A 71,520-nucleotide genomic window follows, 5' to 3' on the forward strand; every position below is an offset into this window, starting at 1 on the left:
TGAACAAAGGAATAATAAAAACAAGTAACTTTTTTTCAACAGTTTGCAGTGTATTCTGTTACAAGCACAAACAAAATCCTAGCTGTGTCTTCAAAGACTGAGGTCATGCCAACACAATCCCAGAAAGTCCATTTGCAGTACTGCTGAAATCTATATAATGAAGGTATTCATGGTAAATCTTACTTTTATTGTTCTGGAAATAGCTGCATTTTTCACTGCCGCACATACCAGTGCTATGAAGAGGGAAGGTATTAACACCATTCCATAGCCTCTGATTCTGAGAACACTTAGTACTAAACAGTGCTGTGTAAGACAGAACAAGAAACACCAAGACCAGGAAAGAGACCTGTCAAACATGTGACATTGTCTTCCATATATACTCATCTTATACCATGAACTCTGACTGTATTTATATTCTTTTGCTGTAAACTATTTTCCTCTAATTGCTATGAAGAGTTGAAGGTTTTCCATGACTTTTCTCTTTCCAGACAGCTTCATTCCAGCAGCCATTGGTCCATTATGAACATTATACCATTGAAACCACATTATCATGGCATAAACATGAGCTGCCAGAAATTGTAGCTTTGCACAGCAGCTCTGGGAAATCTGTGAGTAGGTTTTATTATATGGAAAGAAAGACTGCACAAAGAAACACCACTCAATGAGCCAAAATTTAAAATCTTAAAAGTTGCTATATCTGAGCTAGTGATTGTGTGTTGATAATACAGATGTCTAGGCTTTGCTAATATGAAAACAGTCTTTGAGGTACAGTTTAGCTATGGTAAATATTTTATTATGAAAAAAATGTTTGGCTTACGAAGATTAGGTATGGAATACATATTACTTAAATAGACTGTAAACCAACAATGTTCTTTTCCTTACTGAAACTAGGTTAGATGTTCTGTAAGATTTTGTAAAGCACTAGAAAATAACTCAGCATCCTAATCCCTCTCGTTATTCTCTTCCAATTCTTCGATGAAATACTTTTGCATACCAGCTTCCTATTTGTCATCATTCTTTTCTTCACTATAGATTTTTCAGCTTGTAGGTCTCTCTGTAACTGAGTCAAAACTCTTTGCTAATGCTTACTTACTCACTAATGTGGCAGTGATGGACACAGTTTTTTTAATTTTATAATCTCCTGGAAAGCTGTGGAGTTTTGATGACCCAATCATTCCATTACAGACCTACACTTCTTTTGGCATTAATTTTCTAATCAGAACTTGTTGGATAGGCTTCCAGCTGGTAGGGTAATCAACACGGCAAAGACCACCCTGAAATCTGAGCTCGGTAGTTTGCATGTAATATGTGCTGGAGTAGACAGTATTGGTGTGGTGAAAATAGCTTACTCATTTGGCACAAAAAGATATGATAATGCCATTCATCAGAAATACATACAGATGGCAGTTGAATTGTGTCAGCAAGGGTTCATAATCTTATCTCTCTCGAGTAAAGTTGTCTTGTTTGGTTTTCATTATGATTCATCTGAAATCTATCCTGACATCCTTTCCTGAGATCTCTGTGATATATTTCACTCTGTTGTCATCTGGAAACATTTTATACTTCTGTTTGAACATCAGTTCATAAATCTCTTTTGAAAGAAGGATCATTCTGAGTACAATTCCTGAAGTCACTACATCTGCTTTCTTGCTTTGTGTACGTTCAGGAAAATCTGCAAGACTGACTGATTGACAGACTACCTACTTAGCACTCACCAGATTTAGCCAGTCTTCAGCACTTCAATCAATGTTCTACCACTGTAAGACCTTGCTTTTCTAATTCAAAACACCTGAATATTTGCATGAGTCAAAGAGAATTATTCAATGGTATTATGCCTCTCAAAAAGTATAAAGATATTTCAGACCTGAAGTGAAATATAATGTGATACAAACTATACAAAAACTAAGCACGAGATAAAAAAAGAGTGGATGCACAAGAAAAATAACATTAGTGATCACAATTTGCATTCTGGATGGTATTTTAGAAAAAACAGCCTTTAAAAGTTTATTACAAATACAAAAAAATCTTAAGATGGGTTCACTTCAGAAGCAGTCTATTACCACCTGCACTACTAGACTAAATGGGAGTAAAATTTTCAAAGAAACACGCAACACTTGAAAATATTTTCTCCTGGATAGTTTCAACTATTTTTTCTCCTGAAACAAAACCAATACCAAAGTTATTTTGATACACTGCTGTATAACAAATAGACAATGTACATACCACACACCCATACACACACTATATTGTCCGAATATCAGATATACAAAAAGACAATACATTTGCTATGGTTAAGACAGGAATTGAGCCACAAAGATAGCTTGCCCCATACAGTACAGGAGACCTACAAGAAAAGCAGGAATAAAAATTCTTGCAAGAACATTTCAACCACATCACCCCCTTTAGGAGTTCCCTGTTGTAAAATTTCTCTCAATACAGACTTTTTTTCTTTCCAAAAAAAGCTCTAACATAAGAGCAAACACTGCCCTCCCATTGTTTTTTTAAGTTCTTTCAGATTTATGCTGGCCTAAATATGAAAGAAGTTGCCCTATAAGTTTTAGAAATACTTGGCTAGACACCAAACACTGCACTTACATAAGGCTATATAATCACCTGACACTTACAGCTGCCTCCCTGATTTTCCAAGAATTTTAATCCTCTTTTCCTGAAACTATCCCTTTAGAGAGCAAACATGGTTATGTATTACTTATATACTTGCTTTGGAGACCAACAGTTTCATTTATCAAATAGGATATTTTCCAATCTCAAACATCAGAAATCCAAGATATTTCTTTGTACAGAAAAGTACAAAGTGTGGCTTGCCATCTAAAAAAGCCCATTCCTCAATTGTATACTCCCAGGCTGCTTCTACACATTTAAAAGCCTTTCTACAGAATAATGAAGCCTCCCAGCAATTCCTTCCTGCCAAACAGACAGATAATCATGCCAGCAAGTAAGGCACAAAGCTAGTGCACAGCAATTATGCAACTGTGCAAAGAGCAGATCAGAGATAGCTGCTTGATGATTGGAGACAGAACCAACTTCAGCTTTCTGTTATGACAGGTTCTGTTTTTTTATTTAAATATATAACTAACCTATTTACTTTGCTTTAGTTTGTATTTTATATCAGATATAAAATGCAATCGGTCAAATCCCTAGCCCGATTAAGCCAACAGAATTTTTAACTACAGACTTCAAATAAACCAAAATCTGACTCATTATTTCTCAAAATGTTTCTAATTAGCGACTATACAACTGGAGCTGTTCATTAACAATGCCTGTGGTGTCTGGCTTTTTGCAGGTATAATTTACATTTACATCCTTTGTGAAAAAATAAAGGTTACTAAAGTGACAACAGAATGTATTAAGAAGTCTCTGAACCACAAATTATGAGAATTTAGACTACTCCAGGGAATTACCACTCCATTTTAAAAGCAAATATTGTATGCTTTTCTTACAACAGAGTAGAAGATTGGTTCAGATCGGAAGGGATTGCTGGGGGTCTTTGGTCCATCTTCTGCTCTAAAGAGGGTGAACTAGAGCAGACTGTTCAGGTCACATCCACTCAGGTTTTTAATATTTCCAGCAATGAAGACTCCACATGCTGTCCAGGCAACCTGTTCCAGAGTTTGACCATCTTCACAGTAAAAAATATTTTTCTTACTATTAAGTATTCCAGTTTCTGCCTGTTGTTTTGTCACTTCTTTGTAGTGGCGTCACCTTGTAGTTGTGCGAATTATTGAGGGAATATTTGGAGATCTCCACTGTTGCAAAACCACCAGCAACTCCACTTCAGCTGCACGAAAGATCACTCAAAACATCATTTGCTGTCAATCACTAGTGTGTCAAAGCAAATTTAAATTCCCACCATACTCCTACATAAGCACTTCCTACTATTACTCCCGCAAGCAGTTTTCCTCCCCTAAAAAAACAGATCTACCTCCTAACACTTCTACACCATTTGAGGTTCTAGAAACCACAAAGGGTTTGTCATACAAAAGGGGTGGAGAGTGGGTGAGGAAATGAGCTGTGCCTGAAAACTCAGAGCCAATTCTTAGAAAACAAGTTTTACTTCTGTAGCTGCATGATCCATAATGTAGGAGGAAAAGGAGGAGAGCATGAAATTAAGGGCTGGCAAGAGTCACAGATGACTCCGCAACAACCACCATTCTGTGCTTGACAACACTTTCCTCTTTTACAGTCAGCAAGGCAGCCAGAGCGAGGGGCTACAGGCCGTACACAGCCCTGCAGCTCTAGCACAGATAGGACAGACACCACCTGTTCCCAGCAGCCTGATGCCTTGGAATTTGCTTCTGTTCCCCACACCTAAAGACTGACTTCAGCAGAGATTTGTCTAGTGCAAAACCAAATGGCAGTTTGTGGCTACGCCAAGCGTTTCACCGTTCTAGCACTGGTGCAGATAAAACAGCTGTGGTAAGAGAAGAGCAAGAAGAACAAAACAGTGTACAGGAGCTCTTACTGCTACCTCATCCCATTCTGCCCTGACGCAACATAACCAAAGGCCACCAAAAGACAGACTATGTAAGGACAAAAGTGAGTAGCTTAAAAGCAAGTACAACCACAAGAATACTTTTGTGTGTCAACATAAGGGATTCCATATTCTTGCCTAGCACCTGAAACACCTACAATCTCCAAGTAGCTTTGGTGACCCAGAAATCAGCTGCCTTCCATGGGGATCGTGCAGATCAAGTATAGAAACTGTTCTGAGGTACTCATGAAATTCTAACTGTGACAACAAACCAAAAGGAATTAAATATAAATTTGCAGTTATTTATTAAAATTCCTGCCTAATTGAAACAGTTATGCACAATGGAATGAAAACAAGTCAAAAAATAAATCTGTTCCCTTTTTATTGTTTTCCTTTTTATTGTTTTCAACAACTACACTATTATGCTGAAAATTTAATCTTCTCAATAAAAAAAGTAATTTTTAAAATGCCACCACCAAGCTTATCATTATTTGAAAGATTGTCTCCTAAAAGTGCAGTTATTTTACATCTAAACATGTTTTGCTTCTGAGATGCATTATGTACGATGCAAAGTAATTAGAAAACTGCTTAAAATCTTAGACCATCAGTTTCATCCAAATAGAGCTGGCTTCAGTTTCTTGCTTGGAAGAGTTTTTGACAAATAATGCAGTTTTTAACTGCCAAATTTCTAATGGGAAAACTAAATGTAATTTCAAACTATGATATTTTGTTTTCTCCAACTCATCTGAAACACTGTTTCCAACCTGTTTATTAAACACTGAATGTATCTCCAACATTTACCAAGTTAAGCAGGAATTCAAACTTCCACTCTTTCTAAGTGCCAAACCTGCAGGAAAACAACATCTGCCTGGAGATCCATAAATTTTCCATAAGTATTCTGGACAGAGAATCTGTCTTGTTCAGTGGAACAGGCACATCAAGCCCCACTAAAATTCCCCTGTGGTACTGACCTAAAACAGAAAATGCTGAGAGCTAAATCAGTTGTTAAATAAATAAACAAATAAATGCCCAACTAAATAAATAAATAAAAGTCCCAGTTGTAGGGATGTGTGTTTGTGTGTCTCCCTGTCTGTATCTTGACAGAGTGTGTAAAAATTAAAAATAAAAAAGGTCATTGTATGTAGAATGAAAGACAAAAAATGGGCATGGCTTTAGAAAAAAAAAATCTTAATTTCATTCAGCACTACCTAGCACCTTCCATGAATAACAATTTTTTATAAATATCAAGAATTTGCTTCAAATTGATTTTTAATTGCTCTTCAGCATATTCAGAGTTTTCTTCTTGGTGCCTGCTCCTAACTCCAAGAGCCAAGTAGTGGAACTACATGATAGTGTCTCTGCTGCAGGAGAAATAGCAGTGGCTTGTCAAAGCAATATGTGCATTTCGACAGCATGATGCTGGCAGTTTGTAATATGAGCTAAAGCAGGAATACAGTCATGCAGAGCTAAGGCTTACTAATGAAACTAATACAGATTTCTTTGGAGGGAAGCTCACAGATGTTGTGAAAAGTTCAAAAGATCCTCTTCTTTTCTTTCCTTTAACTTCTAATACGCAGTAGTGATCCTGACCAGAAGACCATTGTATATGAAGGAACAAGTCATCCACAGAGCAGTTAACCTTAGCAGGTCTACCAGGCCACTGCTGCACATCCAGTCTGGCCTTCAGCCATGTGCCACACGTATTCGTTGGCTGCAAGGTAAGCCTAGATGCCTCATTGTAACCAGCAGCTCCCACTCGGTACCTGTAATTCCACCACCTGCCCCTCCTTCCCTTTATCTAAAAGTACAGAAAGGAGCTCCCACGTGAACATCCTTTCTGTTTGGCAGTAGAAATGATGAATCGAGGTGATTACTTGGAAAAATGCCTATAATATCGCAAATGACCTTTGTAAGACAGGAGTTGCAGAGCACACTGCACCCTCATTACAGGGCAGATAAACTACCAGATTTTTTTGGAATGCAGAAAAGCAGACTTTATCACTTTTACAGATAGAAATACAAACAAGGACAAAAGTAGGAACTATTTTTTTTTAAATTTAATAGCGCTTATAACTCTCTTGATTTAAAACTGCTTAATTTTTGTTTCAGAAAACACCAAGCCTTACAGAAGCTAATGCAAACTATTTTTAAAAAGCTAGTAAATACTTTGTTCAGTAGTACATACATAAATTTGCATGTATATATTTTAATAGGTAGGATAATGACATCAGAATTTCAGGCATGAAGTATGCAGAGTGAAACAACAACAGAATCTAAGGTAAAACACAGTATTCTGAAAACCAACATCTTAAAAAAAACATCAACTGACTGAAATATCCAAGATGGTGACATTGTAAAAGTGCTTATTGAAAAACAATGAACAATCATTTTGCTGACACTTCTTTTGTAAATCACTTTAAAAATTACAATTTTAATGATATTTTTCAAACAGTCACTCTGGGAAGACACCACTACTTGCATTAAGAATTAAAGCATTATAACTTTCTAATTATAGAAAGATCCCTAGTATAGAGATCTATAGAAAGGTAGTCATCATCTTAATGTGAAGCAGCATCAAGACTGAAGACTTATTTCAGATTTACTTGCACATGTTACCATTCATATTCTTCTGTTTGGGGCATGGAAGGAAGAATCAGAGGTTTCTTCCACATTTCATTGTACTCTCAAAAGTCTGTGAACACAGATAAATCTGAGATATGGTACAATCTGAAGAGAAACTATCTTGCTTTAGGTGACACCAGAAAGTAGCCACATCCCGACTTCCCAGCTTTATACCATCTGGAAAGACGTGATTTCAGTGAAGACAGCTCAGTCCCGCTGGTGTAAATACAAACAGAAAATTGCAGTATGTCTTTGGAAAATAAATGAACTATCATCCCTTCTGCCTATACCTCCTTCCCCATAATTAGTTATTCTATGTAAATTTCCCTATTCAAACACCTATTATTTCTCTTACAATGTAAGCCTTTTACAATGAGAAAGCCATCTGGATAAAACAGAATACAGGCTGCTGCCACCTTTGCTCACGTTTCACCATTCTTGACATGCAGACTCTGATCTGCTGTAATCCAGCCACATACAGCTTGTTCAGAAACCCTTCATTCTGATGTATAATTGTTTACTTAACCACAAGAGCCTGCTTAACTCAGATACTCTGAATCAGCCCTGCAATCAGTATAACCTGTGTTTAAGCCCATAATAAGTTACTTGCCTGACTATCAAGTTTGTTTATGGTATTGCAGAACTCAGGAATTTGGAAAGCCTATTAGTCCCCAGGCATTAGTACTGCAAAAATCAGAGTATTCAACTCACCATTTTTATCACAGTAATCCAGGTACCAAAAAAAGCACTTCAGAGACTTATTTTTTAAAAATAACTGTTTAAATACAAGAAAGAAAAACATGTTGCACCTTCTATTTCTACAAGTAATAACAGATATATACATCTAGTTTACATAGTTAATTTTTGGCTTAGATTTATGGCCAGGAATCAGGGTGTTAAGGCAGTAGCAACAGGAGGATGAAATCCTACAGGAATCATGAAACTTGACACAGTGAGCCATAAATCAAATCCTCACAGCTGAGAGCCCGAGGACATAAATCAAGTTTTCAGCTTTCTAGTGAAGGACAGGCATGAACTAGGCATGAGGCGAATATCAGCCCAGCAAAATGCAAATACAAAACAGATCTAATATGCCAAAAAGCCCCTGAAAAACAGCAGGATAAGCTGTTCGGCTAAGGCATCATGATTACGCATGATTAAGACATCAGAGCCACCTGTGAAAAACTGTGATCAGTCTAGACTTATATGACTGAAACTTTGTAGTGCTGCATGAATGAATATGTCCAATGTGTGCTGGAGGGAAAACAACTTTTTGTTTCATTCTGTTTTTTTCAGGAATGGAAATGGAATGAAATAAAATGTTCTTCTGTCTCTACATAGACCATTTGTGGACAATAGGCAAAGACCAGATACTTGTTTACCTTTTATATAAATATGGTAGAGGAGAGAGACAGGTAGGAGAAAGACTGAAACACTACACATGCTTTACACAGTCATGCTGAAATGAAGAATTTGAGAGTGCTCACTTCTCTCCTGTATGATCCCATGCTCCACTGAAAAAACGAATGGTCTCTACATTCAATCCTGTCATCTGCTGTCTTTGGCAGAAGTGATATAAAGGTATACGTTTCCTACACTATGTTTATAGGAAAAGTTGAAAAGAGGTAGTTGTGTTTACCCAGCCTACAGTGCATAATGTGCTGTGTGATGCTACTCATCATGAAGCAAGCATAATGTAAGCAATAGTAAATAGGCACAAGACAAAGTAGAAAAGGGATATTAAACAGTCAGAATAAACCTTAACATTCACCTTGTGCCAAAGAGGCAAATTACTGCCAACGAGGCCATTTAATTAAATAACTGTTTTCTGCCACCTTGATTGGGTTTAAAGTAATCACTTTTTGTCAAGCTCAGATCTTCTTCACATAACACTACAATTACTAAAGAGTACTATCCATAGTCTTTGAAGAAAATTCACCTATTGCCTGTTCTCATTGACAGGAAATAGTTGCCTGGTGCTCTGAAACCTCTGAAGGAAGGTTGCTCATAAAGAAAGAGCAGATATACATACAAACTCTATGGGATTCTCTGAATGACAAATATCTAAGAAAAGGAGCACATGCTCCTCTGATGCTAAAGAGATATTCTAAGAAGAATAAGTAAATTCAAATTTTGTAACTATATCAACTCCTTTTGAATTTTTAAAGACTTTTTTGAATTTTAATAACAAATATCATTAGCTAGCTGGAAACTTGGTGATTTATTACATCTAGTACTAGCAGCACTGACGTATACCGCCTTGTTGTAGGCAAAGGTGCCTGATAATCATAGTCAATAGTATTATACCCCATCACAGACTTAAGTCCAATCCAGTAATTGTTTTTTCCTCACTTACCACTGTAAGCAGGCTCCAAAGTATTTTCTAATTTTCACATGTGTTTCTTAAAATGTATTTTAATTGACTGGAACTCTGAATTTAATTCCACACTTGTTATTAATTACCCAGAAAAGAAAGGTGAGTTTTTTTTCAAGAAGCTAGATATCAAGCATAATAAGTTTTTTCCTCTCCTTTCCCTTGGTTTAAGGTTTGGCTTTATAATACAGGCACACTTTTAATGTGAATACAATGTAATGACTGTAATGCTTCCACCCTTTTCTATCTGTATAAGAACAAACAGCAAGACTTGGTAGAAAAGAGAACTCTCCTTGTATGGACCTGGCATGGCATGGGTTAAACGGCTCAAAGCAGTTGCTTGCCGCCAGCCCCAGTGGCAAGACCAAAAGTGCATGTCTGGAAGTGCCTAGCGAGGGGAGGGGTCCTACCTGATTTGGTGAGGGGCAGGGACAGAGAGCTTAAAAATCCCTGCAAAAGCCTGCAACAAGGCCTTGGCCTTTCCCATTTCTCTTGTAACTATTTCTCTCTTTTATCTTTTCCTATCTTTTCTCCTTTTCTCCCTTTTCTCTTTGCAACATGTGCACCTGCAGTGGGCTGTAGCAGTTTCGGTTTGATTTTGGGTTTCACTTCAGGAAGCATTAGGGCTCTCCATGCTGTTTTCATGACAGGCTATTCCAGCAACTTTTGCGGCTGTAGCTTTTCCTGTCAGTGCTCTGTTCCATATGGATGATTTGTTTGTTTGAATCCAGTGTTTTAAGGGCATGCATCTTGTTTAGTAAGAGATACCTTGTACACTACAACCCCTGAGTGATTTGGGATTGCTCTGGCACCATGCCGGGATAAACAGCTCACTTTCTTTTAAATCGGCACAGTGAGCAGGTGCAGTGGAGCCAGGGTCACATCTGTCTTGTCTTTCCACCTCTTTGCACACACGAGGCAGTACAGCCACCCCACTGAAACTATAAGATGTCCCCTCGGACTCCACTGGCCACGGTGAACAATCACAACGCTGAGAACCACACATCCCATGGAGATGGACAGCAGGAAGCTTCCTCTCAAACTGGGTGCTCTGGAGCTCGTTGAAGGAACTCCACAGCTTCCTGCGCAGATGAGCAGCTGCAGACTCCTTAAAACAACTGGAAAGGTGAATTTTGGAAAAGTAAAACTGGCAAGGCACATCCTGACTGGCAGAGAGGTTGTCATAAAAATAACTGACAAAACATAGCTGAGCCCAATTAGCCTACAAAAGCTTTTTTAGAGAAGAATAATAAAGACCTCAAATAATCCAAGTATAGTGAAACTCTTTGAAGTTACTGAAACTGAAAAAATCTCTCTATTTAATAATGGAATATGCAAGAGAGGAGGAAGTTTTTGACTATCTGGTTGCACATATAAGAATGAAGGAAAAGGAGGCTAGAGCTAAATTTAGACAGATAGTATCTGCAGTGCAGTATTGCCATCAAAAGCATCTCAAGAGATCTCAAGGCCGAAAATCTACTGCTAGATGCAGATATGAACATTAAAATAGCTGACTTTGGTTTTAGCAAAGTGTACAGTTGGAAATAAACTGGACACCTTTTGTGGCAGCCCACCATATGCTGCTTCAGAGCTCTTTCAGGGGAAAAAAATATGACAGACCTGAAGTAGATGTTTGGAGTTCAGGTGTTATTCTTTACACCCCTGTGAGTAGATCTCTTCCTTTTGATGGACAGACCTCAAAGGAACTTAGAGAAAGAACATTAAGAGGAAAATATAGGATTCCTTTCTACAAGTCAACAGATTGTGAAAACCTCCTCAAATATTTCCTGGTGCTTAACCCCCAGTAAAAGAGGTACTCCAGCAAATTATGAAGGACAGGTGCATAAATACAGGGCATGAGGAAGATGATCATGAATCTTTTGTTGAACCAGAACTAGACATCTCAGACCAGAAAATAACAGATATTATGGTAGGAATGGGATATTCCCAAGAAGAAATTCAAGAAACCCTTAGTACAATGAAGTATGACGAAATCATGGCTACATACCTACTGCTAGGAAGAAAATCGTCAGAGCTGAATTCAAGTGATTCAGGCTCCAGCAGCAATCTTTCACTTGCCAAAGTTAGGCCAAGTAGTCATCTTAATAATAGCACTGAACAATCTCCTCATCACAAAGTTCAGAGGAGCGTATTTTCTAGGCAGAAACAGCAGTGGTGCAGTGATCACGCTGGACCATCCATCTCCTCAGTAGTGGCATATCCCGAAAGAAGCCAGACTAGTACTACAGACAGTGACCTCAAAGAGGAAGTAATTCAGACAAGAAAATCCTGCAGTAGTGCTGTTGCAGGAAGAGGAATTGCACCAGCTAGTCCAATGCTTGGAAATGCCAGCAATCCCAATAAGGCTGATATTCCTGAGCATATGAGAAGTTCAGCTCTACCTAGTAATAATACTGCCCGCGGAGCAATGACAGCACAACACATGTTTGTAGTGAAAGAACCACTGCTGATAGGCATTCAGTAATACAGAAAGGCAAGGAGAACAGCACTATTTCCAATCAAAGAACCCCTGTTGCTTCAACTCAGAGCATTATCAGAGCAACGGCACCTGATCGTATTCATTTCCCCAGGGGAACAGCTAGTCAGAGCGCTTTCCACGGCCAGCTCAGAGAGCAACGTACTGCTACATACAATGGACCACCAGCTTCTCCCAGTCTGTCCCATGAAGCAACACCACTCTCACAGACCCAAACAAGGGGTTCTAGTAATCTATTTAGTAAACTAACTTCCAAAACAACAAAATCCATGTGGGAAAGACTTGAACAAATTATCATTTAACTGGTCACGACAGGGTAGAAAACACCATCGTACTGATGTTTCACCCCCGATAGTCCTCTTTTTAACTGCTCCAAAGTTACTACATGTGAAGATGGGCCAGGAGAACATCCTGAAACCTGGTTTAACAGTGTAAGAACTTTGATTAGAGATAGGTGCATCTGCTAGGAGTACCTATCAGCAGGATGCCAAAATAATGATACCACCTGCAACTTGACAGATACAGCTTATGATAACAAATGTGGGGTTCCCCATACACATTTTCCCCTTAGAGGCATTCCCCTACACACAGAACCGGCAAACACCCGATTCACTTGGACAGATCAATGTGAATGCAATATCAGTAAGTATCCTGCTCCCTTCAAGCCAGCTTGGGGATGCTCTGATGGAAATTTTTACTCGTATCTAACACTGACATATCATGCCAGACTGAAGTGTGCAGTGGGTATCCCTTCCCTATGTCCCAACTGAGTTTTCATTTTCACCATTCCACGCAAGCAAACCTGGTGAGATGCAACAATTGGACATCCAGAGTGGGCAATCTCTGGAATACAACCTCCAGGCTACCATACCTACTATACCACCAGGCAACTGGTGGGCATGTTTTTTGAAGATGTCTTTACCCCTTACAGAGTTTTAAAGAGGGACCAATTTATTTTACAATATGTCACATGGTAGGTACACACACCCCCTGAGTAATAGGACAAGGTTTGCATTTGCAGAATTGAATTTACAGGTGCAACAAGTCTCTCAGATGTCTCTTCAGAACCACCTAGCCTTGGACATGTTGCTTCTTAAAGAGAACAGTCTGCAGAATGTTAAACCTCACTGATGGAGAGTGCTGTGCCACCCTTCACAATGCGTCTACTTCAATAAAAGCAGCTTGAGCCAAGATGAAGGAAGTTGTGTACCAGACTGCTGAACTGTTCCAATCAATGCAACCTAAGGACTGGTTCAACAGCTGGGCTCCGAGCTCATGGTTAACAGTCCATCCTGCAATCCTTGGGATTCATAGGGTGGGGGTCAGAGTTTACAAAATTAGGATTAATGTTGGTTTCTGGATTTATGTTTTTGATGATTGGTCTAGTTACTGTCTGCTGCATGATTAGCCGTGCTGCGTCTTCTTTCTCTTCCCTCTTTTCTCCTGCTCTTCGCTATATGCAACTCTCCACTGAAGAAGACAGATACATGCAGGTCACACTGCCAGCAGAACAACACACACCTGTTTGAACCACGTGATGGTGTATGGACCTAGCATGGCATGGGTTAAACGGCTCAAAGCAGTTGATTGTCCCCAGCCCCAGTGGCAAGACCAAAAGTGCATGTCTGGAAGTGCTTAGTGAGGTGGGAGTCACACCTGAACCTGTTACCTGTCCATCCCAACTGATTTGGTGAGGGGCAGGGACAGAGAGCTTAAAAATCCCTGCAAAAGCCTGCAACATGGTCTTTGTCTTTGGTCGTTGCCTTGTCTTTGTCTTTTGTCTTGTCCTGTGTTGCTTTGGGTGTGGATACCCAGCATCTTCTGGACCCATTCAAAAAAATAAACACATGCTGTTACATCTAGAGTTCCTAAGGTGGTGATTTATCTCTCATCTTTTCTATTTCTCTTGTAACTATTTCTCTCTTTTATCTTTTCCTGTCTTTCTCCTCTTCTCTTTGCAACATGCACACCTGCAGTGGGCTGTAGCAGTTTGGGTTTGATTTTGGGTTTGACTTCAGGAAGCATTAGGGCTCTCCATGCTCTTTTCACAACAGGCTGTTCCAGTAACTTTCGCGGCAGCAGCTTTTCCTGTCAGTGCTCTGTTCTGTATGGATGATTTGCTCATTTGAATCTAGTGTTTTAAGGGCATGCATCTTGTTTAGTAAGAGATATCATGTACACTACTACCCCTGAGTGATTTGGGATTGCTCTGGCACCATGCCGGGATAAACAACTCACTTTCTTTTAAAGTGGACTGTGACACTCCTATTTCGTAAAATATATTCAAAACTAAATATATCTCAATATAATTTATCTCAGAGGACGATCCTCACTAGATACCAAAAAATCCAACTTGATAGCAAAGGATATATTAGAATATATATATATATGAAAATACTAGTGAATATATAAAAAGATCATAGAATCATAGAATGACCAGGTTGGAAGAGACCCACCAGATCATCGAGTCCAACCATTCCTATCAAACATTAAACCATGCCCCTCAGCACCTCATCCACCCGTGCCTTAAATCCCTCCAGGGAAGGTGAATCAACCACCTCCCTGGGTAGCCTGTTCCAGTGCCCAATGACTCTTTCTGTGAAAAATTTTTTCCTAATGTCCAGCCTAAATCTCCCCTGGCGGAGCTTGAGGCCATTCCCTCTTGTCCTGTCCCCTGTCACTTGGGAGAAGAGGCCAGCACCCTCTTCTCTACAACCTCCTTTCAGGTAGTTATAGAGAGCAATGAGGCCTCCCCTCAGCCTCCTCATCTCCAGGCTAAACAACCCCAGCTCTCTCAGCCGCTCCTCATAAGGCCTGTTCTCCAGCCCCTTCACCAGCTTTGTTGCTCTTCTCTGGACTCGCTCCAGAGCCTCAACATCCTTCTAGTGGTGAGGGGCCCAGAACTGAACACAGGATTCCAGGAGCGGTCTCACCAGTGTAGTATCAAAAGATATCAAAAAAGATATCAAAAGATATCAAAAAGGATATCAAAAAGGATATCAAAAAGGATATCAAAAAGGATATCAAAAAGGATATCAAAAAAGATATCAAAATAGTTCCTTCAATATCAAATTATAACACAGAACACACGTACAAATCATTATCTTTTACTTTTGCTATGAAGTCTTTAAAAAAAAAAGCTTATATTTTTCTTTAATGTGAATCCATTAACACCCAGAAAAAATATTTTAGTACATGCAACACAACAGTTAGCCAGCAATTTACAACTGAAGGAAAACACCCTAATAAACTGACAAAATGCTGATTTATTTGCTTTTTGCATGCTTTCTTAGCAAGCAATTTTTATTAAAGAAGTCCTTCTTTAATGAAAGCCTTTTTAGTACTTCCTTAGCTATTACTCTGGTTTTTGTTCATTATTCAGTTATAGTCCTGCACTAAAAGCTTTAACTTCAAGAAAAAATAAATTATTATGCCTCTGGATCTCTTTGAATTTATTATTTCACGTTGTAAGTGCATTACTATTTGAATAATTACAATGTACATTAATAGGAGCAAATATTCTGTTGAATATTTAGCTATTTAATAAATATTTGGTTATATATGACTCTCCTACCGGGCAACAATGGCAGAAGGAAGGTGTCCAAACAGTCCAAGGATTCTCTTCCTAAAGAAAAGACAAATAGAGCTCATGTCATATCTGGAGCTTAATTACTTTTTTCAACAGGAGAAATTTAAAATAAAACCTTCTTGATCCCATTTTTAAGTTTGTTGTCCTGCTCATGTATAGGCATTCAGTTACCTTGTGAAATGCACAACCACATATCATCATATATGCAAAAACTAGAAATACAATGAACATAACAGCATGGAAATGAGTAACTCCACTCACTGGTGTTTCCACAACAGTCAATGTATTTTTATACATGTATTGTATATACAAATATATCCATATATATCCAAACATGTAAATAGTAAGTGTGACAACTATGTAGCATTTTAGTAAGGGATACGTTCAGTCCTGGTACAAGCAAAAGAACCAGTTAAATAGACACATTAAATCATGTGATTGCAAACTGGTTTTCAGTTTTCCAATTTTCCTTTCTCTGAGACGAACCTAGAATTCCAAGTGAAAAAACTGTAGACAGTATGGACGAAGAAGTTTGGTACCATCCTGAAGCATCACAGTTGTCTAATGCAAGTTCGCAAGAAATGCAGCAGTATTATTGCAACTCCTTAGAAATTTAACTCAAGTCAAGACACAGACTCCACAGCATGCTTACAATTCACAGATCAGACCCCTCTCAACCATAGGATCCAATATTATTCTGTTAAAAAAAAATGGTGCAGACCTTGCTGTATTCTATTAAATCACAGCCAAGACAACAGAAGGAAGTGACAAAACAAACACCTCCCATATAGCAACCCATTGTTGCTGTGTATCCCCATTAAACAAAAAATATTCAACCTATGGCAGAATAACAATCCTACTCAGCAAGTGACAAGGCTACTGAAAACAAAGACTACTCTGCTCCATTCCTATTAAAGCTCTGACACTGTAAAGCAAGGAATTCTGTAAGATGTAGGAACAGCAACTATGTGAGATTCATCCCAAGGAACAGGGCATTTAGTAGGGGGTGACACATCCTCATTTCTAATGCATGCCTCAAGGCAACTTAGACTTATGCAGTCACCCTTTGAGACAGATTATTTTGAGGGAGGAGATGGCATTGAATACGTCTAGGCAGAACCAAACTGATTCTTCCAACTCTTATATCAGTACTGTAACAGATAGGTTGTCAAATAAAAAGTTATTAGATTCCTCTGTCCTTCATGTTAAAAGCAAGTATCTACATCAAACTGCAGTCTCTGAATATGATCGTGTGCTCGGTGTGGCCTGAGAATACTGGCAAAAGAGAGCCCTTGGACACCTTAGCTGAGGATTGTAAATGGCTGAATGGGGAATAGGTGCTAAATTGCTCCAGCTACTGCACACTGAACGTGCACAGAAGTGAAATCCTAGACTCTCTAGAGATATAGATCAAAATCAAGCAGGAGTCTTCTGAATTTAGGCACCTCCTGGGTCAAGCAGCTGCTGTGTGAGATTTCTCAGATCGCATTTTTTGACTTAGGCACCTGAATTCTCCCTAAATCCTGCTTTAGGCACTTAAGTCCCTTATTAGATCTAGCCAATAAACTCTCTCTTTGTCTACTCTACCTGCTTAAGTATTTTAGATCCCATTATGTTTTGCCTCCCTTTTTATTTTTAAAGAGATTCTTATCATTCTAACATGTAGTTAACTGTTTATCCTATGTGTAGTTGTTTTTTTAAATACTTACTAGTATATACATAATTACTAAGTGTAATTATATCATTTACTAAGGGCCTTATTTCAAAAGTACTGAGAACCAACAGATCCAATTTTCTCAAAGGGAATTAACATCCCCTGGAGAACCCACACTGCGTCACAGTACAGAAATGACAGAGCTAGTGGTAGCAGTCTAGCCCTGCTCAGCTCACGTAGTTAACTAACTTTTCAGATCAAGTTGCAAATAAAAAAAAAAAAAATACTCAAAGCCAACTTCTGCCCAGCACTGTGTTGTGCAAACAAAGGTTAGCGTTTGTTTGACTGCAGTGATGCTGAGCATTTCTCCATTTAAGAGTCTGCCTGCCAGAACTATCTCACTAAAGCCCCAAAAGTCTACTAAGCAACAAAGGAAAAACAAACACAACAAAACCAAGCTGGTTCTGAGCATTCGTTATTTCTTACCCAGGCCTAAAGTGACATCATCAGCTAAGGCCCTCAAAAGCCATTCAAGAACTGGGTTTTTTCATATGGTTTGAGATACCCTTTTTCATGTTTATTCGCTTTTTGTAGAAGAAAGGTGTTAACACCTTTTAGTAAAACAATGAAGTTCTCAGGTACAGGACACCCTTTATTTTTTTAACAAAAAAAAAGAGCATGACTCTTATTTGCCTAATTTAACCTTTCTCCAATTCACTTTATTGCTCCACATACTTCAGTAAAAAGTTTCAACAGCTGTATAGGTAGCTAGCTAGATTTAAAAAAACAGAGATAAAGCAGGCAGAAAGCCTTTACCACATTTCTCTTAGAATGTAGCTACCTTCTTTGGGTTAACTACTTTTTCTTGGTATATATGTCAAGAGACTGAAAAAATGGGACTCAGCTCCAGCTTTCCAGTATTCAGGTATTAATTTTTAGGTCCACTGACTGTTCCCTTAGCTTGGGTTGGTTTTGCTTAATTTTGTTTCTACTGCTGTTGCTATCTGAAGATCTTAAATCAAAATAATTGTATACAATTTACCTAAGTTAAATACAACTTAAAACACTGTTTTATTGTCACCTCATGTTTAATTGGGTTACACACGTTACATGTACAAGGAACGCCTTATAGAAACATCCCATCAACAGCTTAAAAAGCATAGGAAAGTTATTTACTTCTGCCTCACTATACTGAAGGCACAGTGCTTTGTAGGTACTTCTGAACAAGGACAACCAAGACTTACATAAGCAGTTGCACAATATTTCTCTACGTTAGGAAGGCAAAGGACAACCCCGGAAAGTCTTTCTTAGAATGGCCCACATGAGCTTTTCAATGGCATGGTTTTGTTCTGCTTTGTTTTAAAGTATCATCTAATCTGACCCTATGAGAGGAAAAAAAAAAAACAACCAAGGGATTTTTGTGTGTGTGCTATTTTTAATGGAGTGATGGTGGAGCTGTGTGCGTTATCTAATCTAGTAAAAAGTTGCATGTCTTTTTTTTCCTCTCTTACATAACTATCACATCCTGATGGTAACACAATGAAAAATTAGAAAACTGAGTTTTTTCTTGTTTAGTTAAACATGCCAAAGGTGAAATAATACACCAAAACCAAAGCTTGAGGTATCAGACGTAGCATGAAGATATAAGAATGATTGCAGGGGATAATACCAAGGCCCAACTGGGCCCAGTACCCTATTTCTAACAGTGATCAAAATGAACATCTACAGAATAAGGACAAGGTGAACGTACAGCCAGATTTCTCCCCAGAAAACCTCCCAGATGCCAGAGATCTGTGTGTCAGGGATTTCCCAATGCAAAAGTGATTATTTTTATGTAATGCATGCTTTTGAAGGATTCCCTCTATTCTTGCAGCATACTGCTGGCACGTATTTAAAAACAAATTTGAAGTCTGCATCATTAACCTGAGGAACTTCAACAACTTTATACAACCACACAGAACAAACTTACGCAAAATGAAATCTTTCGTCTATCAGAACCTACACCATTTTTTTTCCTGACCCATCCCACGTCAATTCCCTTCTTTCACTGTTTTCAATTGTTTTAAAGTGAAGGATGATGGGGAAAAGCCTCTTCTCTTCTGGTTCAAGACCCCAAGGCTGGCAAAGCATTTTGTTCCTGTACATCGGGAATTGTCAGCTACAATCAGCAGTTTTTCATATGGCTTGAATCATCACTATAAATCTTAACATACAGACTTTTATAGGAATCATTGCAAGTGGCAATGCTGGAAAGAAACAGGTTTTCATTTCTACTTGGCTTTAATTGTTCCTGCAGAGGACAAACTTACTACCCTAACTCCAGCTTTTTAAGGAAGTCCCACAAGCCCTTGAACTCTGCTCTGTTTTGGGTTTTGTCTCCATTTCCATAGGTACTCTAATTTGAAATGCAAAATAAACCGCCCTTGTCTTTAATGACCGCCCACGGTGCTTTCAGTTTTACTGCTGTCCAAATTCTCTCTTAATCCCTTGACATTTTGTGAAGGGTCAGATCACACTTGACATCTCTAAATAAGAATCCATAATACATTCAAGCCCTTCATAATTCAAAGTGTTTTAAGTCATCCTACCACTATTCAAGTTCACATCACAAGCACCTCTTTTACTTTGACCTTTCCTTATATTGTTACTTCCTAACTCACGCCTTTTTAAAATTACTTTTAGAGACTATCTTTCCTATCTCTTCACATTTAAAATATATCCATGCTCTCCCTCACATTTCAAATACTGTAACATGTTTTTTCTTTGACTTCAGGAACTTGAAAGACACTGTAAAGACATAGGATGTGTTTTAGAGTGGATGGACTTCAGACAAAACACCTGGATATAAATCCACATGCATCTGTTTATTTTCACTTCTGCAATCCATGCTTACAGCCTAACAGCCTTCAGTATCATCCTCCAGCCTGCCACACATGAAATACAGCTGAAGACAAATATAGCTTCGCTCCTTACATGAGGCTGTAAATTAATTTTCCTGATGTGTAAGTCTTGCCTAGAGGGTTTCAGAGGAATTGTTGTATTCATCTGAGAATTCTGATTTATGACAGTCCTCTAATTCAAAATTAAAAAAAGGCATCACGGCAACTGTAAATACATAACACTTATACAATACCCCTAAAGCTTTCACGAGAGGCTGAATTACATAGAATCAGAGGATGGTTTGGGTCGGAAGGGACCTTAAAGATCATGTAGCTCCAGCCCCACTCCCATAGGAAACCCTCACCATCTCCCGTCGAAAATGCACTGCGACTACTACTGAGTTTAGGTAAAGTAAATCGGGCGCTTTCCCCAAAAGTGTTCAACTCATAATAATAAGTTATAACAGTAACACTGGTGAAATATCAAAAGTTTATGCATCAGCGGCTCGGGAACAGCCGCTCCCCGCAACGAAAGCGCCGGATCCCCTCCCGCGGGCGCCCAGGGCTGGAGGCAGCCAAGAAAAGAGCGAGAAACAGCACAAACCCCAAGCACAAGGAGCTTTTACCTACTCTCGTCACTTTTATCCTTCCCTCCATTAGAAAGCTAGCGCGGGGGGGGGCCAGCCCGAGACGAGCATCCCCTCTCCTGGGAGCCCACCCCTCTTCCCTGGGCCCCGCCGCGTCCTCCCTCCGCCCCGGGATGGAGGGGACGAGGGGGATGGAGGGGACGAGGCGGATCGCGCTCCCAGGACGGGCCCGGAGGAGCAGAGAGGATTCCCCCCCCCCCACCAACCCTCAGCCCGCCCCCCCAGTGACTCACAGCCCGGCCGCCCGGCGCCAGCCCCGCCTCCCTTCCCCCCCAACCCCGGCCCGGGCGGCGTGCGCGTGGGGCGCTGTTTTGTAACCTCCTTCCCTGGAGGAGGCACCGCCCCCGCCTCGCCCCGCGCCGCCAATGGCCGCCGGGCCCGGCCGTCACCTGACGCCGCCGCTTTATGTAAAGAGCCGGGGCGGGGCCGAGCGCGCGCGTGTGCGCGAGCGGCGGAGAGGTTTGAAAGGGAGGGCGCGCGCGCCGCCGCCGCCGCCGCCCCGGCACCGCCGCCTGGCAGGGCGGGGAGGAGGCGGGATCGCGGCCCCGTGCCGCGCGCGCGGAGGCGCGCACGTGACTGTCTCCCTCCACCCGCCCGCCGGGGCGCCGCGCTTCCTCCTCCGCCTCCTCCTCCGCCCCGCGCCGCCAGTGCCTCAGCGCCCAGCCGAGCCCGGCGGCCGCAGCGGGAGCGCCACACCCCCCACCCCCCCCCCCCTCGCCGGGCAGCCGATGGCGTTCTCTCCCGCCGCCGCGGGCTCGGACGCGTCGCCGGGCGGCAGCGGGAGCTCGGGCGAGGAAGCGGACGCGGAGCGGGCGCCGCCGGTGCCCGGGAGCCGCCTGAAGGAGGCGGCGGGCGCGTCCGTGGCGTCGCTGTGCCTGGCGCCGCTCGGCGGGCCGCAGCGCCTCGGCTCGCTCGTGGAGTGCCTGGTGCTGAACTACCGGCTGCGGCACGGCCCGGGCCGCGAGCGCGGGGCCGAGGCGCCGCTGCGCTGCTGCGGCTGCGGGCGGTTCCTGGGCGAGCCGGTGACGGTGCCGTGCGGGCACACCTACTGCCGCCGCTGCCTGCGCGGGGACCTGCGCGCCCGCTGCCGCCGCTGCCGGGACCGGCTGCTGCCCGCGGCGGGGGGCGCGGCCCCGCTCCGCACCAGCGTCGTGCTCAGCCAGCTGGCCGAGAAGTGGTTCCCGGGCGAGTGCCAGAGGGCCAGGACCGGCCGGCGGCTGGAGGAGCTGCTGGCGCAGGGGCGCTTCCGAGAGGCGCTGGGCGCCGCGGGACAGGCTCTGCGAGCAGGTGAGGAGGGCGGGGAGCGCCCCGAGGCCCCAGTCCCGGTGGGGAAAGCCGCGGGGGGGGGGCGGCGAGAGGGAGCGAGAAAGCGGAGCCGACGTTTAATGGGGTTGGCCGAGGGGACGCGTGGCTGCTGGCGGGGCGCGCCCCGGGGCCGTGAGGGAGCGCCCGGCCCCTCTCCCGCACGCGCCTCGGCGGGACTTGTTTACGGAAGAGTTGGCGAGCTTTGTTGTGGTTCGTGCTCGGCTGTCGCCGCGCGTGGACCGGAGGAATTCCCTTGCTCTGCCAAACCTCGCTTCCCGACGGGAACCCGTTTTCGCGGTCTCAAGTGTCACCGAGACAATTCCCAGCAGGCCGGGCCCAGTTGCATAAGCTGACGGGCACGGAGGGGGACAGGTTGTGTAATGGCGGTGACATCATGGGTGGGTGTGGTTGAAGTTTTGTAATAACAGTGTGGAGAGAGGGTGCGAGACGGGAGGTGCGGGCACGCTTTGAGCCCAGCCTGTGCCGAGGGCGAGCGGTGCTTCTGGTGCCGTGAGCGCCTGAGAGTTCCGCAGAGTTTAGTCTTGATGGGGGGAGTCTGATTTGTACGATCGACACACCTAGATGGACCCTGTGGTAGATGCCTTTGTTGTTTTTATTCGACTCTGGATCTTAACACCCGCTGACCTCTGGGCTTGCATCTTTGTGCCGTTTTGTTTCTGTTCAGAAATTGGGGAATTGATATTTTTACGCATTAAGTGCGTTACGTTCCTACAGTTGTCTGGAGCAGAGAAAAAAACCCAAAAGGTTGCATAAGTCTAATCCCTCCAATCTGTTCTGGGGAGATATGTTAGATCTAGTTCTGGAATGAACTATTTTCATCGTAGGTGTAATTAAATGTCACATGCATTTTATATATCTTTTGACAATCTTAATTTAAAGAGGTTGTTGTGGCCTCCAATTCCTCTTTATTTATTAGGGTGTTTCCAAAATGTAGAATATAGGATAGGTGTGACCTGAGAAAGTGGCTGTTCTATTTTATATCTTGGAACTGTAAGAAACAGACTATTTCTTTTTTGTGTTCTGAACCATACCGGCCGTAAAGAAACTGAATCAAAACTTTATGGCTTTCAAGATACAAACTGGTGAACCCGTTACTGACCGCAAATGTTTATAGGCATCCTGTTTTATGTTTCAAGGTTGTTTTGAAAGAATAAAAGAGAAAACTTAATTCTACAGACTCTAGTTTAACTTTCTTTTATGAATGTAGTAATCCCATTTAGATGTCTGTAGGGAAAGAATTTTGATTCCTTTTTTTGTGGTGCTATGTCTCTAATTTTGGCTTTGAAATTTTAGGATAGTTATCAGCTGTGATGCTTATCCACAGTTCTGTTATTCAAATTCAGTACATGTCCTAGAATTAAGCAGTAGAAGCTAAGTTTGTAAGATCCTTTGTACAACTACTTCCTGTGTCTCCAGTCCTGAGAACTTATCAATATTCCAGGTATATTTCAAGCATTCTGGTGAAGACACTGAAGAACTTAACAAATCAGAATGCAGGCATTCATTAAATGTCAATTCAGAGCTCGCAACTACAAATTGAAGGTGATTTCAGACCAACAGAGAATTAAGTAATAGCTGCTGGTACACTTACTGTCTTCCTCCAGAACATGAATTCTTGAAAACACTTCAAGGTGGAAAAGTTGTAGCATAAGGAATGTATTTATATTTAAAGTAATTCATGTTCTATTTCAGTGCTTCCTCTTTGTTAGTTCATCTCTGTTTCTTTTTAGTGCAGATAGGGTGTTAAAAAGTTGTGGTAGACATAAATCTGACTCCTAAATGAGGCATTGGCACTAAACCTTTACTCGAAAGGCATCTTTTCATAACTTTCTTACATTTCTTGAAACATCTGAAAGAGAGCTATTTGCCATGGTGCAGAAGTGGCTTTTGAAAAACAGGAGAGTTAGGGGAAATCTGTTGGATTAAAATGCAAGTGCAGCTTGTCTTTAGTCGAGCATCTTGAAACACACAGCTAACAGGCTGTTTGAGTTTGGTCTGAATCACAGACTCATTCCTGCTGGAGTGTGCCTTGGGAAGTTGCTTGACCAATCAATCTCCTGTTCAAGGCAGAATCAACACTGAGATCAGAGCAGTTCACTTAAGGTTTTGTCCAACTGGATCATGGAAACCTACAAGGATGAAGATTCTACAACCTCTCTGGTCAACCTGCTCAAAGGTTAATTATCCTCATAGTGAAAAAAAAAATCTCTTTATTTTGTGTTATAACTGCTCTTCTTCCAGTTTATAACTGTTATCTCTTATTTTCCCCCATGCACTTCAGTGCATTCTACATAGCCTCCTCCTCTTGGCTTCTGGAGGGCTGTTGGGTTCTCCTAAGGCCTTGAGAATTGTTTTCTGCTGAACAACCCTAGTTCTCTCAGCCTTTTCTCATGGATTATGTGCTCCAACCCTCGATCCTTGGTTTGAGATTACAGTGGTATATTAATAAATACCGTGTCCTAAAGTTTTTCTGCATATTGGTTGTGATGTACATGTCTTTTTATTTTGAAGAATTTGTAAGAATCCTACAAAAAGCATGCAGGATCAGACCAGAGATGATCCTTTTAGTATGCTTATGTTGGCACTAGCGAGGAGCAGATACTTTGGAAATTGTATGAAAAAAGAACTCCTAGCGAGTTGGGGTTTGCACGTACTTTCTTTTTGTATGCTTTCTTACTAACGCAACAATAACTGTTAGGCACAGTTCTGCCCTTAAAGTACTTGATGTCTTTTTTTATGAAGATCATTTATCTTTGGCTGTGTTAGAAGTGTTTTCTGAGTTTACGATGCATTGGGCTACTGAAATTGAAAATTCTAGCACAAATTGTGTTTCTGCCCTCTTTAGTCTTTTGTCTAAGGATTTGTGTCCTCTGCTTAGGTGGCAAACATTGAAATACATGCCGCAGCATTTCAAAATGAGATTTTTCACAATTATGAGGACTAGAAAATAAATTATTGTGCAGAATTGAACACATAAATTGTGATAATTTTGTCTTGCAAATGTTTAGACCCAGTTTGCTTTATATATTGATCATCATTGTCAGTCTTTGTGTGTTCGACGGTCTTGAGGTCCAGGATCCTTGGTTTTGTACCAGTTCAATTGGAACCATGTTTTTCTCTTTGAAAAAGAAATGGAGAAAATGTCCACCTGCTGTAGACTTGAACTCATTTTTATTTTCATAGAATCATAGAAAGTTTGGATTGGAAGGGAACTTAAAGATCATCTAGTGTCAGCCTCCCTGGGACTGGGACACATCCCGCTAGAGCAGGCTGCCCAAGGCCCCCTGCAGCCTGGCCTTGAACAGCTCCAGGGGTGGGGCAGCCACAGCTTCCCTGGGCAACCTGCGCCAGGGTCTCACCACCCTCATGATGAATAAATTCTTCCTTATGTCTAGTCTAAATATTGCCATCTTCAATTTATAGCCATTCCCCGATGTCCTATCATTACATGCCTTTGTAAGCAGTCCCTCCCCAGTTTTCTTGTAGCTCTTTCAGGTACTAGAAGGTCGCTCTAAGAGCCTTCTCTTCTCCAGGCCAAGCAAGCCCAGCTCTCTCAGCCTGTCCTTGTATGGGAGATGCTCCATCCCTCTGATCATCTTTGTAGCCCTGCTCTGCACCCATTCCAACAGGTCCATATCCTTATGCTGAGGATTCCAGAACTGGACACAATACTCCAGATGAGGTCTCAAAGGAGAGGAATAGAGGGGCAGAATCAGCTCCCTCGACCTGCTATTTTGAAACTACCTGTCATCTTCCCCCTGGAAAGGAAGGCTCAGGCGTTCCTCAGGTCATCTTCTGCATGGGAAAAGATAAGCTCCCTCTGGTTGTGGTAAAATAGGTAGCTTATGAGAGAGCAAAGATCTGTACTTAATGCGATCTCGGAAGAAAATTATTTGGATTGGTACTAACTCTGCTGGACACCAAAGAGTCAAATAAAAAAAAAAAATTACTTTCAGTTTGGTCTGAGCTCACACCTTAGTGGACTGTAACAGTCACAAAACACTAAGCCACGGGAAAGCAGGCTTGAGAGTTCCTCTGTAAATTAGATGTAGACAATTGTCCAGTCTTCTGTCAATACAAACATTTTATTATATCTAAAATACAATACATGGTTTGGTAAAATTTGTATTTGGAGGGAAACTGTCAACTCCAAAGACAGTGCTTTAGTTTCAGCTTTGAAATAATCTGTTTTCATTCTCTCAACCCTTTCATTTTGTACATAGCATTGCGAGTCTACAAAGCAACGTGTCAGTGTATGTGGGAACATTGACCTGTCTGGCTTTTAAATGTAAAATAAGCTAATGTTGGAAATGATGAAGATTTAAACTAGACATTTCAAATAGACTAAGATAGACTATCAAATTGAAATGATCCCCTCCCAAAAAAATTTTGCTGAAACAAAATTAAAGAACTGTGTCATTTTAGTATTGTTCACAGTAGACCTATGTTTGACTTTTCTATTGCATTCAGTGAAAAACACAAGTGTATTTAAAAAAAATATATAAATCAAGAACAAAGCAGCGTGCTGCCATTTTTCCAAGCAACAACTGCAGTTAGTTGTGCTATGAAAATAATAGTTTTAGTGGCACAGAAATGGATGTGCTTCCTATTTAGAGGTTGCTTTAGTAAAAGTGCAAAATGCTGCATGTTGGACATGGGAACTTGTGTGTGTTGAACGCAAACCAAGGCATTCTTGTTGCAGAGGTTTTACTGGTATAAATCATTGCAACAGGGCTGCCAGCTAGTGTGAAAGGCTTTCTGGTATTGGCTGTCTCTTTTCAGACCACATAGTGATGAAGTCTACTTCTGGTATTTACCAGATGGATACCATTGTGAAAGTGGTATCTGTATTTCCAGCCATAGTTGGAAAGGGTTGAACATTATAAAACCAAAGGAGTCTAAAGAAAAACGTGAACATTTGAAAGCAAACTTTGTAATGCTTAGACTTTTTAATACATAATATGGTAAATTCCCAGATTTCTGTGATTTTTTTGAATGGGTGTACTGTAGAGCTAAAACCTACTTAGTCCTCAATTTTTGTTGTCGCAGCTGTACTGAGCAATACTTCATTCTGTCAGCCTCAGAGTTAGATCTTTTAAAATACGTTTTCTTGCTGCTCCAAGATAAGTTAGAGTTTGATCTTTAACTTGAAAGACATGAGCCTGGAATTACTGCCACGTTTATTACTCAAATACCGGGAGGTTGGGGAGAATGTACTCCGGTAATTTTGAAAATATGGTGAAAAAAAGTGTGGTTATGACATATCCTATATGAATACCTAATTAAAACGTTAAAATTTCGTAATTATTAAAAATGTTGCTTTAATTTTTGTCTTCAGATCCCAGTGACTTGATGCTAAGAATTTACAGAGCCGAGTCATATATTGGCCTCCAAGAATATAAAACAGCCATAGAAGATCTAAATTTTGTAATTTCTAAAATGCCAAACTGGCCAGAGGTAAGTTGATGTGAACTCTTCATTTTTTTCAAAATGTATGTTTATCTATAAAATTACTGAAACCTTAATTATATTTGCATCAAGTTAAGAACCTAGGTCAGCTGCCTTAAACATTATCTTGTAAGATATGTAAAATGCTAAAAGGTATCTTAAGATAGTTACCTATATAGACAGGCTACTGATGAGTACAGCACGTTAGAGCTGATTCATGAATCTACTTGGAACTGTTAATTTAGCCTTCATCAAAAACTTCAGGTATTTTTATTTCATATCGCAACCTGAGATGGTATCTTTGGATGAAGGATCAAGTGCAGTAGCACTGACTTCTTGGAAAGTACTATGAAATTACTTCTGTGCTGTCTATAGTTACTTGTTATTGATTTACTCCTTTTTAAGAACACTTCTGTGTGTTCTCTTTTAAGTATTTGCGAACTCAACTTCAGCTTAATGTTATTTGACTGGACGGTTGGCTGAAATTGTACAGCCAGTTTTAATTGCTTGATAGCAGGACTTCCAAGGCCTGTATATTTGGTAGGTTGATGTAATTGAGTGAGAAAATTTCTTATGCTATGTAGAAGTTAGTCCATTTAAAGCTCTGTGCTTCCTTGAAGTGTTCATACCTTGATTGTGTTTCCCAAAGTCAGAGCGTTTTAAGCATTATCTGTTCCTTGAGAATATCACATGAGATGAGGGAGTACTGTTGCCTGTCAGGACTAGAATTCTTGGCTCTGTTAAGCTCACATTTCTCTCATAGTTTTTGAGTTTTATTGGTAAAAGTTTGCTATATAAGTAGGACGACACTGTTTTCTTTTCCAAATGCTACCAAAGAGTGAAAAAATACTTGGCACAATCCATAAATTATTTTGTAATGGTATTAGCTAAAAAATGTAAACGTGTTTGAGGCCATTTTTAGTGGCTCCAATACTTGGAGTTGAGATAGTTCAGGGTGATGTAACCTGTAACAGCTGAGGGCTGGGGATTGTTCTGTTTATTTTTTAATTTTTATTAGGACAAGGACTCTTTGCTGTTTTATCTTGGGAAGTTTTTCTTTGAAAAGCTTGGAGAAACTCAGTGAGAACTGAGCTTTGCAAATAGCACAGGCAGTGAGGAGTCACTGGCCTTCAGATCTGTAAGATACTGTACATTGCAGCACTGTCTAAACTCTGAGCAGAGCAAGAGCAGCAATATCTTTTTTCACAAGGGGAGATAACTGCTGCTGTCTTGGTCTCTCCTGTGTTCATCAGTTCCATGGCTTTTGCAAATTCAGAGAGCATCCTACTTTTCACCTCTCAGCATTGGTAGCACTGTCTACTTTTTACTATACGTTTGCAAAGAAACCTCACTTTGCTTAACTGAGCTTGTTTTAATGGATTCCTCCTTGTCTCTGTAGGAAAATAAACTCTGTAAGAGAAGGATTAGCATGCTTTCTTTATTTCTTCAGGATACATCTTAATGAAATTGACTAAATCCATCAAAGATGATACATGCCCTCATCTGACAGCCTTGTTTAACAGACTGTACTGTTAACACTTACAGTTATTCCATAGAAATGGTACTCTGGGTCTTTTTGTTTGGGTTTTTTTTTCTAAATTTAGTTTTCTGGCCCATTATCCAAAAATCTCACATGCAACTAGATTTTGTAGTTCTATCCAACTTTCGTTAGATAGCTGTTGTTTTTAACCAACTTATGTTACTGCAAATGCAAATTTTTAAAATTGAGATAAATTGGGTAAGAGGCTTCAAGTTCCAATGTCATATAGTTATAGGTAGGTTCAGCAAAATTCAGTAGCCTTTTCTCTCCTTTATAGCAAACAGATTTTTTTTTTCTTTCCCTAGCTGCTGTCCTAGTGTTTAAGAACAAAATATAGATGGAGAAAATAATTCCAGTAGAGCATTGTTTCGTGTTAAGAATATGGATTAAGATGAATGTGAGGGGTATATAGTTGTGTGGATTGTGGGTTTTTTGTAGTTATTGTTCTGCAGAGTGGAACGATAAGGCTTTTCCTGAACTAGAGGGCCAAAAGAGTGCCTTGTAAGCTGTTGCATGAAGTTATGTAATCTGCACTACGTGTTCCCTTTCTTCCCTTCTGCAGAAAGGGGAAATTAAGGTCTTCTGTGAATTTAGCACTATTTATGTTTTTAACTCTTCATTTTAAGCCCAAACGAATAACTGGGAGGACACTAATGCCAGCCTATCCCACAGACTCTTTTAAAACATGTAGGAGATGTGTGTTAGACAAAGGCATATGCATCATGCACACTGTGTACAGATGAAGTTTCTTGCAGAGCTACGTTCTTTGTCATGGATCCTTCTAATTCTAACTCTTGTTGTAATGGCTATGAGTGCTACATTGTACATGATCTCTAGCAATGTCCTCTTCATGGTACCTGTTTTTCAGGTCTACTTCCGGAAGGGAAAAGTGCTGCAAGACTCTGGCTTTGTAGGTGATGCCTTACAACTGTTTCTACAGTGCTTAGCCCTTGATGAGGATTTTCTTCCAGCCAAGCTAGAAGTAGAAAGGGTAATTTTATTTATTAAACTGGATTGCTGTCTCTGACTCAGTTCTTTCCCCTATGGTAGTCTTTGAGCATATAAAATTCTTCAGTGCATACAAAGAAGGTTGAGGTGGCAGACAAGTTCCTTTCAAGATATATCATGCTATGTTGGAGAGATAGTCCTGATGTACTAAGTACGCATTTCAGAATGCTTATGCTTTGAAGTTACTAGATGAGAATCTGAAAAACTGGAAAGCAGGCAGCCAGTTAAATATTCTAAGTTGAACTCTTTTGTGCCCAGAGCACAAGTTTTCTTTGATAACAAAAATTTACATTGAAAAGGCTGCACAGTAATGAATTGATAATCCCTAACTGTTCAAAGAGCTTGCTCACTGTAGTAGAAAGGATTTCTAGGTACAGATGTTTTTTTTAGTAATATAAGTATGTAGGTTTCTGCTTATTCTCAACTTTTCCTTCTCAGCTACTGCTTAAATAAAGCTCTAATTGTGAGGATAACTTCATATAGATTAAATTGTTATTTTTGTTATGCCATTTTATGAAAAAGGACCTAGACGTAGCTTTATTATTATGAACATTTAGCTGTTTGTTTTCTAGACCTTGCGTGATGTGCTGTCACCAGAGAAGTTGGGAGAGAGTCTGAAAGAATCTGCTTGGAATTCAGCGTATATTCGAAATAAAGCTTTTATACTTGGTTCTGAGGTGACTGAGTCTTACTGCAACTTACAGCTTTGTCCTGAGCAGGTAACAAAATCTATAGGATAACTTCCCGTTGGCTTATATGCAAATACCAGATGTTCCAATAGCTTTTTTTTTTTTGTCATATTTACTTTCTATAATTGGCGAAGTTGGAAGAAAAGAACTGTGGTTTGAGTAATGTATTTTCATTTGGAGTGTTAGACTGTTCATTCCAGTGAACTGCTTATTGGGAGGTATTACGATTTGACATTAGTGACTTCAAAATAGAGACAAAGAGTTTTGCTTCTCTTTGCAGATGAAGATTTTTAAATTGTTAATGCTAAGCAAATCTGAATGTTGTCTTGACTTATCAAATTCTTCTAGTTAACTAATGAACTAGCTGTGTGTATTAGTTTGGCTTATACATCTTTGCGTGTTCACGTTTTGGATACTTAGATTTGTGTTACTCTTTAAGTACAGTTTAGTTCATCTTACTGTTATAGAGTTTAGGAGGATCAGAGATACTGGAGCCTGTCAGTGGAAGCTTAAATCGTGCACAGTCTGCCCATGCTCTTAATTCAACAGAAGACCTTGCCAAGGAAGATGGCTTAAAGAGAGTGTCTTCTGAACCCCTTCTCTCTGGCCAAGAGAAAGGTGCTTTGTTGAAAAGAAAGCTTTCGTTTTCTGAACAGGATACAGTTACATGTGAAGATGGAAGAAACAAACACAAAAAGCAAGGAGGTAAGCAGACACTTACTTTAAAATTTAAAGTATATACTCTGTAGTGCCTTTCTTTGAAGGAGTATTTTGTCTTGCTTTTCCTTAGAAAGTACAAAAAGGGACGTGACACTGGCTTTTGGAACAATTCCAGGGGATTTGATTGACGTATCAGATTTTGAGTGCTCTCTATGTATGAGGTAAGACTTCCTCCTTAATACAGTATTTCTGTTACAGATGCTTGGTGATATACCTGTTACCCATATAAATTGGGTACTTAAAGGTTGTGATGAGTTCAGATATCAGGTTGATTTTCAGCCTTCATCTGTCCCTGCAGTTAAATGCTTATTTAAGTGTGTCACATGCTGTAGTGCTACATAATACAGCATTATTTTAATCAAGCTGCCTTTTAAATTAAACTTGGTGGTGTTAACTGGTAACCTAAAAAGGACAGGATCTTTTGTGGTTAATTGCTAGGGTTTGGGTTTTGTTTCAGTCAGTGCAACTATTTAACTTATTCTTTTGTACAGGCTAATGCTTAGAAGTATTGCCTGTGAACCCCATGCTTCAGAATGCTAGTATGCTTCAGTCTAGCTGATGTATTTGAAAGCTCTTACTGACTTGTCTCAACTTTCAGAAATAAACATACTAAACTCCATAGTTACATTATTAGTGTGTAATACTGCTAGTAAAGCAGCTTAGGTCCTCAAAGAATCACTTAATGTTACATATTCTGAATTCCTATATAGTGAGACCAAAATCCTTGTGCATTGGGAGAAATGTTTAGATATTTAGAGTGTTGAAATGAGTCCAGAATCATGAGAAAACACAGAAATGTATTGAACGCAGAAACACAGAAAATCAGTTGTGTGGAGGTAAATGGAAGCAAACTGCAGTATAGGGGGAAAATTGGAATAGGGAGACATGGAATTAGTTTTCTCTGCTTTATTATGGTAGAACTAGTCTTAAAAAAAGAGAGGTCACTGACTTTTTTTAGCAAAGCATATATTTGCCATGGTATCTAACTTTTAATAATTTTGTTTCAGGCTATTCTTTGAGCCAGTGACAACCCCTTGTGGACATACTTTCTGCAAAGGCTGCTTGGAACGATGCTTAGACCATGCACCTCAGTGTCCACTCTGTAAGGAGAGTTTGAAAGAGGTACTGTTTCTCAGTGGAGCTCACTAGTACAAGTATTGTATGATTTTAAAGGCTGTTTCACTTAAACCCAACAACTTGGATTTGCTTAGGTTGTGGATTGCTGCTAGAAAGGAAAAACTTGAGGCAAACTTTATCAGTACAAGTTGATTAGATTTGTCTCAGGGTCTTAGATGTTTTGCGTTTCTGTGACCACCTATTGGTGTAATTCAATCCTGAGTGTTTGTAAACTTTAGTTACTATTTGGTAAAACCTCTGTGATTTCTGTGCACTTTCCTTATTTTGTATAGCTGTTCTGTCTCCGTTAGGCATAGATCTATAAACAGAGCTACATGCTGAGGTTGTCAGACACTAAGAACTATTATGGAGAATCTCATTTTCAATTACTAGTGTAACTGTAGGTGTTGAGTAATGAAACAAACTTAGAGCTCTGAAGTTCTTTCATGGCTTTAATTTATGACACATTTTGTATATAATGTTTTTAAATAAAAGATGCATTTTCTCAAGGCTTTTATTACTATAAATGAAAAGAAACACTAATTTATTTTTTAAAATTGCTTACAGTACCTTGCAAGCAGAAAATACAGCATCACAGTACTACTGGAGGAATTAATAATGAAATATTTGTCTGATGAATTATACGAGAGAAAAAGAATTCATGCTGAAGAAACCGCCGAGCACTCAAAGTAAGCTTTGAAAATGGAAGTACTTTCTAGAAATGTTCTATCATTTTTGTGATTATTAATAATGGCATATTGTGGGTGCGAGTGGGAGTATAAAGACATTAATTTGGTGTCTTAAATGTGTATGTCAGAAAATAAGCCGTTTTCTAACTACTGTGGAAATTTTAAAAATTCACACTTTGATAATAGCAGTCTGAGACTTCTAAACCCTCTACAAAACACATTGGTCCTTCTATTTCTCTTTGTGTGCACTGTGGTGGACTTTCAGTTTTGGCTTTGCTACAATGGATGGACTTGTCCTCTTGAGTTGGCTGCAGAGTCTCAAATACAGAGCAGTTTGTGGTAGACAGTCATATATAGATAGATGCAATGAAAAAGAAATTGTTAGGATTTTTTTGTAATCTTGTTGTCTCTAGTGCACTAGGGTTCCTCAGATATACAAAGCATCACGTATTGTAGATATGAATGTTGGAAAACTATTTAAAACCATAGCTCATGCAACTTACATAACAGAATCCATACATTAGAATTGTGTTTTATTGTCTGGAAGGTGTTAAAATTATCTGCTTGGTAATGTTTTAATGCTAAGTTGTTTGTATCAACTATCAGCTATTCATACTTGATAAAATAGCATGGAAAAAATACTTTGTTTTTCACTTAGGCTTGCTGAAGCATATCGCAAAGTAAAAATTATACCCTGCTTTGCATCTTGTGATCTGGAGGTCATCAGTGAAATTAATATAAATGGTGACCTAGTTACTGTGTAGTTAGTGCTACATCTTTTTAGTTTCATGAAAACTGTGACTCTGAGAGCATAATGGCTTCTATGGCTGAAACTAAAACATAAAGAGGGGAAAAAAACCCTAACACCCCTGTCCCCAAAACAAAGCCCTTGATAACTGACTGCGTACTCACTAATTAGATAACTATGAAGTTTACTGTCCAGTATGTGTTCAAATCGGTGTATAATCACTGTTATTAGTATGGCTTTATTGTTTATGCAACTGTTACAATGTGCTTACTATTAAACTTTGAAAGAAGTGCTTTATGATTTCAAATATAGCAAATTTACTGAAAAAAATGTATTGTCTTGGCATAGTTCCGTGATTAGGTTTTTAAGCCATGTATTTCTTTTGATGTTCTCTTGAAGCTTGACCAAGAATGTTCCAATGTTTGTTTGCACTATGGCATATCCCACTGTGCCTTGCCCTCTACACGTCTTTGAGCCAAGATACCGACTAATGATTCGCAGAAGTATGGAAACTGGGACTAAACAGTTTGGGATGTGTATAAGTGATTCTCAAAATGGGTAGGTATACATCTTAATTCTGAGCTTCTCATGTTGGTTTTTTTTTGAATAATTATAAAAAGTGTCCTTTCAGAAGTTTGTAATTCCATTACTGACAGGGTCTCTTTTCTAGTTTTGCAGATTATGGATGCATGCTGCAAATTAGGAACGTTCATTTTCTACCTGATGGGCGGTCTGTTGTTGATACAGTTGGTGGAAAGAGATTTAGAGTTTTACGGAGAGGGATGAAAGATGGTTATTGCACTGCAGACATTGAATATTTGGAAGATGTTAAGGTATCCAGAATGCTGTATAAATACTTAGTATCTCAAGGTTTTTGCTTTATTTGTTCTCGAGAGCTTTCTTTCAAAATTTTGGATCCCTAGACCACTGGAAGATTCAGTGTTAGCAGATTAAAGAAATGAAACCTAGCTTAATTTTTTATTATTATAAAGCAACAAAGAAATACTGTGGTATTGTTTGAACAACAGTTTGAAACTGTAATTTTTTAAGCTGTCATGACTCTTCTTTACTATTCAGTCATTAGCGATCAGTTTAGGAGAACGCAAGAAATGTATGTAAACATAGTTGAAATTGGATTTTTTTTAATTTTAGCTTTAACAACTTAATTGTGTCTTTATCTCTAATGATATTTTCATAACATTCCTCCTGTAGGTTTCTGATGAAGGAGAACTAAAGAAATTGAGAGAACTTCACAATTTTGTTTACAATCAGGCCTGCAGTTGGTTTCAAAGCTTAAGAAACAAGTTTCGCACTCAAATTCTTCAGCACTTTGGGCCAATGCCTGACAGGGAGGAAAATATACAGGTGAGACATCATTTATTATCAACGAACAGGTTCTTATTTCTAAAAATAAAAACCATGTTAGTAACTGCTAAAGATGAAGGGGGTTTTTTTCCCAACTTTGAAGGCATCTTTCTCTTATGATGAGCAACATAAGGTAATTCTGTCACTGTTCAACTGTTTTTGCAGGAAAGGATGATATGCTGCTGTGAAGATAAAACTAGTAAACTGAGAACAGTAATTTTTAGTAACATTTTAAACTGTTGGTTAGTGTGAAGCTGTTTGAATTCAAATGAGAAAAAAAGTGTATTCTCTTCCCTGTGACAAGTGCAGGTAGTAGCGTTTGGCAAAGAGGTAATCACAAATAATGCTTGACTCCTTTCTGAGCTAGTGCCATAAACTGTTGCAGTTGCCTGAGTTTGACAAGTGTTCCCTAAACTCTCTGCAGCAATCTGTTCCAGTGGTGGTTATAAACAACTAATGAAACGTTAGTGAGATGCTAAGTGAGTGGAAGATGGAGAAAAAGAACATTGACAAATACGTAAAATTTGGCTTTTAAAGTAGAATTATATATGCAGTGGGATCTTATGAGAACCTGTCCCTCATCCATCTGCTACATACTTTTATAATACCATATTAACTAATCTGGGAGGAATATAGATGCTGTGGAGGCCAGTGCAGGAATGCAGAAGTGATTTTTAGTACAATTTAATAATTAAAATATATTTTTTTAATTTTTATATGTATATATTTTAAACAACATACTAGGAAAGAGTAATAAGTGTTCAAAACCAGGATAAGTAGCATGGCAATAGTGTGGGTATGTACCTGAGATTTATAATAAAACACAAACATGTCAACTGTGTGATACAGATGCAAGGCAGGAAATGCCATACAGGAGAGTACCACTACCAGCAATACTTTTGCAAGTTATTTGAGGTAATTAATCTTCTCTGCAGTGATAGGACCTCTGCTAACGAATGTTCTGTCTGGTTCTGGGCATGACATCTAAGGCTTGGTGTAGGGAATTGAATAAAGTACAGGGAAAAGTTGCATAGTATGTTTTATCAATTTAAACTGATTACTTTCTTGACAGACTAGGACTGCTTATTAAGAAAGGAGTGGAATTGAAGGGTGATAAAAGTCCTTCAAATATAGCAAAGACAATTGTAATGAAAATGTTAGGCTTCAAGAATATTCAGGCCTTAAGAATAGCATGATAGTTTATGGATTTCATTTTTGTCAGGGAGGTTTATTACTAGGTGACTGTCCTATATTTAGCCACCTTTTCCCAAGGAAGCTATGAGCTTCCTTTGTTGTCTTAAAACTAATTGCTTTATCAAGCTTAGTTTGTGTTCTCAGCTGGGGAAAGGATCCAGTCTCATGGATCTGGAATTCTCTACTTTGATACTAATTTTAAACTAGTTTTTGTCACTGATGACTTTGTCTTTTGATGTCTTTGTGTTAGTGAACTATACTATATTGGTGATGGGTAACAAACTTATCTTTTACTTTTAGGCAATGCCCAATGGTCCTGCTTGGTGTTGGTGGCTTCTAGCTGTTCTCCCAGTAGACCCCAGATATCAGCTGTCAGTTCTCTCCATGATGTCTTTAAAAGACCGTCTGATAAAAATCCAACATATACTCACATATTTTTCTAGAGACCAGTCCAAGTGACTAACCGCCTGGGTCTTCCTGAAAAGTTACTCTGTTCTGGTTGTAGTAGCAGCTGGAATTTTTGCTGCCTTTGCACATCTAGCACTGGTTTGATAAGTGTAATGGAACTGCTTTTTTCTCTCTCCTTCCCACTCTTCCAACTTCTTGAACCACGTGGTTCTTTGAATGCACCCGTTCTTCAACTATGAGAGAAGACCACTGATGATTGCACAAAGTCAATCCAGCTAGATATGTTTTTCATGTTATCGACATTACAATTTGCACTATGTAGAAGAGAACCTTTTTGAGACTTGATAATTTTAGCCACTGACTTTTTAAAGCTGTGGGAAGTGCAGGACTTAAGGCTGACAGTCCAAGTTTACAACGTTGAGGAGGTATTAAAGGTTTTGCAGATGTTTGCCTCATACAACTGTTCTTTTGCTGTTTGCACAAATATTTGAAATAGTATTGAATGTCACTGTTGGATATTACTACTCTTGTTGAATTATCTTGACCATGAATATGGCACAGATTTTTAAGTTATCTTGTAAATGTATGCATCACAAAACAGGTGACATTATGAACTGTATGCTGAACTGAGAGCCAATTTTAAGGAACAAATGCAAAAAAAAAGGTACTTCTGTCTAAAAATACCTAAACTGTGAATATGGTTTACATACCTAGGCCTGTACATGTTAAGAGGAAATTGAAAACTAAATGCTAGTACCAGTTACATTTCTACTGGGCTTTTCAAGCTGGCTGTTCTTCCAGAGCACACAATTAGTTTATAGAGCTTAGAAGAAATCTTGGAGAGTGAGTGTGTGTTGGGGATTGTGCATCCAGGATTTAAAAGCTTAAAGTTTTATTTGAACTTTTTTAAGTTGATGCAAATGTGAGTTCTATGCCTTACTCATATCAATAGTGGAGCACACTGCAGTGGCAAGGTTAGCATCATGCTGCCAATAGGTACTTTTTGTAATTAAAGGTTTGCATATTTGTGAATATGTCTGATACTAGCTTTCTTGTATGTAAATCATTTGTAAAATATTTCTTAAATCTTGCTTTTGCTAATATATTTAATTTTCAATAAAAGCTAAGTTTGTAATATTTTTAACTTTATCAGAAACTAAAAATCACTTCCATTTTCCATATGCATCTATTCTGGGATCTTAAGTAAATCCAGAAGCAACTGTATTCAAGGTTGTGGGCACTTTGTGACATAATTGGTATGTACATAATCTGTTTCTGATTATAGTACCTGTCTCAGACTGATTATTCTTAAGATAAGTTTTTGCTGGTATCCTGCTTTTTTATCTACTTTTCTTAAATTAAGGTGATTCTAGGTATGAAGTTTGCATTTCACAAAATGTGAAAGTTTTGAGAAGCTGTTCTTGTGGAATGGTTTGGTCTTTAATAGATTTTCTAATTTGATGCTCTGGCCTTGTTCTTGTCTGGAATTCAAGGCTTGAGATATTACAGGCAACTCAATCTGCTGGATCATTTTTAGTATGGGCTTTTATCAAGGGTAGATTTCCCCTTTATTTTATGAATAGTGTCCTGGATTAATATTTCTAAAGCTTTATTTGCATAAGGAAAAAAAGGGGATTCTGTGTTCCTTCACATCAGTATGTTACAGCCTTAGAAACTTAATCTTCATATCACCATGTGATCTTATTAAAAATGCAGGTGACGGGATTTTTTCTCAACAGTGAAAAGTCTTGTACCTGGGCTTGAAATACTCAAATAATCTAGTGGTATTTTTTTTTCTTGCCAAGAGCTTTAATTTTTAAATTGATTATTCCCTATTATGCTGGAAAATGTGGGTTGTAGATGGTTTTTATATGTTCCCATGACTTTATTTGATTTTTTAAAAAATTTTTTAATTTTGATTTAATTAAACAGTGTCAGTTGGCTTGCACTGTCCTGTGCATACACAAGTTCTAGTTCTGGAATTCTAAATCATGTAATGGAAAACTTTATTAAAAAGAAACAGCAACAACAACAAAAGCCAAGTTATTATGATTACCACATGCTGCATTGACTAAATGCTACTCTTCAGTAACTATTCCACACACATAATTGTTGTAGGTGCTGTTGGTAATGATATGAAATTGAGAATGGGCAGGAAAGATTTTTAAGTTGGAGTTTTTTCAAGTGGTTGTTCTGCGGGCAAGATATTTGTCACATTGTGCAGTTAGCATGGGACCGGACAACAAGCTCCCCTGAACATTGGCGTAGGCCTTTCAGGAAATATCTTAGAGAGACATACCATGCTGTACTTTGTACATAGTGTTTCAAATGTGCTTCCTTATTCTTATGACTTTGGGGTTTTTTCCCCCTTGTGACACACATCAAGGGATCTTTAGGTATCAAATGATAAAACAGCAACAGGCTAAGGGCCAAGATTGATTGCAGATTGACTTATATTATTTTAATAAAGTTGACAATTGATGTAATTAAGCCTGAGAGGAATGCTAGCAGTCCAGGCATGAGAGAAAGGGAAGAGGGGAAGGTTCTCTTGCTGTGTAGACAAGGTACAACACTGAATGATTGGTCTTGCCTGAAGATGAGGAACAGTCAGAGAAGTTGTCAGTCTCACGCGCTTTCTGTCACACAATAAGGTCTTTTGAGCAACACCCCTGGACCAGCCAATGAGAGCTTACCCCAAGTTAATGTAAGGGCACTTTATTTCTGAACTGTGTCTTCACTGTTCATCATACGACTAATAAGTTGACGTAGAGATGTTCTTTATGCAAGTGTGAGAACAAAACTACATATATCTTGAAAGGTCAGTGAACTGTAGATGGATGTAAAATAAATTTTATTTATGTTATGAGAAAGGTCATAGACTTCAATGTGAGGGACTGAAGTCATTGTACTGAGAAGCATCTGCTCAGAACTGATTGGTATTTTTCAAATCTTTCTGGCAAGGCCCCCTTCCCAATTCTACTGAAGTGTGACCAGAGGCCTCACTAAAATCCTTGATCAATATGCAACTCTGATCTCTATACGTTAAATGACTCTTACCAAACATCATTTCTTGGTGTCCTGGGTGAGAACCAATGAACTTTAGGTTCAGAAACAGTTTTCTTGGTATGAAATGGTGACTTCGTGTTTCTCAATCTAATGTGATTTTTCTTTTGGAAACTGGCAAGCATACAAACTTCATCCATCACATTCTTTCTAGCAAATCATTTCTCTAGGAGCCTTTCATTGGTCATAAGTTTCTTTAAGAACATCATGAAGAGAGAGCTGTGAGATATGCTGGTGGGGGTAGCTATGGAACTTGAAGAGATGCTAGAACATAAGTGGGGAGAAATGTTTGCACTGAATCCCATGAAATATGAGGCCAGATTCAAGCATTGCTAGAAGCTTTACAACACTTGGAAGGACAGTATGCTCATCCTTTTTGGTTTTATAAGTCATCTCACCCATTCCTCTGAATTCTGTCACAGGGTGGGGTAAATAACTGCTAGATACTGGAGTGTTACTATAGCCTCATTCACATTGATTACACGTGAGACAGGGTACAGTTGATCCGCATAACTGAGTCTTCAGAACAACAGCACAAGGGAGACATTCAGTGCAAGGCACTGCTTGCTTGACATTATCAATTGGGGCAGGGACAGTTCCCAAAAAGAATGGTTGAAACTTTGGCTTTGATCCAGTCTTCAGGAGCAGCAGACAAAACACAGCTGCCTGGCCTGCACCTGACCAAGTCTGAGATGTTGCTCTTCCAGTACTGTCTTCAGCTGTAGAAACTTGGCTATCTACAAATGGATTTCTAATGGGAAGAAGGTTGTTCCAGTTAGTGAGTAAACATGAGATACCTGTTTAAGGATTATTGTGTCCATGCCACTTGGTATCACACTGAAATCTGTCCATTACCCTCTCATTTACATGCTTTTCTACAATAAAAAAAAGAAAAGCTGTAAAATGTTTAATGCTACAACGTGAATTATGCTACAGCCTTTACCAAAACAAAACTAGAAAAATAAGAGCCCACTGAGTTTTGAGGCTTGATTTTGGTGAAGTGCAACTTTCCTGGATGCTTGTAACTGCAACTGTTTTTACAAACAAAGCCCAATAGCAGGATTTCACCATGGATTTAAAAACAATTGCAGTAGGGATGGTACAAGTGGTGTAGCTTAAATGCAGTCAGGATTGACAATGGAGAGGGGGCAGGCTCTCTAGGGTGAAAGATTTTATATGTTAGAAAGCAGTTGGTGAAGAAGTCTTTATACTTCCAGTTGGTGGGTTTTGTTTTGTTTGTATGATGGAAGAATGTCCTATATTGGAAATAACTTTTAAAGGAGACTGTGAACCTGCAGTAGCTAGGACGCTGGCCATTTACTGGATATGTAAGTCTTACCAAAGGGAAATGAAGTAATGGGAAACTAGGGACAAGGAGCTGTGCTATATTAAGATAAATACTGTCACTTTCCAATCCAAACAGAAATTCTCTGGAGCTTGCCATCTTAAACTACTTAATTTTATCATCTGTTCGTGTGAGAGTTGGTTCCTTGCATTCAAGAGCTTTCTGCTGTGTCGGTTAGGAATGTTTTTGTTTTTATCAACATAAAGTGATACACAACGTGCTTGCCAGAGTAGGCAAACTGCTCGATGCTGTAAGGGGCAGAGTTGGTTAGGGGCTTCCTTTTTCTCCCCCCCCACCTTGCATCAGACTGTACTTCATTCTGACTGAAGGTTACTTGTTGGGGCTGCCACAGCCTATCCTCTTTCCTATGCCAGTTTATCAGATGCTTCAGTCTACTGGCCCTTGCTGAATAAAGTCCCCAAGCTCCTGTGAAATGCAACCTGTTCTTTATTGTGAAAAGCTCTGTTCTTGAAAAGATTCTAACTTGATGCATCTGTTAAGGTTTTGGCAACTTGTTTGCTGTTCAAGATATCCTCCTACTGGTGATAACAATTGTTATCAGGAGGAGAGAGTGAAAAAAGCTCTTACAGTTAATTCTTCCATGTTCCTTGCAAATCCATCTGAATTCCTTCTTTGAGAAGTTTTGAATTTTACCTTTTGTGGCCAACAACAGATCTTCTGTCTTCTCTAAGATTTTCTTTACACTCAGGGCATGTTCTTCATGAGGCAAGTCCTTCAGAAGGATTCTGATCTAGCTGAACTGGTATTTCATAATGATTTCCATATTGAAGAAAAGTAACACAAATGGATGTGTCAGTAAAGCTGCTACTGTGCTGTTGAGGCAGAAAACCAAAGCTGTTGAGGCAGCTGCAGTATTTCTGGTGTCCAACCCATTGCAATTATTTAAGGAGACAAATTGAAACAGTGGGGAAAGAAAGGGGAAATTAAGGTCTTTCCTTCCTACAGAAGCCTGTGGTGGTTCAAGCACCCTCCTACTTAGGGAGAAGTTTTTATCCCTTTCCCCCAATAGAGAGGGGATTAAATTGCTCATAAGCTGTGTGACTGTTGTGAACTGTAGAGTGTGTTTTATCATGGGTTTCCTGAGTGAATCGGTGTGCTCTGGGATCCTGCCTGGAACATTAACTTCATGTATCCTGATGACGCTTAGATGAGCAAGAGGCTGTTCTGCCCTGTCAAGATCTAAGATGTTTCTGCAAAAGCACAACAGTGGACGCTTAAGTAGTAAGAGAACTTACCTACCAAAAGTGAACTTAATGGCTTTAGGGCCCTCTCAATCAAGTAGCCACTGTACAGTTCTGAGGATCTGAGTTTGGAACATGCGCACTTAAATCTGAAATGGAATAGGGATTTGGGACTGCAACTGCCTTCTAAAGGTACTTAGCCTCTGCAAGAAATGAGAGGTTTGTTGTTTTTTTGTTTTGGTTTTGTTCTTTTTAACCAACTCTCTATGAAACTTTGAAGTTCTTTGTTTCTACCTATCTTGCCACAAGTCTTGATTGTACAAACAGCCTTTATACCTTATTTTTGTCTGAGCTCAGAAGCCAAGCATTCTCATGTGTAAGCTTTTAGAAGTTTTTGAACAGGGAAGTAGGCTCTGAAAATGCATGTCACATGCCTGCTGCAATGTGATCTAAATACAGTGCAACAGGCACTGCTGCTTTTATTTTAAAACATGGCTCAGGATTTCCTTTTGCGAGAGAAGGTTCAAATGCATGCTCTATTGAGAGAACAGTCATGAATTACTTCGACAGCTTTCAAAAAGAAAGGCTTCGAAAAAAGGGAGTGCCTTAATGCCATGCGAAAAAGGTCTAGGTCTCACATTCTTCTAGGCCTTCTATTCAGTTTTTACAACCCTCCACAGGCAAAGGATATTAAAACCATACTTTCATTGTCCTGGATAGGTGCTTTAACGTTTCAACTGTGGGTGGATGACAAAACGGCAGGAACCCTGACTGTTTTTCCCCCTCACATATGGGTTTTTGGGATTGTGAGGGGGTATTTTGTGGAAATTATATGTTATAAAGGCTTAACACCACCTGCAGGGTAGGATGTAAAATAAGTCCTGCCCTCAGTATGTCCCTCTGCTAAAGGTGAAACAGCTCCTTGGTGATACCTTTAAAGAACTGAGCTGCCTAACAGTAGAACTCTGCTAATTAGGGCATGATCAATCTAGGGTCTTAGGTTCCACAGAAGATGCTCAAAAATTAGGCTTTTACTAGTTATTCCCACTCAATTAAAAAAAATGCAAATAAACTTCAATAACCCCTCTATAATATTTTAAGATAAAAGCACTTCTTAAATTTGTTGAGATGCCTTTTTTTTTTCTTTGTCCAATTTTGAAAAGTGCTACAAGAGCAATTTCTGTCCAAAAAACCCCACTCAGGTTATTGCATCAATAGAATGCTGAACCAAGGGGAAGTATTTTCATTTCATAGCAAAAGCTTTGTGAAGGACTTCCACCTAAATAACTGAACAGCTGATCTGCAGCAGATAAAATACTTAATGGGTTTCATCTGCTGATTGATCACAGCTACACCTTTAACAGTAGCTGCTGTCTCAGCACTTCTGTGCAAGGCAATTGCTCAACCAAGGGTTTGCTTCTGAGAGGTCAGTGAAGACTGTATAAAACCCCCTAAACAACCCACCCCCTCCAAAAGCTGAAGAATGACCCATCACTATGGCAACTAAAGTACTTCACATGCTCCTGCCCAATGTAAATTGGCGCAATTTTACAAACGAGGTCAGTATAATAGGATAAAAGCAATTTGAGAAAAGTAACTGCAGCCAGCGCATTCCAGGTGTAACACTTAAACCATTGTCTGTTACCAACTTTTACAGCACAGCGGAAAGACTGTGCAGAGACAGCAATACAACACACCAGTGTGGGTGGAAAGACACAGAAATGGCTGTCTGTCTCACCCTAAGGCCTGGTGACTAATAAACTTGTCAGGCTGATTAGCCAGAGCTAACGCCTTGTGTAGCATGGGGTAGGGAGGTAAAGAATAGGAAATGACACCTTCACCGCTTGTGTAACTTCACCCCCAGGTTATGTAGTTACACAGCTGAGCCAGCAGCTTGCTGCCACCAGGAGGAAGCAGTGCTGCACTCCTTTACCCTTGTTGGCTCTAGATTACCCAGCTCACTCACCCAAGCAAACTAAGAGCATCCACTCATGTCTCTTTCACTCAGTTTTTCTGATAGGTGAGCTAGCTGACAGCCCACTTTCAGATGTGCTAGCATAAGTCTGCAGGGCAGCATAACCTTAGGAGGTCTTGGGAGTCCTCACTTTCAAGGTAATGCCTCCACAGACAGTATGCCACCAAGGAATTTCAACCTCTTTGTCATCACTAGCCCTCACTATTATTGACATTTCATTTAGAAATCCATTAGAAAAGCAACTGCCCTTAAGACAAAGAAAAAAGTTCCAATTATTTTCATCTAGCATAAGCTTTGACCGTCTTAAGAACCCTTCTATACACCTAAAGGCAAGATGTAGTCTCTGCCTGTGAATGAAAAGGCCAGCAGCAGCATTTAATCCAGTTACAGTAAGAGGTAAGCCTTACCTATCACACAATCATAAAACAGAACATTCACAGCTTCCTCTAAGAGCAAGAAATGAATTAGTTAGCAGTTGAGTATCTCCCAGAAGTCTGTTACCTAATACCATTCCAGGCAGGTTTTAGTGCATTAAGCTTTTTACAAGATCATCACCCAATATGCACCACAGCTGATGACTAGTTTGAGTGTATATATTCAATAAATCTCCATGAAGCAGATTTGAATTCAACAGTTTATTTATAATTGTAAAAGCATAAATGTTACATACATTGAGTACCTGCACATTTGTTAGACTTGCACCTACTCAGAAGATTGGCATGTGCAAAGACAAGACAGTCATGCTTAGATTTCCCCCCAGTAGTTGGTTGCTTTACTACTTATTCCCCCCCATTCAGATCAGTAAAATTTCCATAGAAAGAGCGAGGAAATACGGATATATAATAGCTAAAGTTATTGAAGTGTATGAAGACAGTTTGACATCACATAGGCCCTTTAGAACTATTGAAGGTAGAGATCTGCCTAGTATTTAAGACTGGACTAGGCAAAAGTTGCAGTAAACAGGCAACAAGCCTACTTACAGTTCACTCCAACCATTGGCATTTATAGCTTGCTAAGAACAAAGGAATTGGTGTTAACTTTATCACATAATTCCAGAAGGTATCAATGGAGTATGTATATACACACATTTTAAAAAATTACATGTATGTATATACATGATTTAAAGGAGGCAGGTATTTCAGGCTTTTAGAATATTTTTCCAGCCCTGTTTCCTATTAATAGAGTATATGTTGCCATTTTATTGCTAAAGAAAGCATATCATCATTGCAAGCAGAACAGCATCACCACTGGCTTTAGTCAGCAGTCAAGTTAATAAGGTTCAAGACATACATTATTACTATGGAAGAATATTACTGTTACAGAAATACAGAAGACTAGTTGAATTCTATTTAGATCACACCAAATCATTCTCTTGACCTAGTCTGGACTTAGCAGTATACACGAAATAGCAGAACAGCACCATTTTTGGGCAACAGAAGAGAGTCACCCAAAATATTACTTCCCCATCTTTTACTAAGTTGTTGTATTAAAAAAATACAGAAGGGAAGGATGAGGACACAGACTATCTGCTGCTCTAACAGTGCTTTCTTCTGTGAGAAAGGATGCACGACTTCTGGGCTTATCCAAATGTAAATTCTATTATGAATGAATGTGCACACCATTATGTTTGTGCAACTAGCAAGTTACTGGTTAGTATGACTTACAAGGTGCACTCTCGAAGTTTTTTGTCAGCCTGCTTCAAGGAGATCCAGGTGTTTAACAAGTTTGATCGCAGTTTGGCCCACACCAAATGGTTGTTTAACCCAAATATCTGGGCAGCAAACTGGGCAGCTCCTTCAGGTGACAGAGTGGTAGGACAGCTAAGACCTGCAGAGAAGAGAATGCCACTTAACGCATTTTTTTTACAGTCAAACAAAATACTGCCTCTGAAGAACAATTTAAGACTACATTTGTTTCGGCCTCCAGGAACCTCATGATCTAGTTTTAAAACTACTGAAGGGTCATGCGTTCCGCTACTTCTCAAATGAATGCATTTTAAACCAAAAGCCAGCATAAGAAATTACTCTCCCTATACAAGCAGACTTAGTAATGGACCTCTGGGCCTCCAAGTTGGCAAGCATCCATTCAAGTCACGAGTAGTTAAAAATCACACAGGTAGCAGTGCACTGAAGTAATAATTAGATTTAAGTTCTTATCTACACTGATTGTGGAGAATAATATTTTTTGATCATAAGGAAAATGCAGCTCTGAACAAAATTCAATTATTTAAATCCCCATGAATACTAATTCCAATTTCAAACAAGGATAAACCAACGTTTATCTTTCCAACAATTATTCGTATGTAGTCTTCACTGGTTATTGGGCTTTTTGCCATTAAAAAAATAAAAATCAAAGACTGTAGGCAAGATACTTCAAAAGACTTTCCTGATCCAGATACTTTCCCTGTGTTTTACCATGCTTGTTGGTATACATATGTACACTAGAACAGCAATGTAAATAGAGCTAGGTCAGTACAAGAGCATAAGCCTAAGTTCATCTTACCGCTGGGTAGTCTGAGAGAAGACCACACATCCTGAGTACCCCAGTCAGCTGAGAGTGGAGGACAGTTGACAACTGGGTACGCAGTGTTACCAGACATTACTGGCCCCAAACCATTGCTTCTGCCAGCTACTGCAACAAACACTGTTGGGATTCCATCTCCTAGCAGGGAAAAAGACGACATTCAGAACTAAGCAATCCACCTTGTTATCTACCACTTGCTTTTGTGGGAACTTTATCCAAGTCTACAATTCTGTTGGCAGTTATTTTATCAATTCCATTACATAGCACTAGAATTTTGTGTCTAACTTCCCTCTTCACAGAAATATCTTCTAAATCTTGCAGCCTCAAATCCCTACTGTTCACCACAACTGAAATTAGCATGTCTCACTCTGCCTCTGAGGGGAAGTCTGGCATCGGAGGAATAGCTGCTGCTTAGCTTTATAAGGAATATAGCCATTAAACCTCTGGCATCCTAAAGTGTTCCTCTCCTTAAATTTTACACAGTTCACCTCAAAATAAGTTTCTCAGCTATGGCTACCACATCTGTAGTTTCACCAAGTAGAACGTATTCTCCCACAAAAACACATAGTCCTCCTCTTCACTAGCCTATAAGCACTTTTTTTGAAGAGACATCAAATCTTCTTGGTAAAGATAAGTAGTAATCAATTATCATTTTCTCATGGCATATAAAAGCATGAGCAACGATATTTTCATGAAACAGGCAGGAAAACATGATGGGAGCAACATTTGCTTTGTAAGTAACGAGAATATTCAGTCAGCTAGAGAAACTATCCCTCCCTCCTAGTTTCAGAAGGGCCAGCATTAGTAGCAAGATGCTACAGTAAGTGTATTAACATGATCAAGGCTTGGGAGAAACAGTTCGGATACTGGGATAAAAGCAGAGGTTACATCTTGGATAACAGAAGCTGTGACTGGGCAGTCAGACAATACATTATTCTGTAATTGCTTACTGTGGTCTATAACCTGTCATTATGTAATTAGCAAGTGTAGAACAGCATTGTAACAACTTAGTGTTGTGTTTAACAAAAATGGGAAAATCCCTGCACAAATCCTGAAGTTGCCAAGTTTTTCTTGAACATAATACTCTTTCAATTCAACCAGCAGTTCCTTGGTTTTTACCTTCATATTCTGCTTTGATCCTCAGGGTCTCATCTGGCCCTTTGTGCGCAGAAGTCACTCTTAACTCACAAGGAATCCCAAAGGTTGCACAGGCCTTTTTTATTTTTTCACAGTGGGTGAGGTCAGAAGGAGATCCCATCAACACCACAACTCTACCTTGGCTCTTTGTTTTCAGAAGCAACTAGGGAGAAGATTGAAGGGGACGGTGAGAGAGAGAAAAGCAGTCAACAGGACTGAAGACAGAATTATCACAATTTAGATATGTCAGTCATAATAACAAGTACCTCCACTCTTTCTGCAACCCATTCAAAGTTTCTCTTAACCATTTGCAGTGCTTCAGGAGTCACTTCTTTCAGGTCCCGATAGGACTGAAAAGAGGAAAAAGTACTCAAGTATGTTCGGTGTACAGAAAGTACTCATTTTGCTACACCATAATTCATAACAATACCCCCAACTAAAAATATTTATGCAGTTTCTAGCAATTCCACAGAAAGGAGAACAGAGATTGGTACAGATATAGGAGAGCACATATGGAAGCAAGGAAGAGTTATTTAATGAATAACCATCTCAGCAGGTGTAAACAACATTCAGCATTACAATTCATGGCTACTTGCAACATGAAAGGCTTTTTGCCACAGGGGTGTCAAGGGTCTGGAAACTTCCCAAAGGATGGATTTAAGGAAAGATAAACAACTTCTAAAAACTACATGATTGCCTGCACTAGCCAACCTAGGTTCTGCATACTATCATCAACGTACCATGTTTTAGGGAGATAAGCAAAAGTGCTGTCAGAACAATTCACTCAAGAGTGCTACTACACCGTTCAGCTAAAGCAAACAGTAGAGGAGTTCTGCTTCCCAGTATAAATACCCCTCCTCCCATACACAAACTTTGAAACCTTCCCCTGTGGCTTACAGCCATTTTCTCTCACAGGATCTCTCATACTAGTCTCTACTGTCACAGATGCTCTGTGACAGCGGTGTTCCCAAACTGGTTCCTTCCCAATTACTTATCTGATAATTCAGATATATTTGACAAGTCTAATTGGTACAACTTTGCTTACAGGACCTCTTATTTCAACTTCTCTTTGCAGAAGACTGTGGGCACAGCTGAATATTGAACTCAAGCTTAACTAAAATAATTAAGAAAAGCACACTCCCTGCAGATCTCTCTCATACTAGTACAAGATATAATTCTGAATAAACAGAGAAACTTGGAAGCAGAGCTGGGAACCAAAAGTTCTATTTCTTCCTATCAATTTGTTGTCCAACTGTTTTACTATTGGCACATGTCAGAAATTCTTACAATCCCTGAAAGCTCCACACTTCATAATGATACCTCCAGTCAATAGTGCTGTTGGGCATTCCTATTTAAGATATACAGGCAAAGGACTTTTTCCTATCATAAACCACATGATCAACTACTTAATGAGAAAACGATTGGACATGGGGTACCCTATGAGCTACTCTAACAAAATAAGACTATCTAGGAAAAGCCACTCTGAAGTAGATGGCTAACTGTGGGGTTTACTTTTTTCATTCTCCTTCCCAACTGGCTCAGAAAGTATAGGTTAAAATACTACCTGTTTGTCCTTCTGCTGGCTTCTGTCTCCTGATGGCCAGAGTCTCCATGAATCATTATCAATAACATCAGCAAGAACTATTTCTTTTGTCAGAACATTAACACCAAATTCAATCTAAAGAGACAAAAATGTCCCATGTTAGGAACTATACAGCAATGTATTTCCTGTCAGAACCAGGATAATGAGAAATCAAGACTCTTATACCTTCAGGTCTACCAGAGTACAGTTTTGGGGCTGCCATGCTTTTTCCAGGATCTCAAAAATAGCTTGAGTAGAACGAGCCATAATGTCCACTTCAGTCTGGCCAATAGTAAGTCCAGCAAAACAGAATTTTGCTTCAATTAGCTGCTCCTCAGACCACTGTGGATCATTATTAGCATCATCCTGTTAAGAAAATCAAAACATACACACCATGTAATGCAAGATTCCTATAAGAGGAAAATAACCATTAGAAGATAATACGAGGTTCTGGTTTGATTACATCTTAAAAAAAACACAAAACAAAACCGAGGTATTTTACGATTGGCTCTAAAAAAGTGACAGCAACATTGACAACACCTGCTGTAAAACCTGAACAATTTTAAAAGCGCTTGAAGTTTGGTCAGTACCCCAAATGACAAGGCACACTACAAAACGCTTTAGGTCATAGTTCAGAATTCTAAGTGACTAGTTAGCTACTTAAGCCCACCATGCAAGTAAGGTTTGTTTTAATTTCTTCAAACATATGAACACATCCATTTCAAATGATGTGTTAGGCTTATGCCTGAAGAGTTCTTATATGTTATAAATAAAATGTTAGAATATTTTATGTACAGTTTGGCTTGTTATTCTTTGTTGTATCTATAAGCCAGTATTACATTACATGCACTTTAGACAAAAGTTGGACAAGAATGCAAGAAAACATTAGGACAGCAAAAGTACCAGTGCTAAGAGGATTGGTCAGCTACTAATACTACTTCCTTTATTTGTCAGCATTTTAAAGAAAGTTCTAGCTCCGTTCAAGTTTGATTAACATCACAAAACAGGAGACTTACCTTATAAAACATCTCAATCTTTGGTGGGTAAAACTTATATCCTTCTTTGACGCCAGGGTTTCTTTTAAGGAAGGAGCCAGTAGCAATTCTTCTGCACACCCATTCAATTGGGATCATTTCACAGTGAGCTGCGATGAATGCTGTGTCGCTTTGTTTCCTGACAAAAGCTGTTTTGATTCCTAAATATAGAGACAACAGCTTAGTTCCACTACTAGGCACACTCGACAACTGAACTGAGTCACAAAAATCTTTAAAATTAAGCACAAGTGAACCTTGTTCTTCTCTGGACTTAAAGGACACACCGAAACCCTTCAGCGTATTTTAAGCTTACTCTGGCTTTGCAAAGGGCAATCAATGCAGTTGTCTTCCATAAGTCATTAGTTTAACCAATTTCATCATACAACACTTGCTTGTAGCTCAGAACCATATGCTCTGGTCAGAACTCCTATTCTTGAAAAAAGTTTGTTGGGTTTCTTTATTTTTTTTTTAAGAAGCTCTGTGAACAAGTTATCCCTCACAAGGGTGTGTTTTTAAACAAAAGTTAGCAGCAACCAGTACCCAACCATGCTCTGTGGTGGAAGAGCCATTATAAATGGAACAGTAATTGGAGGCTTTCAAAGGAGTTAAGGAGCACAGGAGTCTACTACTTTGTTTAATAAAGGAGAATTGGGTGGGGAAGAGAATGACTTAGTCCTCCTTTTCATTACAAAATAACCTTTTTTTTAGAGCCTTAGATCTTAGCATTTGTTAGGCAAAAGGCATTAAAACTACACACAAAAGCCTGCTGAAGCAAGTCAGCTTCTTACATAATTCAGAGACGACCTCATATTAAATAGAGGCAGCCAACACGTGCAGACAGGCATTTTAAGTGCAAAACGGCTCTTTTTTCAATTTCACCATTGAGGAAAGTCCCATCTTTCTCCCCTCAGCCCAAGGCAGCTGCCAAGCCCAACTGGATTCTGCCAGAATCAGAAGACAAAGGAACTGCATCCTGTCAAACCAAGTAGCAGCTCTATTCCATTCCACTTCCAGAACCATAAAGAAAATATTCAAGTCTTAAAGTACAGTATTACCACTGACTCTTCAGTTATTATTACATTGCCCTCAAGAGCAGAATTATTTTAAATAATCAACTGTACATTTAAGTCACTTCTAAATCCAGGCATTAAGGTCCCTATGTGGTTTACTACATTTTTCCTCAGTGCAGTTGCTGCTTTTGAAGGGCTGACATTAGCTCTAGTATAAGAGAAACTTTAAACAGAACTTTGTAAATCATCACCTTTGGAAGAGTAGGTTAAGGAGAGTTGCGCAAAGCAAACAAAGTACCTAGGCGATAAGGCATTCACATTATCTGCAATTTATGCCAGACAAATAAGAAAACAGAAGAACCCTGAAAGTTCTTTTGTTACTTCAAAATGCAGCTGTGGTTTACTCTGCCTATTTTTCCGCAGCAGCTGAAGTTACTGAGTACAAGCCATTTAAGGATCTTTGAGATGTCTACAGCATGACTTCTTCACATTTAAAGTCCATATTTGTAGGATATTAGTTATTTTGATTGTTATCAAAATTGCCATTTAAGAATGAGGCAAAACATCTCATTAATTGTTCCTAAATGAAAAAATGGTAGTGTTAATCAACTGCAAATATAATCAGAAAGACCTTGGAGGCCTCTTTCTACTGTAAACACAATGGGCTTCCCCAGAAAGCCAGTGACTAAGGATTATACTGAATTACTTAATATTTTGTCTCTGACCATATTTTAAGAACCACTTGCACAGCAATACAGGCAGATACAACTCTACAGAAACCATCTCTCTCTTTCCCACACATGCAACACGCTAAGACTTCACCGGTTTGACAGTCTGAGTACTACTGCTACACCTTATAGTAGATAAGACAAGTTTCTGAGTAACTCAGCAGATACTTGAAACAATCTTTGTGTGAAAGCTTCAAAATGCACTGGGCACAGAGCTATAAGCAGTCTTAACGAAGTTTACTGGTGCCTGTATTACAGTACTCTTTGCAGGCTCACGTTAGAAGCCCACCAGCACAAAGTCCTCTTTGTGACTTGCAAACTTCTCAGACTAAAACACTTCAAAATGACTTCAAAGTGAAGATACCGCCTCTGGTTTTGGAGATGTGGTGCAAAGTTTACTTGAGAGACTAAAGTTAGTTATGTACTCCATGAAAGCTCACTTCTAGCATCAGAAATACTTTGAGTCTTCTAAAGCTGTAAAGTACTTAAAGTTTCTGATACATTCCATACAGCGCAATATATGCATTTGCAGTATAGTCCTTGTAAGTGTTTAAGTACAAAGCATAAAGAATCTTTATGCTGCTAGAGCGCACACAACCGAGATGAGAAAACAACAAAAAAACCCCAGATACTCTTGATTTTGACTTTTAACATTGATACACCACACAGTTTAGACATAGTCTAGTATTGCCACTACCTAACAGTGTCTTCTATGCAGGCAGATGTAGTAAAAACAGCAAGATGGCACAGGGGTAGGGAAGAACTGATAAAAGGAGAGGGAAGAATTGGGAAGGGGAAAGTGCAAAGCAGCAGAAGGAACTATTGCAGTATTATCTTTCATTAGAAGATTACTTCAGGAAGTCTCGTGTTCCAAAAGAGCAGATTGCCCACCCAGCTCTGTAGTACCAGAGGGGAAAAGTCTAACTGAAAACTAATAGAAGAGACACTAAAAAAAACAACCAACCCTATAAGAGCCTTAAGGCAGGGCATATATAGAAACATAACTCTTTTGTAACTATGTGTGTAATACACAGGCACGCATTCTACCTTTGAAATACTTACCAGCTTCTTGAAGCAACTGAAACACACAGCTAGTTGTTGTATTGGAAATAGCCGCCTTCCCTTCCATTCGGTCCTTCCTGGCCGCGTTTCCCGCGGTTATTTGGTCTTTCGACTGCATGAGAACGCATCCCGGCATATCTGGCAGCTCGTACACTTCTTTTGTCTTACCTTCATTAACTTTTTTCCCAAGTTTCAGGTCTAGAGAAAGAACAAGAAGACACCAGAGCAGCTTCAGACTGGAAGAAGCTGTTTACTCCTGCGCCCGGGAGCATCCCTCCAGCCCCCGGAGCATCCCCCCAATCCCCCCGTTCCAAGCGTTCCTGCCCCCCCCCCCCCGCCCCGCAGGGACGTGACCGGGGGTGCAGTTCGCTTCCAAGCACTTACGCCCCGAGCCCGGTGCTGCGGGCACCGAACTCCTTTCGGAACCGGGGGGGCACAGAGACATTCCCCCCCCACTTCCTTGAGGGGGCACAGAGACACTCCCCCGCCCCCCCCATTTCTCCTCCTGGGGGGGGGGGGGCACAGAGGCATCCCACCCCCACCTCCTCCTCGACAGGGGAGCAGAGACATCCCCCCCCACCCCTTCTCCTGCTAAGGGGGCCACAGAGACATCCCCCCCCCCAACTCCTCCTCCTAGGGGGGGGCACAGAGATATCTATCCCCCCCCTTCTCCTTGAGGGACACATAGAGACATCCCACCCCACTCCTCTTCCTTGGGGAGGGGGGGGGGATGTGTGTGCACAGAGACCTTCCCTTCCACCCCCCCTCCTCTGGGGAGCAGAGAGACATCCTCCTCCTCCTCCTGGGGGGCACCGGCGCCTGCCGCTCGGGGCCCCGGGGCGCTGCCGCGCTGTCCCGCACGTACCTGTTGCTGCGGGGGCCATGGCTGCGGCGGCGGCTGCTGCGGGCACCTAGGGCAGAGGAGAGAGGCTCAGCGCTGCCCGCCGCCGGGGTAAGAAGGGGTCGGCGGAAGGGGCGGGCAGGCGGGGCAGCGGCGCCGCCCGCCAATCGCTGCCCCTCTCCGCCCCCCCCAGCCCGGTGCGAACTCGACGCCTCCCCCCGCGACCCCCGGCCCCGCGGGCGCCTCGGCGGGGCGGGGGGCGCGCCCCGTATGTAAATGAGCGGCGGCGCGCGGCAGTGAGCGCGCGGGAGCCGCACCGGGACCGCGCGGGAGCCACGTGCCGCCCGCGCCATGGAGCTGGAGGAGCTGGGCATCCGCGAGGAGTGCGGCGTGTTCGGCTGCATCGCCGCCGGCGCCTGGCCCACCGAGCTGGACGTGCCGCACGTCATCACCCTGGGGCTGGTGGGGCTGCAGCACAGGTACGGCGGGGCGGGGTGGGGGGGGGGACCGGCGGCTGCCGGCGCAGGGAGGGAGCGGGCCGGGAGGGGAGCCCCGCGGCCAGGCGCCACGGGCGGCTCTCGGACGGGCTCCGGCCCTCGAGCGCGTCTCCCGGCCCCTCGCCCCGCTCGGCGTTACTCGGGATGCTCAGTGTTCGAGTGTAGGTGGCACAAATCGCCACCGCTGAAACGAAGTGGTTCCTAAGCGCCTTCGGAGCGCTGCCAGCCCGGGCTGCTTAGGTTCATCACCGTGGCGTAAGAAAACTTTCCTACCTGGCGGTGTAAAGCAGAGTCGCTTAGAGCGACCTTCCAGAACCTGAAGGGGCTACAAGAAAGCTGGGGAGGGACTGTTTACGAAGGCTTGTAGTGAGAGGACTAGGGGCAATGGGTATAAACTGGAGAGGGGCAGATTTAGACCAGGCTTAAGGAGGAATTTCTTCACTATGACGGTGGTGAGGCACTGGCACAGGTTGCCCAGGGAAGCTGTGGCTGCCCCATCCCTGGGGGTGTTCAAGGCCAGGTTGGATGGGGCTTTGGGCAGCCTGATCCAGTGGGATGCCCTGCGCATGGCAGAGGGGTTGGAACTGGATGATCTTTAAGTTCCCTTCCAACCCAAACTATTCTGCGATTCTGTGATTCGATGATCTTTAAGGTCCCTACCAACCCAAACTATTCTGTGAGTCACTGATTCATGCGGATCCAGAGCCGCAAAATGAAATTTGGATTCTGTTTCCATTTGGCACTCAAAGTAATAAAATTACGCACTGACATCTACTCGTTTTTTCAGCGGTGCCAGGGAGGTATGTCCTCCCGGTGGGAACACATGCACAACCACACAGCACATGCTAGTTCTGTAGAACATGCTCGGCTTCTGCAGTACAAACACCTACACATAACGCATCCCTATATGAGTCTCATATACTAATAATTTTCTTTGGGTTGCAGGTGTACAGTTTATAAACTTATATATACTTGCCAGTGCCCATCAAAAACGTTTTTATTGGGAGCGATAGATCTGCAGAATCCAAGGAATAAAGCCATGTAATCAGCAGTCTCATATTGGATTGTGCCTCTTCTGTGAAGAGGCTGTAAAAAAAAATCTTACCTCGTGTGTGCTTACACAATTACACTGGTGGACCTGGAGTTTCCTACTTGGAAATAAAACGATTGGTGTATTTTCATCATTTTGCAGCCTATTATCTCGATTTTCATTGCAACCTTATTTAATGATTTTTCAGTACACCTTTTTTCTCCCCTTCTTTTTCTTTCTGATGGGCACTTGACAAGTATATGTGGTTTCCATGAGCTCTGTAATATCAGATATCTGCTGTGGGGGACACAACTGTGATTGAAACTAAGCAATTCACAGCTTCGGCAAAATTACAGGAAGATATGCACCTAAAGCCACATGCACTACCTCTGATTCTGATCTTCTGATTCAGTGGTTGTCAAAAAAATTAAGGGATGTTTTTTTAGAGGCATAAATATTATTGCGTCTGTAAAGTGCAACTTGTTTACTTTCATTGTAAAGTTAAAATCTGTTCCATTAGTATACCTTTCCAAGCACTTAGTAAAATTCTTTTAAAGTGCTGAGATATTAATGTTCCTATTTCCTTCTGTAATGCATCTCTCTAACCTCTTTGCATTATTCGTGCTGTGAGCTGTAGAAGAGGTGGCATCCCTCTCAGGAGGTAATAGGATGGCAGCTTGTTTTCTTCTTTTTTGGAATGTCTCTTGAAAGCCAGTATTAAGATTTTAACATGAACTGTATCAGTAAATTTCATTAAGCCCATTCTTCTAAGCTTTAAACCTAAGAAGTGTCTCTTGCCGTATTCCTTTTTTAAAAAGTAAATATGAGGGAGAGGGATGGTAAATATTAATGAGTCCCAATCAGTCCTAAATGACTAACAGAAATCCAATTTGCCATTAGAAAGTACAGTTCTTAGACTTTCCCTTCAAATTAATAAGGATGCTTAGACTTGAAATTTCACTACCTTGACTAAGTAACAACTTTAAAAGTTGTTTGCTTGTTTTTTTAAATGAAAAAGCAGCTGTTAGATTGTTCAGACTTAAATTTACACTCTCTGTAGCAGGAGTTAAACATGACTTTATTGGCTTTACAATGGTGAACTGTGAATTAAAATGCAAACCCGTATACTCCTACTCTCAGGCTAATCAAGCCATCCACACACTAACATTGTACCAATTTAACTTGAGACCATTTTAAAGGGATTTTCATCTGATTTTAACACATTTTACAGCTGTGTTAGTGAAGTCTCATTAAGTTTGAAAGTTTAAAGCTACTAAGGCTAATGTTGTTACTCTGGCATCAACATTAACGAGGATTAAAAGTGGATGCTCTAAATCATCTTTGCAATTTGTAAGCCAGGAAACAAAGTCACTGCAAAATCCACTGACAGCGTGCCAAAATAAAGTTAGAGGATATTGGTAAGAAGAGGACTTTCTTGGGGGTGGTGAGGGAGGGAGGAGTTACAAATCTATTAAACGTCATTTGAGTCCTTGACCAGGACAAATTTGTAAAGTTAATCTTGGAACAAGTGTGATTTCTGTTAATTTTTTGCAAAATTCCCTGGAAAATGTTTTTTTTGGCAGTAGTACTGTGTACTGTATCCAGCTTTGTAGTGACTTCTAGAAGAGGTCTTTAAAAGGCCTCTTCTGTGCAGGTGGAAGTCCTTTTAAGTTAGGGAATACTCCTTGTCCCAACTTAGCTGGGTCTATGTATGGAACTTGTTATGAGAATCAAAGTAAAGGGAGAGCGAAAGCTTGGCTAGCATGCTTTTTTGATACCTTCCCTGTGACTGTCCAGTATTAAACACCATACAACAGAACCCAAATAATCACCAACGTAAGTTATGGATTTTTACTTCTCTTTTAATCTAGTAAAATTACTGGTTGCTTCCCATTAGCCACCCTTCCAAATATCTACACTCAATATATCATAATGAAAGTGTTTGCCTACATTCTATACACAGCCTCTTGGCTACACGGTAGATTTTTTTTTTTTTTAAGGCTGTTAAGCAAGCTATTAGTATCCTGTCTTATGCTGCAAATCTTTCAAACAAAAAGATTAGAATTGCAATAGTACTTGGATGGGGTTTTTCTGAAGAACGTGGATATGTTACAGGTAATGATAATTTGGTATGTAACATATTTATCTCTTCATCTCAAGAACCCTGGTATGGGTTCATCAGATCCCTGTTCCCAGATACAAGAACTGCGTTGTTAGATGTTTTAATTGTCTAAATGCCAAAGCTTGCAATTAACCATATTTCTATGTAAATTTGCTATGGAATATGCTGGGCAAGATGTTTGTCTAGCTAGTGATGGAGCTTCTGTGCTGTTTTACCAGAATAGTCATGGTGTATGTGCTGGTAAAAACATTCCTGAGTACTTTCAGAGACATTTAGTGGATGTGGATATAGTGACACTTTGAGTTCTATCTTGGCTTAGATTTATAGGCCATTCTGTGCTGCCAGCCCCATTTAATTACATTCGACAAAGCTCACTCCTGCAGGAGGAGAGGAGTGAGACCTTCTTGTTGTGGTGAGCTGTTCTATCCGCTTGGTTGGTTTGCGTAACTTCCTGCAGGGCTCAGGTTCCTGCATGCTCGGAAAGTGAAGATAAACCAGATTTCCATTATAACCAAATTCAAATCTCTTAGATGTACATGTCACAAAATGCAGTTTGGTCTCAGCTATCTAGATATGGAGTAACGCAACTGGAATGAAATAATATGAGACGGAGTGGAAAACCCAGGAGGGAAGTGGTGCCAAAATGTGTATACAAGAGGATGTTTCAGAGACAGCCATCACGTTTAGTCTGTTTAAGTCACAGGCTTCCCATTATATTAACCTAGCCACAGAGTCGGGGTAAGACTGGTCTTTATTCTTCACACTGACTGTAGCTGTCACCTATTCTCACAGGACTGCTGCTGATCAGCCCACACTTTGAATTTGAGGCTAATGCGTGGAGGGAGGATTTCACACAGTATGGGAGGTTCATCCTGGGTATTTCAGTTCAAAAAAACTGTCCCGGCTGCTTTTTCTCATGCGTCTTACAGTACTTTCCTTGAACCGATAAAAAGCAGGATTGTTTGTAGGGGCTTTTCATTAGGTTAGTTTGTGTACCAACACAAGAGACCTTGCTGCAGGAGAAGAAACAAAAGGTGAGAGTCTGGAGGGAGCAAGTTTTAAGCCGACAGTGATGCTGGTAGTGCTTGTGGATCCAGCATTTCTGCTCTCTGAAACTCATTCTCCACGAATTTGTCCCAAATGTAGTTTGGTCTACCGGAAAGTAAATCTAAATGAGGCTTTCGGAGAACTTCCCAGGTAACAGTCCTGTCAAAGACCTGTAAAGTGACCCATACATCTCAGTGAAAGAGTGTGATTTAGTGAAAAAGGGAACTTGATAGTATGGGTCAGAGTAGTGATCTGCCACACCTCAAAAATTTCAGTATTGGCCTTTGCAAACTGGGGAGGAGACTGATTTGCCCTCACAGCAGTCTGAGTGCTCCCCCCTGGTAATACTGCAGATACTTGAGAAGGAAAAAGAGTAAAGAATTCTGTTTCTTACAGGTTTGCTGCTCTTGCCATCATTACTTGGTGTTGATTTTTATTTTTAAGCTGGGTCATTTTGATGATGTAATTTATATTAAGATTCCCAGGAGCAGTTACATGGAAACAACTCAGTCTGCCCTTTCTGCTGAAAGGAACCACGTTGTGGATCTTTGTCTAAGAAGGCCTCTCATCCCAAACTCTTTGAGTCCCTTGGTAGTGCTCTCACACAACCATTGATCATATATTGGCTGGTGTACCAATTTCCATTTAACTTGCCTGTAAGTGTGCCTAGAGTGCTGTGTGACTGCAGTAAATGTAAAGCTGTGATCAGAGCAGAGCCAGAGCACAAGCTCGTCCGGATACAAAAATACACTGGAAGTATGTGTTGGATTAACTAATACTGCTTTTTGATGGGACTTTTTTTAATAATCCATTCACTCTAGTGACATTCTATTTAGCCCATTATCACTAACCCGGGAGATGCTTTCAAAAGGAAAGCCATAACTCTAGACAATCGGAATTCTAAATGTGTTTATGTTATTGTGTCTCTAAGAAAAAAATGATGTGGCATCATAACTACAACTGCAGTGAAGAAAAGTTGTCTTGATGCTGCTTTGATTTATCTATCTTGGCATCCTACATATTCAAGTAAATTAATTATTGTCTCTATAATAGTCCATGGGCTTTTCACTTGATCCGGTTGAACTTAATGACTTGGCACGTATTATAATCACGTGTAAATATGCACAATGAAAAATGTATGGATTTGTGTATAAATTAAGGCGACAGACTCCTTGAGGTGTGCTTTCATTTGAGGAAAACCTCCAAGCACCCAGGATTTGCACAGACCTGAAAAAAACAATGTCTCTTTCAGTGATTTAATTATTGGCTTATTGCACACCGGGTAACAGATCCATATTTTGGACAACACTAAGAATTTAGACAGTTCTTTGCCTCAGTACCTTTGTGCAGTTCTCACCTGAACAACAGCATTTATAAACAGATACATATTTCTTTAAAGATCTGCTTATTTTAATGAATAATTAAGTCTTTATTTTCTGGAATAAGAGAAACTTTTAGGGGGGGCATTGTACTGAGTAATAGCAAAATTTAGGGAAGACTGGGATCCTTGTGCATCACTCTAAGTGAAGTTTGTCTTCTTTGCAGTGCTAACTGCCTCTCTCATGTTAGCCTTTCTTCTGCGAGGGCTGTCACACTGCAACAGAAACAACCTTTGAGCTGCTCGAAGTCAGGGCTAGCACAGCTGAGAACTTACTGGGCTGTTTCAACTCACTACACAGAAAATCATTTTCTTTTTTTTTTCCTCAACTGGACTAATCTCGTGTCAGGTTAGTGAGCTGAACTGGTTTATAGGAGATCCACCAAGCATCAGATTTTTCAGAGTAGATAGAGAGAAAAAGGGATCTTCTTGTTTCAATGGGCCTTCAGCTGCTTTATATGCAACTTCAGCCTTGCACTCACGGAGCAGAGCAGGTAGACCAGAACATATAAGTGATCCATCTTATTTTCAGTACAGGTATTTAAAAAAATAAATCTAAATTGAGTTGAATTGTTTAAATGTACTAGTGTGAATTAGGGTTGGATCACATTTTTCTGGTTCACACATGGAAGGAGTAATCTGTGATTTTAGTGCTGCTAGGAATGGTGATGTCTTCAAGCTGGCTCAGCATGTTCTAGAATACCTAATTATGCCATGATAAGCAGGAACAGAGTCCTTCTTCTCCTACCAAAGACAGCAGTTCTGTATGCAAGTAAAATAATAGACGCAGGTTCAAGCACATATCTTTGAACCAACTCATTGCAAAGAGAGAAGAGAGATTTTGAAGTCAATGATGATACTAGTATTACAAGCCAAAGAGAGTTTATACTGAGAAACCAATGTAAAATATGAGAAGTGGTAGATAAGCATGCACTGAAACAACTGTATGTCCATGTCAGTATATGAATAAATATGAAAAAAAACCTGTGCTTTTCTAGGGATCTTTCTCTGACTTTTCAAAATTGTTTTAAAAATGCTAGTCAAATGGTAGGTATCTACTTCAATGGAAATTATTTACCTTTGTACTGTTTCTCATAGAAGAATTAACAAGAAAATAATTAACCTCAGAACAGGAAACAAAGCACTATATCCAGTAATATTTTTGTGTAAGATTTTGTGAAGAGGGACTTGAGTGTATAAAAAAACCCCTGGTGGCTGTTGCTGCTGCAGTAAGGACTCAACTATTTGACTTAAGGTGCTGTATGTGTGTGCCTAGAACTGACCTAGCTTTGGCATGACCATGCAAGTTTATGCCCAAACATGACTGAGATCCAGAAATTAGTTGTTCTCCTTGAATACACTGAAAGCAGATACCTGGAAATGCATGCCTTGCAGGCAGTATAGTCTGTAGAGTACTACACAATCACAAAATTTAAGTAGTGGCTGCTAGGGTTTTGCAGAGTAATGGTTAGTTACACATGCATGCCATTTGTCACTTAGCATGTCATTATTCTCTTCACTATTTCTATGTTTTCTGTACTTCATTTGGCTAGTGAACAAGGTAGACCCCTTGCACAGTACAGAACAAAGACAAGAACCCATGCCTGCCCCTTCTCAGTGGGCAGAAACACATACTTTCTGGCTCACTGAATTCTCCAGTTCATTGCTGCCCAGCACTATGCCTTTACTGGGCATAAAGGAATGGTCCTCTATCCTAGCACACGCAGGTGGCAAGGCTAGAAGGAGGGTAAATGTTGATAAAGTAATTAAATGTATTTTCCCCACCAGCCTTGCCTAACTCGTAGGTTAATTGCAGAGGACTAACTTGCTAGAAAGGTCACAGAGATGTTAGCTGGAAGCGATGGGATGAAATTTTAACTGTACATATTTTGTTTGATCAATCACAGTGTTATTTTCTTTCAATTAAGCCTGTTAAATGTGGCATGCAGGTATGTCAAGGCATGTAGGCAGAGGTTATATATTTTATTAGACTGACGTCACTGCTAAAAGCTCATAATTAAGGATTACGATAGGAATTCATACCTTGTTTTAGTTTAAATGACTGAAGGTGAATATATTAAAGGGGAGCAACTGTGTACTCATGTGCGTGATTTATGCTTATAAATAAGTATTTAATTTCTTACTATCTGAGAGAATCTCTTTGCATGCTAATTTCTTAGAAAGTTCATTAAACCAACCTGTTGCTTGGCTGATGGATCAGCATACAGCTGTGTTCTGTTGAGGTCTTGCATTTCTTCCTGCTTACAAAGCCTTTCTAAGAGTAACTTTTTGCCTTCTGTTACTGTGTGTACTCTCTCTGTTAAGAGCTTTTGGAAGTGCAGTATGGTGTTTTCAGGAGCACTTTTCTTAAGTGGAACGGGTGACACCTCTGTGAACAAAAGCAAACTATGTAGTCAGAGTGCATAAGTCAATGAACTGCTGACACTGAAGTTTAGCACATGCTAGATTTTCCTAATGCTCTCCTGTCACATTGCCTGGTGTTGTGTAAGGGGTCGTTGTATAACAGTGAGTAGAAATGAAGTAGACCTTGTAAAAAAATCACTCTTATTTGAAACTTTCAGCCTTGCCTATCTGCTGCCTTCTGCAAGATGTTCTTATCTAATAAATGAAAGTATATTTAATAGCGTAGTCCTGTTAGTACAGTTTGTGATGATGCACTGTGCAGGTTGAATTCAGAAATATGGTTTTAGGATATGTTTGTGTCTACAGATGCGTCCATCTGTAGACAAGACAACGTTTCAGTATTAAAAATAGATTTTAGGAAGCTCCTCGCTTAAGTTTGTCATCCATCATTGTTGGACTTTTTGATTATTTAGGGCCTGACAATTCTGCCAGGAAGAAAAACAGCTCCTGACCTTTCCTATAGAAGATTGTATGCTGCATATTTCTATCCACCCCTTGTTTTTTCTGTCAGTGATTCCATACCATATCTTCTCTTTGGAATAGCTATCTCTACTTGTATTCTCCTGCTCAACATGTTAGGCATTACATGTTAAAAATTACATGTTAGACGCTGTATATCTAAACGTGTAATTTCTCCTCTCATTTACTGATAGATGATATAATATGAGGAAACAGCAACCATGACTGTTACATTGTCCCTATTTTCCTCTGAGCATCACAGGTAATTAAGACATCTTCCTTTCAAAATCTTAGTTTTTCCTTGCTCATAATTCTTTTAACTCAAAGAAATATTTCCTGATGTTTCCCTCACTAGGGATGAGGACTGAAATAAAGAAATTGCATTTTTCCTCAGACCTGCATTTTTATCAGGACTCTTCTTTAGCAGATTGTTGGGGTTGAAAGAACTTTTGTTTGGATGTTAAGTTCTAGGATTTTTTTAACTGTTTGAGTGCTGGAAACTAGAATCTAGCATCCAATCAACATCAGTGTATAAATGCTTTAAAAAGTATGGAGCTCTTACCATCATTCCATGTTTTTCTCTTGATTCCCAAGGATCCTGTGTTTGCTGTAACATCTCCCACTGAAACTTAGAAAAGAGAGGCAGAGTAACTAAGTATTTTGCAGATATTCTCAAAGCAAAGTCAGGCATACACCAGAAAAGTTATGCTACCAAAAAAAACCCAACTTCACTGGGACAAGTGACCTAGAGCAATGAGAATCTTCTAGAAAAGTTCGGTGCTGGGTTGGCACACAGAATCAGGGTGGGGACACATTTATTTGGTGGATGCCTTCTAACAGCTTAATAACTAAAGCTTCCTTTCTGAAAGGTTATTGTTTTACTGTCTCCTGCATCAGCATTCACAGCACAGATTACATAGTCATTTTACAGCATTCTAAAGTGTAAAATAGCCAGATTGGCTCAAATATTCTTGTTGGTGACAAATTCCATTCACGGAGAGCAGAAATAAGCAGCAGTAGCTTCTGTGTGTGGATTTGGAAGAAAATGTTTGTCTTAAGAATGTGATCAAGCACTAGAATGATTCAGGTGAGAAGCAGTGGTACCGTCCCATGGCAGGCAGTATGGATGTTATTCTAGCCTCAACTAATGGCACTATCGTATGGTACCCTGGGAGACTGCATTAGGGCTCTGATTCATGAGTGAGGACAGCTGGCTTAAAGATGCTCCAGCATTTTCTGCTCAAGCTGTCCCTCTGGCCTCTGCTGCAGAAATGGTTCAAGTTCACAGCTAACGCTTCTAATGTTGCAAATTATTGTCTAATATAATGAGAAAAATTAGAGTTAGTTGCAGTTTAACATAATTCACTGAGCTCTAAGCTGCAGTGGTTAAGTTGCATCACCTCTAAAACCTGTCATATTTTCCTGTCATATTTTCTAGCACTGTTTCACTGTATCTCACTTGAGCTTCCAAAAGCACAAACCTTCTTCAGTAATACCGAACACTTAAGGTGTTTTCACTTTTTGTTCTCACTTATAAACTCTTATGTTTGATGAGTATCGCCTACTTGACTATGCAGATGCAGGTTCTTGAATTATTTTCCTTCCTCATTCTGGCCGCATATTTCAGCAGTAAAGCATGGATCAACAAGTAACTTTAAATTTCATTTTAAGTGCTGTATCTGATCACTGAAGTTTATAGTACCTGATAGGAGACTTGAACTTTCACATCCCCGGCTTGAGGGACCCAGGGGCTGTCTTCTCAAGATACAGTCAACTTCATCGTAAAATCTCATTTTTCTCCTGGGATTACCAAGATGCTCATTTTCCTTCTGCAGTGCACGGTATTCATATTTTAGATTCTTGTACTTAGTGCGACACTGTTTCCAGTCTCTGTCTATACCATGTTTCATTAACCTTCTGGCAATTTCCTCAAATATTTCTTTATTTCTTGTGGCCCCTTCAAGCATTTGTTGTATCTTTTCATCTGACCATATATTTATCAGAGCTCTGACTTCATTATCACTCCAGTGTTTTCCTGCTCCAGTATCATTAACTGTAATAACTTTGAAGTGATTCCGTGTTTCTTCCAAGGGAATATGATTGTCTGAAAATATAAATGAAACAACAACTGAGTATTTGCGAACATACATACATTTAAGTGTAATTGGAGCTAATGATTTGGTAACAAGTTGAAGGATTAATTAATGTTTATAATAATATCTTATTATGATAACCGTGTAACTTTCCAATGCTAATATCCATGTATGATTACATTTCCCTTAAGTATGCAAAATATGTAGCAAGTGAAATCTCTTGTCTCTCCAAGGGGTCTAAAATTACACATTTTGTCAGTGTAATTTTGTTGCTGTTGTTGTCAAAGACAGATGTTTCCCATTGCTACAGGCAGGAAAGCAACAGGGCTCAAGCTTTAAAAGCAACTATATATCAGCAGTGATAAGAGGATGGCTTTCCAGTGTGGTTTCAAATTAGAATGGAAAGTCAAAATTTCATACAAATGAAAATTCTATTGGGGATTCAACAGAAGAAAAAAAATGTTGCCTCCGTATTCAGAAGTGGGCAGATGCTGCTCATCAGGTAAGTAAAGTTTAACTACAGCATTAATGCAAGTTTTGCTCATGACAGGAAATAGAGCTATGAAACTAATTTTTAAGTTTAGTGATAAAGCTAGACTGGAGCCGGAAGGAGAAAAGCAGAGCTGTGTTTACAGTAGATGTCTGGTTGCTCCAGCTTCAGTTCTGAAATTACAATGTGATTTTGTTCCAGAATAAATGCATGGAAATACTCACCCATCCCGACTACCCGTTTTGGTACTGGCGTACAAGATCTGTCTTCTGAGGTAGTGCTTATAGAATCATCATCTATTGAAACACAGTTTTAAATAAAATAGACGTTAGACAAATAATTTGCTAATCTTCTTGTCATCCTCTGCTGGTAACACCTATCTTCAAATAAAAATGTCATAACCTAGTAAGCAAACCAATTAGCTATGATAAGTTTTCTGCCTCCCTAAATTAAATTATTTATTGGAATTTCTTTTAAACTCTGTCTTTCTGCCCCTGCATTCCCCAAGAGGTAGCTGTGGATGCAACATGAATTTAAAACACTTGATTAAACACATAAGCATATGTGCATGGTTTGTATCTCATGTGTAAGTCAATTTACATAACATGTTTGTACTCATTGATTAGCATAAGTGTGTCTTCCAGTTTTTTTCCTAGGCAAGGTGAGTAGGGCAAGCTTGGTGAGGCTTGGGTGCTATTTCTAGGGGCACACGTTTGTGGATTCACTCATGCCTAACAGGGCTCGGACTGCAGCCTTTCCCTTTGTGGGGTCATGCATGCTGCCCCCACCATTGCCATTAAACAAGCAGGGACTTGGTCCCTAGAAGACCACTCTCCCCCTCTCAATTTTGGAAGCTGTCACATGGCTAGGATGCAATGTGGAGTGAGAGGCACATGCACCTGTCCATAGACCTGCATGCAGTGTGGTTTTACATTCATTGCATTTCATACTGCTGATGGGCCTTTTCTCAGATCTCCCTGAATTTCACTGGTACAGCAGAAAGAAACTGAAAAGAGACCTTTGCTCTTTATACCAACTTGTTCTCCTCTATTCAGGACTCCTTTTTTCCACGAAAAAAATAGTTTCGAGTCCATTTTAGTAAGCTACCATGGTGGGTTTCAAAGCTGGGCTTTGAGGTGTGCCATTCGCTGATTCTAGGAGGGAGGGCTAAATTTTCTGGGGAAGGTTGCACACTTTTGAATTCCCATAGGAGACAGCCATATTTATTTCCTTTAGGGTAAAAGGCTAGTCTGCAATTCAGAGCTTTTGTGATGGAGATGACATAAGCATAAGATAAAATGGAAAGCAAGCAATTCATTAATCCTTTTGTGGAAAAGTTTAGCTTCAGCGTAAATTGCACTTTCTATATGTAGGGATGGCTCTGTCCTCAACTATTCTATCATGCTTAAATAACAAAACAGAGAAGACAGATGAGCTATTTTTTATTCTACCAACATCTGGGTTGTCTTCAAAATTCTATCACTAACAGGATAGAAACATCATATTATTTTTCTGCATGTCTATATAGATGTGTTGTTGTTTTTCTCTCTGCAGAGCTCAGGCTATAATAGCTTTGCATTCTGTCACAGCATAAACTATTCCCTTCAGACGTAAAATTTAGGAGCCCTCAGAATTCTTTAAATCATCTATAGACACCACATCCCATCTCTGCTGATTCTGGGCTCATTTCCTCATCCTTGGACTTCTCTGTAAGGTCACTTTTGTGTGGAATTACGTTTTGTGTGGGTGGACCAATCATCTTCAATTAAATTTTCAGTAAAGAGAAGAAGTTAATATTCCTTATGGGTTTTGAAAAACTGAGTGCACAGTTTAGATTCTGTTAGAAATCAGAGCTTGTTGGTATATAAGCAGTGGTTCACTTGATGTACTTTCTATAATGATACTTGCTAATATATGCAGAGTAGTACTTGGAACGCATATTTGTTTTATAACTTACTTTCTCTTATGTGATTTGGCAAATGTTTGCTTTCATAAGCCATATGCAGGAATAAATTTTATACCTTTGGAAAACCTAGAACCAAAAACTATACTCTCATAACCACTGCGTACTGCTGACTTTTGTGATTACTATCCTCAGTTGAATATTACATGACAGGAACAGGGAATTTGTGTGTTTAGGACAGTCAGTTGATTTCCATGCCATTTCATTCTGCGTCATTGTGTACGAACTCTTCTCTTTGTATTAGTGTGACCTCACTCTGTCTCTGAACTTTCAGGGACATGGCTTTACTTTATCTTCAACATAACTTGTGTTTCTGTGTCTCATTGCTGTGATGGCAGTGCTCTGATGATGTCCTCAGTGTCACATTCCTTACAGCTGTTTTTCATAATCAAGATCAGACCATTCAAACAGTTCTAAAAGCTTTGTTGTATAGGGTGTCTGAACACCTAAATTCCAGATAACATAATTGCTGAGAAGAAATCTCTTGCCTGGATTGCAGAAATACTAGTGTATACAGTAGAAATGTTTTTACAAAACTTATAGTGTAAAAGAGCAAGGAATTGTTCACAGAATCATTTCTTTTTTTATTCTTTCCATTAACTTCTGGCTGTAAACAGCATTACTGTAAAGTGGATTTTGATCCAGAATGTCAGGTGAATAGATTTCAACATCATTGTTATTTCCTCTGAGGCCTTTTTTGCATGAGCTTCCATGATTTCTGTGCTCATTTATTCCATATTAATATCCCTACTAATATTCTAATTAGTATTCTAATGTTAAATTTTAATGGTTTTAATAAAACAAGTTTTCTCCTGAATACTTGTCATTGAATGTATGACTTCTAAGTATTGCTTAGGCTCTCTCCAGTTTATCCTCTCTAGCAACTATGTATGAAGAAGAACAATACTTGTGTCACATTCAAATGCAAACTTATCACATCTGGAGTAATAAGGAGTATGTTGTCCAGGAAAATAAGGTCTTATCATTAGTTGGGGGAAGGAGAAGTACGTATTTATGCATTTTTGGACTACAAAATCAGACAAAAACCAGGTTTTATCATAACATAGAAGCAGAGCAAGTATGATGCGTGGGAATAACATACGAACCTTAGAAATCTGTGGTTCCTTGTAAAGTAGGATGTGCTGTTAGAATCATCAACATGCAGTCTTCACCTACCTATGTCAGTTGTCTCCTTCTTTATTTGTGTAGCTTCTAAAGCTGCTGGGGTGGAGTTGGCAAAGTCCCCCTCATCTTCAAGTATTTCTGTAAAAAAAATAATTACAGGGTTCTTATTAACTAAACAGATCAAAACTGCCACTTTTCTGCAGCAGTGGTCTTAACAGCTAAGTGTTTGTACTTAAATATTTAAGTAAATCCACAACACCACGTTCACAGCATTGTATAGTGTAAGTTTATGGATTAAATGTTTAAACTCTGTAAGTTATTTAAACCTGAATCAGAATTTGTAGAATGGTTTGCTGATCATGATTGTAGGATAGGTAGTAACTGGTGAACCTCAATGCAGCAGAACAGGCAAGATAGTGACCTTCACAAGGGATGCTTCAATATGTACTGAAAGACTCCCAAGCATCTGATGCCAAGAGTCACTGAATTAACCCCAAAAAGGGCAAGGGTCTTGACATTGCATCAAGGTGCTGTGCCTGGATGATTGATTCCTCAGCAAGGCTGCCTGTCTGTGTGATAAAGACTAAATGCCTGTCCTCAGAGCATCCCCCTGTTGTGGCTCAGAGGGGCTGACTCTGCTCAGGACAGGGTGACAGAGGTGTTCCTGGGCTCCACTCCATGGGGAGGAGATCACACCTCCTCTGCTATTGGCCCTCTGATGTTTAAGGGAGATCTCCACCCCTCTGCCCTGGGACGGATGGACCGATGGACAGGCAGATGATGCAAGTGTTCTTTCTGATCCTCCTTTCCAGGTGAGGACACAGCTTTATAGAGATTAAATGGTGAAGGCCACACTGCAGATCGATGACAGCAGTTTCTGACTCCCAGCTTGTTTTCACCCATTCAAGAATGTTGCCCTGAAACATTGAGCAATAATGTTTAGAGCCATTTTATTAAAAATTACCCCTCAGATCAATATGGCCTTGTTTGCGTCAGACATTCTTTACAATGTGACCAGCATCGTGTGCTTTATATTTTTTTCTTACTGAGCCAAGCCATGTGAGTAAAGAGCCTGGCTTTTTTTTTCTAAGCCACTGGTCAGAGGTTTTGGAGGGAGAGCATGAGGAGAGCAAGACTGAGCCAAACAGAACAAACCACCACCAGTTTCTGGCATGGATAAAACACAGTGGCTCCATCTGCATTGTTAAATGAAGCTATAGACAGTTGCCAGCAAATATGCTTAATCTCTACTTTGTGTTTGAAGCATTGCTCACAAGGCCACCAGAGCAATGCTGTCACAGTCTTTCCTTTTACTCTCAGACTGATACAAGCTCTGTTCTCTTTTGGCACTCTGTCACTATCACTATTTATCTTGTTCTCTGGCTCATGAGGCAAGATTTATAATTTGTCTCCTCAAGCTTACTCTCCTGTGTATTTGTACAGTATAAAAGTGGAGTGGGAAACATCAAAGCCAGGGAAAATTTTCAGTGTGTGGCCTACATTTACTCTCAAACAGCTTGCAACATTGCTGCCATCTCTGTCACCCAGATCTACGAGACTGGATACAGACAACTTGGATGCACATTTAGGAGTTAGTGTCTGCAGCCCAAGTATGCCTTGGGCCAAACCAGTGAATAATCAAGAAATTTTGGGTTTGCACTTCTCTGAAACACTTCACACCAGCCTGAGGCATATGTATCAAAACATTTTTTTTTTACTTCTCTACATCTTAAAATTCCAAGCACACAGTAGGACATGTTCAAGCCAAAATAAGTGCCTGAGTATATGCTGACTTAAGATCTTAACTTTAAACAACAGAATTTTAAACAATCCTAGCTTGTTTCTTGGCAGTGCCATGACTTACTCCAAATTTGTTCTGATAGGAACATATAGTAAAATATGCAGGGCACCAAAGATCCTAAAAAATAATAACAAATGAAGTCAGAATACTCGCTGTAGGTACTATTTAAGATTATCAGGCTTAATCAAACATCTGTACACAGTCTTAAGTTGTACTGTAAAGTCTGACATGTGGAACATACATGTGCATTGAGTCTGAATTGACTGACTACTGCCTATGCAAACTGAAGCAATTTGCTCTTCTGAATACATTTCTGGAATTAACTGTTCTTAAAAGTGATCCCACGAAATAGAAAACATCAGTCAATATGACTAAATAAGGCTTTGTTTCCATGTTGATTTAGTACAGGTATCTTTTAGCAGAAAAAATTGACGGTGACCCTAGCTTTTCCCAGGCTGCGTTTGCAAAAACTTACATGGGTTTTGTGATTGCTGTGATGCTCTTGCACCCTCTGCTGGCCAGTAAACCATTAACAGCCTGTAGAAGAACTATGGCTTTATTTACCCTTCTTTTCCTTTTCAGGTGTG

General features: G+C 40.0%; 3 protein-coding genes across 3 annotated transcripts in view; 2 read left to right on the forward strand and 1 right to left on the reverse strand.

Annotated features, from left to right (window-relative positions):
- Positions 1 to 10,433: 10,433 nt before the first annotated feature.
- On the forward strand, positions 10,434 to 12,314 carry LOC138719587 (MAP/microtubule affinity-regulating kinase 3-like). The gene is given in 9 exon segments (XM_069854891.1): positions 10,434 to 10,582; positions 10,584 to 10,662; positions 10,717 to 10,791; positions 10,793 to 10,932; positions 10,934 to 11,011; positions 11,013 to 11,085; positions 11,087 to 11,285; positions 11,288 to 11,917; positions 11,920 to 12,314. Coding segments are annotated over 9 exon segments (1,788 nt in total). The 3' UTR covers positions 12,285 to 12,314.
- A 9,062-nt stretch (positions 12,315 to 21,376) lies between these two features.
- LONRF1 (LON peptidase N-terminal domain and ring finger 1) lies at positions 21,377 to 38,982 on the forward strand. The gene is made up of 12 exons (XM_069856025.1): positions 21,377 to 22,038; positions 27,416 to 27,534; positions 29,934 to 30,056; positions 30,646 to 30,792; positions 31,230 to 31,467; positions 31,553 to 31,643; positions 32,490 to 32,604; positions 33,166 to 33,287; positions 34,435 to 34,593; positions 34,706 to 34,868; positions 35,248 to 35,400; positions 36,895 to 38,982. Exons 1-12 carry the CDS (start codon positions 21,480 to 21,482, stop codon positions 37,051 to 37,053), a joined length of 2,148 nt encoding a protein of 715 aa, XP_069712126.1. The 5' UTR covers positions 21,377 to 21,479; the 3' UTR covers positions 37,054 to 38,982.
- Positions 38,983 to 45,207: 6,225 nt separating this feature from the next.
- PAICS (phosphoribosylaminoimidazole carboxylase and phosphoribosylaminoimidazolesuccinocarboxamide synthase) overlaps positions 45,208 to 71,520 on the reverse strand; it is a 38,906-nt gene continuing 12,593 nt past the window's right edge. Inside the window, exons 6-21 of the mRNA XM_069856569.1 lie at positions 69,184 to 69,270; positions 66,269 to 66,340; positions 65,164 to 65,565; positions 64,024 to 64,083; positions 62,777 to 62,967; positions 60,722 to 60,794; positions 54,822 to 55,148; positions 54,529 to 54,564; positions 53,664 to 53,861; positions 50,846 to 51,024; positions 50,016 to 50,195; positions 49,812 to 49,925; positions 48,514 to 48,597; positions 48,230 to 48,410; positions 47,090 to 47,248; positions 45,208 to 46,414 (exon numbers count right to left, since the gene is read on the reverse strand). Coding sequence (XP_069712670.1) covers positions 46,248 to 46,414; positions 47,090 to 47,248; positions 48,230 to 48,410; positions 48,514 to 48,597; positions 49,812 to 49,925; positions 50,016 to 50,195; positions 50,846 to 51,024; positions 53,664 to 53,861; positions 54,529 to 54,564; positions 54,822 to 55,148; positions 60,722 to 60,794; positions 62,777 to 62,967; positions 64,024 to 64,083; positions 65,164 to 65,565; positions 66,269 to 66,340; positions 69,184 to 69,270 — 2,510 coding nt within the window. The 3' untranslated portion in view covers positions 45,208 to 46,247. The remainder of the gene's footprint in view (positions 46,415 to 47,089; positions 47,249 to 48,229; positions 48,411 to 48,513; positions 48,598 to 49,811; positions 49,926 to 50,015; positions 50,196 to 50,845; positions 51,025 to 53,663; positions 53,862 to 54,528; positions 54,565 to 54,821; positions 55,149 to 60,721; positions 60,795 to 62,776; positions 62,968 to 64,023; positions 64,084 to 65,163; positions 65,566 to 66,268; positions 66,341 to 69,183; positions 69,271 to 71,520) is intronic.

Source organism: Phaenicophaeus curvirostris, chromosome 4 (genome assembly GCF_032191515.1).
Source record: "Phaenicophaeus curvirostris isolate KB17595 chromosome 4, BPBGC_Pcur_1.0, whole genome shotgun sequence".
NCBI lineage: Eukaryota > Metazoa > Chordata > Aves > Cuculiformes > Cuculidae > Phaenicophaeus > Phaenicophaeus curvirostris.

Excerpts from the sequence above, each read along its gene's own strand:
- LONRF1 (XM_069856025.1), top strand. The coding sequence starts at position 21,480 with ATGGCGTTCTCTCCCGCCGCCGCGGGCTCGGACGCGTCGCCGGGCGGC. Across the intron at positions 32,605-33,165 it reads GTAAGGAGAGTTTGAAAGAG|TACCTTGCAAGCAGAAAATA; the intron begins GTACTGTTTCTC and ends AATTGCTTACAG. Across the intron at positions 34,869-35,247 it reads AATATTTGGAAGATGTTAAG|GTTTCTGATGAAGGAGAACT; the intron begins GTATCCAGAATG and ends TTCCTCCTGTAG.